The following is a 72,089-nucleotide window of genomic DNA, read 5'->3' as shown; positions in this document are numbered from 1 at the left end:
CTCGCATGCATCAGGTCAGGTTAGCCGCACGCGAACTGTGTGCAGCCCAAACGAAGCAACTCAGGGACGCCAGACCGCCGCTACTCAGTGGCTGGCGACAGCAAAGGCGGGTACGCAGCCACTAATGCTTGCTTAGAGAAGTCCTTCGCCAAGGCCTTTTTGGCTGCTCTTTTAGCATCTGCTATTGCATTCGGTTTGCCTCACACGTTTATGGCGTCCAAGAGAAATTCCTGACCCACTCTACGACCAAAAAAGTTGAGCTTTAACAGGAACTTCTCAATCGGTATTGAAAAGAGTGAGATCTCTCCGAAAAGGCAAAAACACTCAAGATCTTGACACCCTGTTTGTGGAACATTCCCTTCCGATCAATATAATTCTCACTATAAATGAAGACACTGTGGTCTGGAACGACCATAGATATCCCGAAATCTGCACCAGAAAGCAAACGACACTCCTACGCATGCTCCTTCACAAGCACGCCAACGAGTCGTCTTTCCCGTACATCTATTTTAGGTATCTGAGGTGCGCTCATTACATAATGCACCCCACCGTCTTTAGTACGAACCCACGGAGATTAGTCGTACCGACGGACGTGGAATGGTGCCCTTCCATGCACTTTATACGAGGATGAAGCACCTAAGATTTAAGATCTCCACGGCACTTGCAGTTGCCTTTGGAAACAGTGAATTTCTTGGTGAGGCTACCAAGGTACTCTCAAATAGGTGTATACAATATCCATCTTGCTCAGAAATCACTACAAGTCGAATAATTTCTTCCTGTAATATGCTGCTTTTTAACAATATAAATGCTACAGAAATTCTGAAAATTGTCTGCTAATGCGTAAACTTTCTTTGACTCGCCTGCTACTTCGACTTTGCATATTTGTTTAACTATATCTTATGTCTGTCTATCCATGCTCCGAATCATCTACTATTAAACTATTATAACGATTGCATGTGTTAAATTGACGAATTGTGCATCTATATTGCAGCTATATCATATCAGTTGAGCCAAAACGCCATCAAAACTGTCTACTCTTTAGGCCACCACAGCTCTTTTTATTCTTATTTTCCTTGCCACCTTGACAAGGTGATGGCGACGTCACCGGTTTTTTGTTTCGTTTTTATGTTTTTCAAGCGAAGGTCGTATTGGCTTGCAAGTTTCAATGGTGCAGTCACGCAAGAAACCCAGTTGCTCCGCGAGCAGGGCAGCCAGCTGCGAGAAAGGGTGATTTAATGAGTTGACAGCTGTGCCGGCGCCTGAGCGTGCAGCTGTTTAATATGATGAGATTTTCGTCGCACCGGATTTGCAATTTTCGTTGCTTCTGAGGGAAATCGTATTCGCAGTGCCAACCCCCCGATCTTCGGCTGCGACGAGTCGGTTGGTCGCACAGTCACACCGTCGTAGTGATCGGTGCAATTTTCCGACGGATAGGTCGCCACCTGTGGCCACAAACAGGACCGAGTTCGTGGGAGTCTTGTTCTTGCGTTGCGTCTAGAGAATATTCGTGCGAATATTGCGCGCTCTCGATTAACGAATCGAATAGTGTGTTATTCGGGTCGGTGTTCGAATCGAACACTCAATATTCGCAAATTCCAATATTTTTTTAATATATTTCGAATATTTCCGTACGTCAACTTTACCAAAATAAACACAAAATTGGAGCACACGTATGATAAAATTTTAGCACCGCATGTATTGTATAGGTATAGATTAGCGTAGTGGATTAGGCAACGTAAGTTAGGTATCCATACTTTTACAGGCTGTACAGGAATCATTCCCACTCTCTGAAGAGCCCTGTACATACCATGCAACTAATTGTTTGTTCCTTTTGCTCCACTCGTGATTTTAACAAATAACGTTTCATCACATACTATGTGATGACCGAATCTTTCTAAAATTAGCGATACTAGGACGACGAAATGGGTTTAAATTCGTTATGATAATGGTTATTCGTTTTTCGATAACTATCATACAATTATTCGATTTGATTCTCTTCTGGCACTATTCGATTCTTATTAGATTTGGTATCAAAAATCACTATCACATACACCTAGTTGCGTCTTGCCTGTCCACGATCAAAACTTGTCGCGCGCTCTCCTCAGGACCCGCGCCAGACTGCGACCCATCATACACACTTCTTCCTCGAAGTCCGTCCTGCTATGGATATTCGTGGTACGCTCCTATACATTTTTCTACACTCCCTTCTTCTTTCAGTAGGCTGTGCCACGAAGATGCTTGTAGCCGAAGGCGGCATGGCGGAATTAAATTGAGCGTGCAACAAAGAATGAATTGCGCATAGCGAACTCTATCGAACTCTACAGAACGTCTTGAAACAACTATAAGACAGTCAAACTGGTCAGGTTGTTTGCTCGGCTTATACAAATTGCATTATATATTGGTCCCACAGGTTAGGCACTTCGTACGTAAATGCTCATGGGCAAGAATTCGCATTGTAGATTGGGTGGAGATGTGTTAATGCTATTGAAGCAAGGCGAACCTAAACTGGCGTGTCGTAGCATGTGTTGACCTAAAATTGCTTCTGTAGATTCTCGTGGGCTGCCTATAAGTCATTTCATTATTGCAAAGCAGATTTATTTTCTTCATTGTCCTTAAGCTTGCTCGCGCTATCCTGTCCGGCCGAGGGGCAATATTGGCAGTTCGCCAGTCTTGTCTGGTTTAGCGGGAAGTGGAAGTCACCTATGGCATAGACGGTGTTCCGCTCTGTGCTCTTGTTCAGGGAAGCTGTGGCTCCTGTCTTGAAAGACGAGTCGGGAGGGTTGTGCTTTTCATATTTCTTCAGCGTGTTCATGTAAATTCGTTTAATATTTCTCTCTAGGTTAATGGTGTACTTCGACTCACTTCATTTATACACGACGCCGAAAGGTCCCTTACGAGAAAGCCTTGCACATAGCAGACGCAAGAGGCCACGGTCACTAAATCTTCCCCTTTGTAAAGGGCCTGTCATCTAAGCGCCCCAAAGCCATCCGGTGGGCACTCCTGTCATCTTCGCAAGTGGGACAATCTCGTAAGCTATGTTTGGTGGTTTGCTCAACACATGTAGCGCCTTTGCCTCAGGCCCGGGCCGCCGGCCACAACTCGCTCCGTGTGAAGCGCCCGTTAACGAGGAAGAAGTAAGCTCCCGGCCTCGTAGCGTGTACACTGCGATATAAAAATAAAAATAACAGTTCAAAACCCAATACCACCGGAGCTGGGTCTTCCTCGCATTAGCTCTGACAGATTTTGCGACCCGGTAAAGAACACGCAGCTCCAACCCTCCGGCATAAATCCTGCCGACTGTCCTGCTCTTCCTGCCGGTGACGACGCCCAGGAGGTCGCCAGACATTGCGGGGCTGCGCTCGCCACGTTACAACTCTTCAACCTGCCACCATTTTGGCCGAACAGCCCCAGCATCTGGCACCTGCAGGTCGAGGCGCATTTTCGTCTCCGAAATGGCACCAGTGAACAGGAAAGTTCTTACATCTGGTGTCATTCTGACCTCCGGATGTCGTCGAGGACTTAACGGATGTTATCACCTCGCTGGACCCGACCCCTTCCTTTCACACGTTGACAGCGGCTATCACTTGCCGGAAGTCAGAGTCCGAGCACAGCAGACTCCAGCGTCTCCTCACAGCTACGCAGCTCGGTGACAGTCGCCCTTCGCAGTTCCTTCGGCGCATGCGCGCGCCAGCTTCTTAGCAGAGACCAAGCCTTTCAGTAGGACAAGCTGCTGCGTGACTTATTCCTCCAGTGCCTCCTGCAGAACATGGTACCAGTTGTCGCGGCTGCGGGCGACGTACCGTTAGACAAACTCGCTTAACTGGCTGACCGAGTTGCGGATTACTCGCCGGCCCCTAGCCTCAACGCCGTTACGACTCGGCCTCCGGCTACAGCCTTAACCCTTAGGCTCGCGGGCGCAGAGGGCCGTCTAGACGTCCTTGTCAGATGTCTCGATGACCTCGCGCCCTTCTCACGCCGATCTTAGTGGAGGCTCCTGCTCCGCAATCACTCCCCAGCGCCCCCGTGCTCTCGAGAGTTTCAACCATCGGCCGCATGACGGGACAGCTCCTCTTCGAATGTGTGCTGGTACCACCGCGTATTCGGCACCTGTGCTCGCAAGTGCACCCGTCCATGCGCCTGGTCGGCAACTGCTGTGGCCGGCCACTAACGGCCGCAAGTGGTACTGGCCGAAGGACATGCCGGCTATTCTATGTTTCTGACAAGATCAGTGGCCCTCGCTTTCTTGTCGACACAGGAGCCCGGGTTAGCGTCATACCGGCCTCTTGTATAGATCGCTGTCGCAAAGAGCAGACCGGCCTGCTCCACGCGATAACTCCACCATCCACATATACGCCCAACGGTCTCTTACACTTAACCATAGATTGCGCCGTATGTTTCGCTTGATTTTCATTCTTGCTAATGTCTCGCAGGATGCTCTCGGTGCTGACTTCCTCAGTTTCTTCAGCCTTGCGTTAGACATGCATGCTCATCGCCTCACCGATCTTAGCACGTCGCTCTCCATCAACGGTGTACTCCGCACCGCCTCGTTGACGGGGACTCGAACACTCGCACCCGCTTCACCGTACGCAAAAATTCTCGCTGATTTTCCCAATCTTACGAAGCCGCATACCAGAGAGTCACCAGTGAAGCACTTGATCACTCACCACATCTCAACCACTGGACTCAACCACTCGGCCCTGACGACTGTGTGGAAACCACCTCGCCATCGCTCGCCACCGTTTGCGCACATGCTTGAAATCAGCATTGTGCGACCTTTCTCAAGCAAGTGGCATCGCCACACCACATGGTGCCAATGAAAATTCCTGGTGACCGGAGGCCACGTAGGGATTAACGCGCCCTGAACACCAATGCCTTGCCAGACCGCTATCCACTTCCTCACATACAAGACTTCAAGTTGAATTTGGCTGGGTGCACGATCATCTCTGCAATTGACTTAGTGAAATCTTACCATCAAATTCCTGCGCAACCCGCTGACGTTCCAAAGACAGCAATTACCATCCCTTTCGGCCTCTTCGAGTATGTGAGGATGCCTTTTAGATTGCGCAATACTGCACATACTTTTCAGCGCACTATCAACGAGGTCACTCGAGGTCTCAACTTCGTGTTTGCCTACTTTGATGAGCATGAAGTCCCGAGCATGAAGCTAACATGCGCGCCCTTTTCCTATGATTTGATGATTATGACCTCGTCATTATTCCGCACAAGTACCCCTTCGGCTTCGCTATCATTGAGTTTTGAGGCCCCTTTGTCACTCCACAAGGTACCCGGCCTCTCGCCAGCACAGTGAAGGAAATTCAAGCCTTTACTCCCCCGATTTCACTAAAAGGACTCGGAGAATTCTTGGGCATATTGAACTTACTCCACCGCTTTCTTCCGAAGTGTGCCAACTTCCTCAAGCATCTTACCGGCCTACTGGCTATCAAAAAATATTCCGCTGCGCCACTTGAGTGGAATGAGGAAGCTGGTTCTGCCTTCGTTATTGCCAAGAAGGCGCTGGCAGACGCCACCATGCTCATACATCCCGTTCCTGATGCCCCAATTTGTCTCATCAACGATGCATCGAGCATGGCAGTCGGCGCTGTTATCAAGCAAAACGCATCTGGTTGGCAGCCTCTTGGTTTTTCTCGCAAAAACTGCAGCCACCTGAGGCTAAATGCAACACATTCGGTCGAGAACTCCTTGCGATGTACTTCTCCATTAAACATGTTCGCCGCTTTCAAGAGGGCTGTGACCTTCACGTCGTCACTGACCATAAGCCCCTGACGTTTGCCTTCCATAGGAATCACTGCAACTACACTGCACAGGAGATCAGCCAACTGTGCTTTATGCCCGAGTTCACAGTGGATCTCCGTCACGTGCATGGGCCGGAAAATGCTGCCAATGACGCACTCTCCCGCGTCGATGCCCTGGCGGCCAAATCGCCGGTAGACATGGAGGAGCTAGCAGCTGCACAGCGCAATAATTCGCTCGTTCGTTTCTCATTCACATCCATCTCTTTCACTGAGCGCCCGCTTTCGTTTTCTTCATTGCTGACAACGTGCGAGATATCGACTAGTGTTCCTCGACCCTTCGTGGTTTTGGCTTTTCGTCGCGCAATTTTTTATCAACTACACAACATGAGCCACGCTGGAATTCTTGCGACTCAGAAGCTAGTCACAACTCGCTTCTGGAACTCGCTTCTTGCCTAGCAACAATGGAGGTGTAAATCGCTGGGCGCAAACCTGCTTTCAACGCCAGAGCGCTAAAGTTAACTGCCACACCGTCACGTCTAATCCCCTTTTCGTCCTCCAGACACGAGATTTTCCCACGTCCACCTGGACAATGACGGCCCTCTCCCGCGATCACGTGGGGCCTCTTACGTGCTAAAATGTGTGCACCGCTTTACCCGATGGCCAGAAGCGTTTCCAATTAGAGACACTACGGCAGAGGCAGTTGCTACGGCTTTCATGAGCGGCCGGGTGTCGTGTTTGCAATGCCATTCTGTCGTCACCGCCGACCAGGGCCGCCAGTTTCAGTCGGCCTGATTGACCGCGCTTGCCAACATCCTGGGCGTACGACACATCCATACGACCGTCTACAATCATTCCGCGAATACCATTGTGGAATGACTTCATAGACAACTGAAGGCTGCTCTCACCACTTATCAGACAAGGGAACGGTGGCTCGTCCACCTTCCCTTCTTCCTTCTGGGTTTCCGATCAGCACTGAAGGCTAGGTTGCTCTTCGGCTGAACTCGGCTACGCCGTACCCCTGTGTCTTCCTGGAGAATTATTCGTGCCATCGTCGCCATCGTCGCCATCGTCGCCATCGTCGCCACCGTCGCCATCGTCGCCGTCTTGCAGCCATGAGGCTTCCACCTATATCCAGGAGCTGCGCACCACGTTTCGGGACCTTGCTCCTGCAATTCCTGCAGACCGGCACCACCGATCTGTATTTGTCAGCCAGGACATGGATTCTTGCAGCCATGTCTTCGTTTGGCGGGACAACTTGCGTCCACCCCTCACACCAGCCTACGATGCATACCTACGCATATCTTCCAGGAAGTACACTATTCGCTTAGCGGATACAATTCGATTACACAAGGTCCGGCTAGAACGTAGACAACAGATACTATCAACGATAACATTTCAACAAGTTCCATGCTATGCAGACGAGCCTTGCGCTGAGCGATGACTTTCAGCTATTAGCGGCTGAAATGCTGTTTCCGGAAGAAAGATAAACAAGTACACGTGCCAATATCGATGAACAGCAAAAGCGTATGAAGACGACGGGATGATGATCCCCCCCCCCCGAATGAGATATAGATTCTATAAATTATGACGATCGTGTACAGACGCCAACGAGATCCCGACAGCATGACGACAATGACATTCTGAGGACTTTATGGCATGACGACGATGGTATGAAAACAACCGTATGAAGGAGGAAAGACTACGACGAATGAGGAATACAGCATGACGAGGACAATAACAGAATTGATTAATGGTAGCGTCTGCTGGAAGAAAAAGCAATGGCACCGATGCCATGACAACGGCAGCATACTCACGATGGTATTATGACAGAATGATAACGACAGAATGACGAAAAAGAAACGACATCGACGTGAGAGCATTCCGGCTTTATATATTTTAGCACACTGCGCAAAATGTGGATGCGTTACGCCATTGGAGCTCATGTCAGCTCTGTACTCTCGCAATGACAACAGAGCGAGGGACAACTGAACGTTTCTTTGTTACAAGAACAGCGATATATGTAAGAGTTTCCCATTTATATCACCCTTAGAATGACAAACGTCGCTCTGTCTCTGTACGCCACATGTGAACGAAAACATTGTAGCGCTTGTTCTTACCCACCTCCTTTCCTTCGGCTTCGCTTTTACCGGTATATATCCACCTCGTTCCCATAATCCAGTTCAGTTAAGTGCTTGTGGTGTCTAGGTGTTCTGGGTACGTTCATTTGCACTCCTTAACCATGAATCTGTACCAAATAGATCAACTATTTCGTCGGTCGCTTCTTTTCCGCGCCGTCTACTTATATTTGCTTGTAAGCGCTGACGTTATCTTGATTTATTTAAGTATGCCGGGAGGTCTATTAAGGAACTAGCAGAAAAAGTCGCAGTTTAACCCAAAATTTGAGGCATCAATGTAGTAGGTAATTTATGTATGATTAGTTGAAGTAAGGTTCGTAGATTTATCGGCCATCTAAGTTGCAGTAAACATTCCGGTAATAATCAAAACTAGCAAGCAAGGTGTCACGCGCGCACTGACAAGCATGAGCAGACGTGACTCGATGGCCTCGAACACTTGCTGTCACAAAGCTGTTATGATGAAGAGTGCGGGCCTCGGGGATCGAAGACGTTGAAGCGAAGCCTTTCGCTTCAATGCGTGTGCGACACTTTACATTACATAACCTGCCCCGCTACGCACCCGGAAGAACAGCTCAGGTTAATCGAGCAGCCATCTGGGCTATCCTCGCAATTGTACCCGCTGGATATTGCCTACTATAAATATCACGTAGCTCTCGTATGCGCTCAGCTACGAGGACTCCCTTGCGAAGCCGTGGCCGAGGTCGAAGAGAGGACGAGGGCTCACCTGCCTTCCCCTAGCAGGCGCTCGATCTGCTGTGTAGTAACACTGCACGTTGCCACTTGCATGCTTAGGCATAATTTACGCACAAGTGCATCACAAAGAGGCGCGTCCATTTTTTTCTTTTGAAATATAAGAATATTCGTACTCAGGTTATTTTCTTTGCACTGAACGTGACACTCCCAAGAATGACAAAGCGAAAGAAATGCAAGAGTGTGCTACTTTCGAGCGACCTACGTCGTCTTCTTTGACGGCGGAGCCACCAGGTCTCAGCAGAACTTGTATGAAGTTCACACCCGACGTGCCTTTCACTCGTGAAGCTTTCTGTCCAGTAACTTTCCCCGACAATGTAGGATCAAGAACTTAAACGTGCGCAAAATGATTGCCATATTGTGGCACTCAGATCAATTAAAGGCTACCTTGGTAGATCTATGGGCGTCGATACAAAAGTATGGTGTGGCCGCATGAAGTATACTGCGCAAGTTTTCATAGACGGCAAACGTGTGCGTGCAATGAAATACTGTTCTACGGTATGAAGTCACCTTTCGCAATGCAAAGTTTCTTATTGAAGTTGCGCTCCAATTTGCGTCGTCTGCTTCTTTCGCGAGAAGATGAAATCGTTCACAGCTGTCTTTCCCAGCGATGACACGCAAACCCGCCGTAGTTGCTTAGTGGCTATGGTGTCGGCCTGCTAATGCTGAGATCGCGGAATTGAATCCCGGCCATGGCGAAAGCAATTCAATGGGGGCGAAATGCGAAAACATCGATGTACTTCTAATTTAGGTGCACGTTAAAGAAATCCAGGTGGTACAAATTTCTGAAGTCCCCCACTACGGCGTGCCTCATAATCAGATATTGGTCTTGGCACGTAAAACGTCAATTTGTTAACGCAATTCAATATTTTGTTGTGTTGACAAAATATATGAGAAACACGAGGCTAAATAAATAATCAATGTTCCCACAGGGGCAGATGTGACTTGCCAACACCCATCGAAAGAACACAGCACACGGCTAGAGTAAGTGAGCACCGCCGCATAGTGTCGAGATTCCTCATCGTTCGGCAGCCGATGTATCGACAAATTTAGTATGCGCTCACAAAAATTAATGAATTTTGCAGTAAATTGTGTCACCGACTTCGTGGTAAATAAATGTTGTTTTCTCTTGGTCTCTCCAAATCTGAAGGCCAATGCGATATAAACACAGAATGCTTAAGAAATGAGCTCTGCCGCTGTGGGGTACCATGCAACATTAGCGCTTTTATGCTGTAGATTCTCCAAAAATATGCTCTGGCTCGATCACACAATATTGAGGTTTTTCTTCCTATACAATGCTTCCTTGTCTACAATACCACGAACAAATGTAGGAAATCACGTAGAATGCATGTTCAAGAACTTTAAAAAGTTATGTTATTCTTGTGAATCAGTTATTTTTCTTAAAACTGGAACCTGGATGCATTTGACTTCTGCGCAAGCGTTCAATGCTTGAAATAATTTTGGCCACGAATAATACCCTGTTGGAGAAGCATATAGGTTTTCACCTTTCGGCGCCGCTACTGATTTATTCCGTGGTAAGGACAGCCGGTGTATTTCCACCTTGTACGTGCCGCAATGAAACATGGCATAAAGCAAGAAAATTCCAAAATAGAAGTATTCCTGCTATTTTTAAGAGCCACGTATTGCTCTTCTGCATAAAGAAGAGCTTGAGAACAGTTTTCGCGGTTCGAAAGTGTATATATTTCTAGATTCCTGGTTGATGTTGTAATTACGGTGGATCTAGGATTCACTTTTAGACCTTTTGAGGTTGAATAGAGTTTCGATTTCTCGAAACTTCACAGTAAACGGCTCTCTATTACCTTTAATCTCCATGTACACAACAAGCTGCATAAATGGATTTAAGCCTCATATTATGTAAGGACCACAGTTGCTCGGGCTCTTCACCGCGAGCAAAATGACGTCTGCCTAACCACTCCGCGCACTTTAAGCTTTTTAAAACAGCTATTGCTACTCTCTCCTTCAGGTTAGCACTCAAGAGGCCTGGTGAACATACGATGGAAGTGATTTTTGACAAGCACGTAATTAGGCTTTTAAAAGAGGGCTACGTTGGTTCGTTTCTGTCGTCAGTGTCCGAAACATTGCAAAACAAGCTAAAAGCAGGCACACCACCTAACGAGGCAAGTGCCGGTGAGCGCAGTGGTCAAAGGCCGGAAGCCATGTCGCATGTGCATGCGACAAGTCGCAACCTAAAAAAAAACACATAGGAAATTAGTAGATATCTATACGAAGTAAGGGCAGTAGTTCTATAGGCCACACAAACTCGTAAACATATGTATTTCATTATGCAACCAAATTAACAAGCATGGTGTCACGCGCGAAGAAGCAAACATGAACACATCTCACTCGGTGACAGCGGAAACTCACTGTCAAAACCCTGAAGTGAAGAAGCGCGGTATGAGTATCGAGCGAATTGACCTTCGTGCTGCATCACGCATCAACGCAAACTAAGCCGAGGAAACGTCGCTGAAGGCTTTTAAGGTAGAGCGGCACGGGTAGGCTCGCGCGGCCTCTCAGGCCGCCTAGAGCAATACGCGCCCCCCTCCCCCCCCTCCCCCAGAGCCTTTCGAGCTGGATGACGACGCGCTTCCTCTCCGCTTCCCTTCCTAGCGTGCGTGAGATTGAGCCGCAACCGCTGGTTCACCCTCGGGAAGTTTTCACTTGCATATACAGCATATGGCGCACGGCAACGATTTTATCCTCCTTGAAATTTATGCGGACAGGTCGCCATTGGAATCTAAACCGGGCGACGTTTAACACTAGAAGGTTATCTAGTGAGGCGAGTCTAGCAGTGCTGTTGGAGGAATTAGAGCGCAGTAAATGGTATATAATAGGGCTCAGTTAAGTTAGGAGGACGAAAGAAGCATATACAGTGCTAAAAAGCGGGCACGTCCTGTGCTACCGGGGTTTAGGGGAAAGACGAGAACTAGGAGTCGGATCCCTGATTAAGAAGGATATAGCTGGTAACATACAGGAACTCTATAGCATTAACGAGAGGGTGGCAAGTCTTGTTGTGAAAATTAATAAGGGGTACAAATTGAAGGCCGTACAGGTCTACGCTCCTACATCAAGTCATGATGACCAGGAAGTCGAAAGGTTCTACAAAGACGTGGAATCGGCCATTGGTAAAGTCAAAACAATATAAACTATAGTGATGGGCGACGTCAATGCCAGGGTAGGCAAGAAGCAGGCTGGAGACAAGTCAGTGGGAGAATATGGCATAGGCTCTAGGAATGGCAGGGGAGAGGTATTAGCAGAGTTTGCAGAACAGAATAATATGTGGATAATGAATACCTTCTTCCGCAAGCGGGATAGCCGAAAGTGGACGTGGAGGAGCCCGAATGGCGAGACTAGAAATGAAATAGACTTTATACTCTGCACTAATCCTGGCATCATATAAGACGTGGACGTGCTCGGCAAGGCGCGCTGCAGTGACCATAGGAATGCAAGAACTCGACTTAGCCTAGACTTGAGCAGGGAACGGAAGAAACTGGTACATAAGAAGCTGATTAATGAGTTAGCGGTAAGAGGGAAAATAGAGAAATTCCGGATCAAGCTACAGAACAGGTATTCAGCCTTAAGTCAGGAAGAGGTTTTTAGTGTTGTAGATATGAACGACAATCTTCTGGACATCATTAAGGAGTGTGCAAAAGAAGTCGGTGGTAACTCCGTTAGACAGAATGCCAGCAAGCTATCGCAGGAGACGAAAGATCTGATCAAGAAACGCCAACCCATGAGAGCCTCTAACCCTACAGTTAGAATAGAACTGGCATTACCTTCCAAGGTAATCAACAAGCGTAAGACAGCTTACATAAGGAAGTATAATATCGATAGAATTGATCATGGTCTCAGGAACGGAGGAAGCCTAAAAGCAGTGACGAAAAAACTAGAAATAGGCAAGAATCAGATGTATGCGTCAAGAGAGAAAGCAGGCAATATCATTACTAATATGGATCAGATCGTTCAAGTGGATGAGGAGTTCCATAGAGATTTATACAGTACCAGTGGCACCCACGGCGATAATGGAAGAGAGAATAGTCTAGAGGAATTTGAAATCCCACAAGTAACGCTGGAAGAAGTAAAGAAAGCCTTGGTAGCTATGCAAAGGGGGAAGGCAGCTGGGGAGGATCAGGTAACAGCAGATTTGTCCAAGGATGGTGGGCAGAGTGTTCTAGAAAAACTGGCCACCCTGTATAAGCAATGCCTTATGACTTCGACCGTACCGGAATCTTGGAAGAACGCTAACATAATCCTAATCCATAAGAAAGGGGACGCGAAAGACGAAAAATTATAGACCGATCAGCTTACTGTCCGTTGCCTACAAAGTATTCACTAAGGTAATTGCAAATAGAATCAGGAACACCTTAGACTTCCGTCAACCAAAGGACCAAGCAGGATTCCGTAAAGGCTACTCAGACAATAGACCATATTCACACTATCAATCAGGTGATAGAAAAATGTGCGGAATATAACCAACCCTTATATATAGCTTTCATTGTTTACGAGAAAGCGTTTGATTCAGTCGGAACCTCAGCAGTCATGGCGGTATTACGGAATCAGTGTGTAGACGAGCCGTATGTAAAAATACTGAAAGATATATGTAGCGGCTCCACAGCCACCGTAGTCCTCCATAAAGAAAGCAACAAAATGCCAATAAAGAAAGGCGTCAGGCAGGGAGATACGATCTCTCTGATGCTATTCACAGCGTGTTTCAGGAGGTATTCAGAGACCTGGATTGGGAAGAATTGGGGATAAGAGGTAATGGATGATACCTTAGTAATTTGCGATTCCCTGATGATATTGCCTTGCTTAGTAACTCAGGGGACCAATTCCAATGCATGCTCACTGACCTGGAGAGGGAAAGCAGAATAGTGGGTCCAAAAATTAATCTGCAGAAAAGTAAAGTAATATTTAATAGTCTCGGAAGAGAATAGCAGTTTACGATAGGTAGCGAGGCACTGGAAGTCGTAAGGGAATACATCTACTTAGTTCAGGTAGTGAGCGCGGACCCGGATCATGAAACTGAAATAATGAGAAGAATAAGAATGGGCTGGGGTTCGTTTGGAAGGCATCCTCAGATCATGAACAGCAGGTTGCCATTTTCCCTCACGAGAAAATTGTATAACAGCTGTGCCTTACCAGTACTCACGTACGGGACAGAAACCTGGAGGCTGATTCTACTTAAATTGATGACGACGCAGCGAGCTATGGAAAGAAGAATGATAGGTGTAACTTTAAGGGATAAGAAAATAGCAGATTGGGTGACAGAGCAAACGCGGGTTAACAACATCCTAGTTGAAATCAAGAAAAAGAAATGGGGGGGGGGGGGCATGGGCAGGACATATAATGATGAGGGAAGATAAACGATGGCCATTGAGGGTTACGGACTGCATTCCAAGGGTACGTAAGCGTAGCAGGGGGCGCAGAAAGTTAGGTGGCCGGGTGAGATTAAGAAGTTTGCAGGGACAACATGGCCGCAATTAGTACATGACCGGGGTAGATGGAGAAGTATGGGAGAGGCCTTTGCCCTGCAGTAGGCATAACCTGGCTGATGATGATGATGATCAACTTTATGCGGAGCTCAGGGGTGGCGCCAACGTGTGGAATGCGCCTGGATGTCCATATATGGAGCAATCGAATGCGGCGAATAGGTGCTGAGTTCCTGTAGTGTTCTCCGCTCTCGACAGACTGGTCCGACTGTGTACCCGCCTAATGGGGAGGTCTAAGATAGGCTGTCAAGTAAATCATGTCAAGCCTTGCGTGGAGTGCGCCGTCAAGGGGGTTTATGAAATCCCCCGGTCTTGTGGAATGTCCTAGGCCTGGCAAACTGGGTGCTGCATAAATGATCGAACGGGGGAACACGCTAATAACTTGAAGAGAAGGACTTGACTGCGCATGTTTTAGCGAACTGTAAAGACTGCTCTTGTCAGCCAATATTCCAGAATTTGAACACCCTTGCAGAAATAAAAGGCAAAGGACAAGTGAGATATTGGAAGCGTTTTAGATAAAAGGTGAAACGTGTGTTGAACACGTAAATTAAGTGAAACATGTGTTGTCTTGTGCAACGCGGAGCATAATTTCTTTTGGTGTTTTGAAGAGTATTTCCAGCTCTGAGAATCTCCCTCGGTTGCCTGCCCGAGTTGGCTGGAACTTCTGCGCGTTGGGAAGAGTATATACTGGATGTCCCAGTTTACGTGAACCGAGATACGGAAAAAAAAACAGTGTCTCTAGAGAAATCATACCGAGGCATAGTAGCTGTAGTCGCGTGTACTTACAGCCAGTACATTTTTCATGACGGGTTATAATTAAATTTATTTTATTTATTGTATCATTTATTATTGATTCAATTACAAACATGTCAATTACACAGTTGTAGTGCACCTACAATAACCTCCGCATAAATCATTTTTTTCGTGCTCAGTTTTACCCGTTGGTTTTTCCGAGAAAAAAAAAAACAAAAGTGACCCAAACATGAAAAATACAAAGTAGTTACGCGCTCGCGCGCCGCTACAGAAGCGCCCTCACCCAAATAGCTACGGATACACGGCTTTACGTAACGGCGGCGGCTCAATACAGGGCTTCACGCTGCGTGATGGTTGCGGTTTTATGAGAACGCGCCGCTGACGCATTGATAAGCTTAGCGGACCCTAAGGGGGGGGGGGGGGGATTTCAAAGCTGGGAAAGCGTGACGGCGCACTTGGGACTGCAATTTTGCGCAGTCATAATGTTCTGTAGGTAGGCTCACCCGGAACATATGTTCATTTTGTTCCCTTTACCAATAGAAACAACCCTTGCGCTGGCTATGTCCATCTAATGTGCTTTGGCAGATCTGTACGGCCAGCATACGCTGTGGTCGATTACGTAAATAATTTTTGCTTGACATGTCAGTGCATAGATGATATACAGTGTTAGTTTAGCGTTTGCAACCGAACGTGAACGCACTACCTACATAAAGAAATAGCGTCGTCCTCGGTGCGCATGCTCCGAACATTATTGGTTTCTACTGTTTACGTGCGCCATGATAACGTAGGTTACTTGGCGAGTCTAACGTTCCTAATGTTTACGGACGCTAACAAATAGCATTGTAGAACGTGGCCGCACTCATGACTCCTGGTTTGCCGTGAATTATTGTGATGGCTACGCTCTCACTCTCGTTCATCTCCAGTAACTATTGAAATTACCTTTCGCTTCCTCTAAACTCACGTGAAACACTAGTTATGAGTGCTTAGTGCGTCCAAATTTTGAGAACGCTGAGCGATTCCGGCGTCCGTAGGCATAAACGTGACGCGTCCGCATAGCAAGAACAGGATGGTTGCTAAGGGATTGTCTTGGCTTGGATACGTTTGGCACGAGGCACCAGAGAGCGCCCTGCTTTCTAACATATTCCTTGGGTTTGCTTTACCGCAGGTTAACTAAATATCTTGAAGGGACGCGCACCATAACGTCCCGAAAAGGTGCGAGCGTTTAACGTACCTAAGGAGACAAACGCCATTCTACAGCTGCTTAATAACGGGAGATGTGAACGGTACCATGCCAGTGATCTGCTCTTCAAGAAGAAACTCATGCCTTTCACCAATGATCAGAAGGCTAAAATGACCCTGGCTCAGAGGTCGGCGCAACACGACAAGAGGAAGGCAGCCAAGCTATTCCGGATGTGGCATTGAGGAGGACGCCTAAGCCCGCCAACACTTAGAACGGACGAAGTCCTTTGCGAGACGGGTAGCTTCACAAGAAAGCGACACAGGACAACGACGGTAGTTGAAAGAGCGTAAACGGATGTTTTGGCATTCTTTGCTATTAAGCCTCACGGTAGTGAGCCCGACGCTAGTACGGAGGCTAGAACCACAAGGCCATCAGTGCGGAGGATTAAAAACAAAAAGCAAAGGTCATATGCACCCGCACGATGTACATCTTCGTCAACAACTTGAAGACCGATATTTTGAAAACAGACTTGATTTTGCCAATTGGATTTTCACGAAATGTGAAGAAGAACCGGACTTTCTCACTCGCGCGCTTAGGACGGATGAGGTTAATGTCTCCAGAAACGCACAATTTAATCTTCACAACACTCACCGCTGGAGTGATAGGACTGCCTACAAGCTGGCACAAACACGACAGCAATAGCAGTGGTCGTTTAATGGGAGGTGCGGTATTCTTGATGGACATCATCGGCCGAATCTATTTTGATTACACACTAACGACACAACGCTGCGTCGTCGACGTGCTCGAGGGCCGCGTGAACGACGTCCGTTGCAACATTTCACTTACGCACCTTCGGAGCATTTTTCCAACACGATGGTGCTCCTGCGCGTAGTAGTAGCCAGTCTCGAGTGTAGCGCGACAAGCATTTTCCTGGACAGTGGATTGGCCGGCACGGATCTGTGCCGTGGCCTGCAGTGTCGCCCGACATGACACCGCTGGACTTCTTGAGGGGATACGTGAAAGATCGCGTGTATAGCAGCGAAACTACCACACCGGACATCCTGAAGGCAAAACTAAGCAGTGTCTGCCGCGAAATTCCAACGTCATTGGTTAAACCTGCAACAGCACAAGTGTTGCAAAGAAGCAAGTGCTGTATTTCTTCAGACGGTGATCTGTTAGAGCACGTGCTATAAGTGGCAGGGGAAATTAAACGCTCAAAATTGGTGTAAAACACAAATGTTTAACGTACCTTCATGATGTCACCATATCCTTACATAAAGAAAGCTTTCGACAAAGATAGAAATGTGTAAAAAACTGCTTTAGATCGCCTCTTTTCCGGAGTTCAAGAGACAGAAAGGGTGAATGGCTAAACCAGTGGCACGGTTGGATGTTTCTTCGTGTGCGGCTGAAACAAGTTACATGCTTTTGGTTTATTTTTGTTCAAATAAACTCCTGAGTAGTTCCTTTCTGCTTTTCCGAGAGCTGCCTTTCTTCTTTTTTTGTGCTGATGTGTCCACTGTTTTTTTTCCAGTGGTAAGATTTCTTTTGTAGCTTTGTTTCATTATACGCGAAGGTTAAAGCTATCCCGAGTGACTCATGATTGAGCAGAACACTCTTGCGTCCGCAGGTGCTGACGCTTATCGCATCACGCTAGCTAGGTCGCGAAACCTCTTGAGCCATCCCACATGATGAAGCCTTGCACGAAGCGGCGATAAACGAATGCAGCTGTATATATTTCAAAAAATGCTTGGAGGCGCTTGAGCACTAGTGGAGTGATAGGAATCCGTATTGGCTGGCCCAAACACGACCCCCATAGCAGTGGTCATTTAGTGTGTGGTGCGGTATTATTAATAGCAACATCATCAGCATCTATTTCATATTTGGCGTATTTCGTAAGGCTTTTCTAAGAAAGAACGACCAGGCACACTACAGCGCGAAATAAACGATTGATTTGTAGGTTATTTAATGTGCCCTACAACTCTGTAATTGACATGTTTGCGAGTCAAGCAATAATAAAAAATGTCATTATTTAAAAGCAAATAATTATTAATTCTTCGCGATAAAAAATATTCCCCTGTAAGTACACACAACTGCCGCTACTATGTAGTCAGTATGAGTTCTCAGAGCAGTAGCACCTGGCATGTGTGTCTGTGCGTCTGGACTACAGTTACAGCTTCGTACTACAGTATATCGTTTTGAAAACACCAAATAGCCCAACAACAAATCACACTGTAGAATATTGATCAAGTCCTTTTGTGATGCTCCAGGCAGTGGAGTGATTCACAATGAAAGTCTAAAAATGGCAGCCGCCAAAAGATGTTGCGTAAGGTCGGCGTAAACCCATTGCGTAAATTGACTTGGGAAAAGGGCGAAAATCAGTTGAGCCGTCGCAAATAGCTAACGTCTACAAATTTTACCTCAACATTTCATCGCTTGAGCCAATAAATATTTTCGCGCTGTAGACACTTCTTAACGTACCTGGGCAGTATTTAAGCGCGCAGCTTGACAATATTTGCTTGTATAAACAACAGTGGACCTAAGAAATGCGTTCATTCTCAGATGTTTACCCAGAACCCTCGCTTGTACGATGTGCTGCAACTCTTGTAGGTGTTCGAGGTTCCCTTAGCGGAAAGGGTGGTCGTCACACTGGCTCTCATGCACTTCCTTCCATATTCTTTGAGCGCGATTTTGATCCTGCCAAGCTCCGCACCCAGGGACGCGAAATAGCTGGTGGATATCCTTTGACTTTTTTTTTTGCGTAGTTCAGGTGCTCCCCACATCCCCTAATGACCACTGAACAATCCCCAGTGCCTCGCCGAATAATTGTGTCAAGAAGGCAATGTTTTCTGTTTGGGCTATGAAGAAAGTAACTCTTACAAGCTCAGTAATTTATAATAACTTGCAGACAACCCATCCCCATGCGCTTGACAACCTGCCAGCTATGGGCGCTAGGAATCGATTCACTTAGCTTCACAACAGCTTTTTCTTGTGACATTGGTATACCTCAAAGATGTGAAGGCAATTTTGTGTTTCCTGAGGGCGACTGGCCCATCTGAACTCCTTTGACTTGCTCAGGCCCTCCGCGTGCATGCGCGAGCTCACTGTGACCTTTCTTCTCCCTCCCCTGCCTCTCTCTATTGCGTTTTTCTATTTTATTATTTTCTATTCTTTATTTTTCTAGAGTAGGGTAGCCAATCAGATGCATTTTTGGTTAATATCACTGCCTCCTCTCTTCATTTCTTCCTCGTCCTTCGTAGACCTGATAATACAACAGGTCGACCACAGCCACAAAGTCTGCCTTGAAGAAGATTGCTTCAGTCTAGTTCGCGCATATCAGTCACTCAGCTTTGGTTCTCAAATGGATGCTTCGTGTGTTTGGATGTTTGGCACGTTGGTGTGTTTAACGGGTGAAATCGTCTTCGACGGGCTCTTTGGGCACCACAGCGTTTTTCTTACAGCCCAATGCAAATTTATTACATGAACCAAGCATTGCTCAATGATGCGCAGAAGCCACGCTTGTAAAGTGCTTGCATCTGTCGCCGCAAAACCGGTCGAGTATGGAAGTCCTTTTACTGCAGCTACTTGCCTTTCAGGTTATATCTATGCTTCCGTTTGATGGGCAATGCTTTCGTGACATTACACTCTCGTAGTACGTTAAATAACGTATGAGCGTCTCGTCGAGCATCCTTTCTCAGTGAGTGAGTGAGTGAGGGAGTGACTGAGTGAGTGAGTGAGTGAGTGAGTGAGTGAGTGAGTGAGTGAGTGAGTGAGTGAGTGAGTGAGTGAGTGAGTGAGTGAGTGAGTGAGTGAGTGAGTGAGTGAGTGAAGTAACCTTATTTCGGACCAGAGAAGACGCAGGGGAGACGCCACGCCACCCGGCTAGTCCCACGTAGGGACCGCCAAGCCGAGCTTGACGGCCCGATCGCGGGCACTCTGGACGGCCAGGGTTTCGTCGTTGAGTTCGGGGCTGCCCAAGAGCGCAGCCCACCTATCCTCGCTGAAGGAGGAGCCGATGGCTTCACACTCCAACAACACATGGTCCAACGTCGCCCTTAGTCCACAGGCAGGGCAGTCCGCACTGGGATATCTTTCAGGCTATATGGCATGAAAAACCGCGAGGTTAGGGTACGCACGGGCTTGTAATTGTCCAAGGGTAACCGCCCGCGCCCTGCATAAGGCGGGGTGCGGGAAGGGCAATACCCGTCACCCGTCTTGACAGATAGCAGTGCGCGGTGATTTCATTAAACGTAAGCAAGGGTTCCCCGCGGGGCAGGGGGACTTCTGAGGCGGCGCGGTCAGTGAGTCCTCGCGCGGCCTCGTGTGCGCCCTCGTCAGGGTTAGAGGGAGAACCCTCAATCGACCCCAAGTGAGCGGGAAACCAAATGAGAGAATGCGGAGAGATACTTTTGGCGCTTTGGAGAATGCGGAGGGCCTGGAGGGAGACCATACCGGTTTGGTAGGCCTTAATGGCTGCCTTGGAATCACTATATATTGCCTCTCTGCGACAATCGAGCACAGCCAGCGCGATTGCAACCTGTTCGGCTACCACGGGCCTCGAAGTGGGTACCGTAGCGCCGCAAGTGACCCTTGAATTGGAGTCTACGATGGAGACGGCAAGTGCCTCTTGTTGGACACATGCCGCGACACTCAGCACAACGTGGTCGCCGATCATTGCGTCCTAACGACACCATCAATGTAAAAAGGAAAACAAAAGCTTAGCGGTGAAGCTTTGCAGAGGCATAGTTGAATGGTTTTCGGATAAGTTGCGATAATTGAGATTTCCTCTCCAAAGCTTCTTATTATATACCTAAACGTAGCAATCGGACCAAGGACCACACACTGGCAGTAGCTTCAGAGAGGCCACTTTACAAGCGATTGTTGTGGCGCAGGGACAGTTTCCGAAGGATTCGGTGTGATACGGCAACATGATTTTTATCGGGGCAAAGTGGGGATGCAGGATTTCATAATTTTTACATCGAAGCTGTTTATGACTAGGTTCTCGCGCATCTCGTCTCCGTGGACATAGACTCACAATTTTTTATACGTGGGTCGATCCCGAAGCTAGTGAAATACCGGACGCACCCGCGGCGTAGGTGAAGCAGGCGTTAAGCACTCCCGATACGTGGGCCGATCCCGAAGATAGAGCTGTACTGGTCCAGGCCGGCGGTGGAGGTAAAGCAGGCTTTATTAACTTCCCATACGTGGGCCAATACCGAAGATGGTAGAATAACGGGCCGACCCGCGGTGGAGATGCAGTTCGCCATTAAGGGGCCCACATACACAGCTTCGCTGGTCATCCTTCTTCACAGAGTGGAAGGGAACTGAATTTTGGTTCAACTATTATAGCATGAACGAATAAAACGATGGACACCGACCAAAAGAAGTACTAATCTTAGTACTTCTTTTGGACGGTGTCCATCGTTTTATTCCTTCATGCTTCATCCCGACCAGACGAGCTTCCATCGAACCCTCGACTACTTCAACTATTCTAGCCATACACAAAGGTCCGCTTGCTGTTTTTTATTGCACTAACCAAATTACCATGAAAGTGATGAGCGAAAGAAAACGATGCGTTCGACGATGAAGTTTGCACGGAGTAATTCACTATATGTGTACGTGTGAGCGGGACCTCACCAAATCAGCGATGGCCCTGTGCTACTCCGAATATATTTCGTACTATGATTTGACAACGTATGGCAAGCAAGTTGTGAAATGCTTCGTGGCAAGACATGCACTGAGACAGTGGAGACGAAAAGGAGCAGGCAGAAGTGCCGGACACCGTTGATCAATGCTCCAGGGAACGCGGCCGTCCGTGGAGCTGCGGGCTGACCACTAGGCGTTCGCCAGCACGAGTGCTGTGACTCACAGTGTGGTCAGGTCTGCTGTGCAACCACGTGCCGCGAGCATTGTGGATGGCGGGCGTCTACTCGGTCGCCTGTTCAGTAGAGTACCAATCATGGCCTGTCGTGGCCTGTGTAATGGCCGCACATGCGCCTAGCTCTGCGTCTTGCACACCAGCTGGATGCTGTGCAGGCTGACCATTCTTGCAAGGTACGCTGCTGCTCTGTGCTGCGGCTGACTACCGAGCGGTCGTCTCTGGTTTGCCAAAAGCCGTCATTTCCTCACCGACCAACATTGAAGCGTGTTCTACGTCGTGATGTCATTGTCCCTCACTCCGGCAGCTACTCGTTTCCTGTCCACTGTAGCATGAGCTGCGTTCAACTGTTTCTTTCTCGGATTCATGTCAACCTTAGTTCTTGTGATATTGTATGTGGGTCATGTCACGGGCCTTAAGGTGCCGTGTGGTTGCAGTTTTGGTTTTTGTAGTTTTTGTGCTGTAGTTTGGTGTTCAACGTGAGTTCTACTAATTTTCTTGTCTTTTCCCTCATTTCGAAGCACGACGAGCAGATGTGACAAAACTAAGCTCTTTACAATTGTTATGACATATGTGTTGGCGCCGCTCCTTCCGTTTCTCTCATTTCAAATATGGCTTTCCAGAGCATTGGTATTGTGACCTTCATGACAAAAATACTGCTGCGCACAATGAAAGGAAATAGTAGGGGACAGCAGTAAAAGAAAGTAGTCGCATAAGCCATATTGTGCTGCTTTCCGGCTTCTGACGCACGCAGTGTTTTTGACCCATGTATATTGTCTGTTTCTTAGCATGCAAAAAAAAACGAAATGCTGCTGTAGATATATTTATAGAACACTTGTGCTGCAATATCCGTTGTTTCTGCAAAAATATTCCATCGGGTCGCGCTCGTGTGCTCTGTAGTGGACGTTCACTAGCATTAATAAAGCGTCCGTTAAAAAAGGAGAAAGAAATGCACGAGGAACCTGATTTTTTTGATAGCATGAGTAGCTTCCGACCATGACTATACTGAAAAGAAAGAATGCTGGCTCTCCTCTATTCGAGAGTAGAGGTTAGCATGGAATGGCTACCGGCAAAACGGATTGGTTGGGGATGATACTAGCAACAGCCTTAATTTGGGGTATAGTGCATCTTCGCAACGGCACACCATTCCACACCATACCGCATCATGCCATACTGTGCGCTGGCCTATACGGACGCAATTCTTTCGTGCCCATGACAGTCGCGGGAAACAATTGCGTCTATATGGCATCTTCTGTTGCCTGTGGTGCCGCCGCTTCAACCAGTTTTGTTCTTCCAACTGTCGCTAGTTTTTATTCTTGTGTCGAAGTGGTCGGCTGCAAATGTGCGGCCTTCGGTAAGTGGCCATGGTGCGTGGTGGCGTTTTCACATTCGTGAACGGCCGCATGAGCCTGCCATTGTCGGCACAGTTTGGTGGCCTGCTGCTCCGGCGTATAACTCGCCAAGCGATTGGCTGCTCGAAAAGACTTCCAACCTCTCCTTTCATTGGGCTCTTTTGCTCGGCTTGAGCATTTGTGACGACAACCTTTTTGTAATTAAGAATGATGCAGAAGCGTGGTGTGGTCATGACGCGGCGGAGGCCTGGAAGCCAACTGAGTCGAAATGAGCCTGTTTCGAAATGAACCTCGTCGCAAATCTCGTTGCATCCGCGGCGCGCCGGACCATGCCGGCCTGGTCACACAGCGTGGCGCCGTCTCTAGAGGCGGCGGAAAATCCGCGCAGCGGTACTCAGGCTGCTGCCGTTGAAAAGAGCACAGACAACCCTCTTTCAGCGCCGCAAAATTATAATCAAGTCCATGGTGCCTTCTTTTTGCCTTTTGAACGTCGCTATTGGAAATGACAAATAAAACTTGAGTGCACTAGAAGTTGCAGCTTGAGTGATATTGTCAAGAAGCATTACCAAGTACTTGGAAACAATATTTTGCAACTTGTTTGGGCAGTAACAAGCGAACGTAATACGATCTTCTACAAGATGTTTGCGACCAGAGACGGCGTTTTCTGAAGTTTTCACCGGTTGCCGGGATGTTCTCGCTTCGTGCTCGCTCCGCTCTAGTTCTGAGTGCCCGGATAACGGCTCCGCATTTTGGCTCGAAGTCTGCTCAAGATAGCTGAGAAAATGAGCCAAAAGCTTTTTATGCTTAAAATGCGATATGGAACAAAAATGTTAGGTTTTGTTAGGAATATTGTTTAGTTAGGTCAGTTACTCACAAGTACTCTTATCATGAGAAGGAAATTTACAGAGGATTAAAGATGGGTCAGGGCGCCTAAGACAGACATTGGCAGATCCTGACGAGAGTGGTGTGGATCAGACAGCAACGGGGATTGCCGATATTCTAATTGACTTCAAGAGAAAGACATGGAGCTGGTCAGGCCATGTAATGCATAGGATTCCATGGTGGACCATTAGAGTTACCGAATGGGTGCCAAGAAAAGGGAAGCGCAGTCGCGGAGAGCAGAAAACTAGGGGGGTAATAATAATAATAATAATAATAATAATAATAATAATAATAATAATAATAATAATAATAATAATAATAATAATAATAATAATAATAATAATAATAATGTCTATATTTTCCATCCCAAGGATGTGGAAGGGGGAGAGAAAAAACTACATGTCCAGCTTGACGGGCCCTCGCCTCCCCGATAAAAATACATAATCTTTAGAAAAAAAGGCAAAGAGTACAGGCGTGTGAGTAAGAGATGAAAATTAGGAAATTCGCAGACGCAAGCTGGATTCAGTTGGAGCAGGATAGAGGTAATCGGCGAGCGCAGAGTAAAACAGGCTGATGACGACGTAATGAAGAGTATCAGCAGAGTCACGCCATAGAGCTCACTTATTATGCGCTTCTGTGTAATATATATATATATATATATATATATATATATATATATATATATATATATATATATATTACTCTGTGCCATATAGTAATGACGATGGTGTGGGTAAATAAAAGATTGTGTGGTAGATGAGCGTGCGAAGCAGAAAGCAACTGATGGATGGGATGCACAGCAGAATGGAGCCTTGACAAGATAAAGCATGGGCAAAACAGCAGTATGGAAAGATATGCGGTTGATCCTGAGAGTGCAGTCTGATGTTTTTTTAGCTGTTTGAGAAGCATGCGTAGGCGCTGCAGTGTGGTTGGTTGCTGGCGTCTTGTTATTGAGATGTATGGGTATTTCTCTTGTCTACGTTTGATTATTGAGACACACGTGTTGTGTCCTTACCTGCGTGCGATGAAAGTGACGAAAGATTAGCCATACTACTGCATGTGTTCAGCGCATATGTCTCACCCGGTTAGCTTGCTGGTAAGACACGCGGTAAGCTTAATTTAAGCTAAAAAATCTCCATTTCGTTTTTATTTTTTGTTCACCTTGTGCGGTGCTAGAAGAAATATAGGGATTACCAAAACAATTCCTCAGTCGCCCACACGCTTCTGAGAAGTGTCGTAAGCGGAGACGAATTATTCTGCAAGTGAAAAGGAATTGGCCTTCTAAAGCATGCGAAACGTCGAAATTCCGTCCCTATTTCTGTGGCAGGCCCTTCAATGTCGTCACGGAGTGGCGAGCCTTATGCTGGCTTGTAAACTTGAGGCGAGAGCCCTTCTGGGTGCCTCGCCAGCTGAAGCCTTAGGTTGCGGGAGTTTGATGTTGCAAATGTCTACAAGATCGGAATAAAACATGCCTACGCTGACTATCTGTCTTGAGACCCTTTCGCGACAATTCCAGTTCCATAGCGCTTTGCGAGACAATATGGAACGGTGCTTATTGGAATTGTAAACGCCAAATACAGCGCAAAAATTACACATACACATAAAGAAGACACGAAGCACTCGGACAAGCGCTGGTTGGCCCACCCTTCGCATGGGAACAGGGACGAGACACTTGTGCGTGGCTCACTTTATAAAATCGGAGGGTGTGACGATTGGAATAAACAGTAGCACTTGCCCGCGTCTTTCATGTCTTCTTTATGTGAGTGTGTAATTTTTGCTCTGTATTTGGTATTTAAAATGTTAGACCAACTAGCCCAACAGACAGTCCTTCTGAAGCTTACACGAAAGTTCGTAGAGAAAAAATTTCTTAATAGTTCTGAATTCTGGCTAAAATCTACCAATAGTTTTTCAAAACGTACTAATAATTTTGTTATTGCAATTGTTTTACTGAGTTGTCACAGTGCTTTAACTTACACTAAAATTATGTAAGCACGAATACGCTGTAGGAAGTTTGTGAAATAGCATGACAAATGAAATACAGGTTTGTCCAACTATCGTCCGCAATTTTCGCAAAGAGGTAGTGTTCCTACTATATGACACAGTGTCCCTTATAGGTCGGCTTATTGGCGTTCGGTTCCGGCAGCTATCTCACCTTAATTTTTGTTGAATGCAAAATATGAGTTTCTTAATTTGACCCCTGCCCTATGCTCGGCATTCCTTCGTGCTAAGACTTCACCGCGAAGCGCAGAGGTTTCCTTGCTTCAGCCAGTCACCGCGCACACTTTGGCAGTGAAACACGTCCTTAATAAGCGTGCGAGAACTCCGCACTGTTGGCCCGTTCCTTTATCTGATATAATATTTATCTTGTCGTTCTATTCCCGTTCCTCCAGAGTGTCTAAGAAGTACACTCTGAGGTCAAATTCAGAAACTCATATCTCGCCCAAAACAGAAATTAAAATGAGATGATGATGACGATTCGGTAGGGTGGCATGAGATGGGGAGGGCTGCGTTCGTCCCCGGCATCAGATGCAGAGGTCAGCCCGCGTTACCAGCGGGTCTGGCGGCGATCACGGCTCTTGCAAGGGGTGATGGTGAGCGGCTATGACTAAGGCTCGATGCGAGGCTCCGTGGGACGTTGTCGCTGGTGACACTGGTGGCACGATTTCCCGGCGACCAAGAGCCACTGTCGTCGTTGGTCGAACGAAAGCGTGCGAAGAAAACCGTAGTGCCGCTCAAGACAGGCTGTACGGCGACAATGGCTGTGATATAGCGCTAGAGTAGCCTGCGTCGTGAGCATGGAAACAAAGCGCTGCATGAGTGGTTGTCTGTCAGCGACGGCTGCAGTGAATCGTGAACACGCGTCACCGACGCGCTGCGTCTCCCAATCTTCCGATAAGCGAGGCAGATGCGCCACACTTCACTACGTTTGCAATGTGCTGCACGTGACAGATTGCCCGCTCTAGCTAGGCTACTCACAGCGTTTTCTTTCTAATATAAGCCATGTAGCTACAAATAATATTGCAAAATATTCATACGCGAAATAAAAGCCCGTATAGATCTGCGCTCCTATTTCTCATTAAGTAGTATAGTAACCATCGGTGAACTTTTTACGAAAAGTATCTTAACGGTGAAAATTGCCGACGAAAGTGGACCAAGAGGAAACTTTTTGTACCTTTGGCATCGTACTACGAGAAATTCCTGCAAGGTATTGGTGTCTGTGAAATTCTAATAAAATGTATAGCAATTGGAAAGCTCAGCAGTGCAAACGGCAACCCAGTGAAGAAATCGATAGTGTGTTTTAAGAGAAAATGGGTAACTGGTAGTATGTTTACACAATTCAGGACTCGTAGGGAACTTTTGTCACCGATAATGCCAATACGCACCTTAACATATTGTGGAAGCTTTTTAGGTTCATTACGAGAAGTTAAGCTTGAGTGGAATTAAAATAATTGTGTGTACTTTTTTGCGGAACTGTTTGACGCGTTTCAGCAAACTTTGAACGCAAGTCACGTGGCCCGCTTTTCATCCACAATATCGTGGGACGCGAACATCACAATCCAAGAAGTTCGCGTTCCACTCGAAGATATCCACCGAAACACGGCCCAGGGCCAGATCGTATCTGATTTTCCACCCTTCGGAACCTCAGTCATTCAGATCTCCATCATCTAACAAACCTATTCAGTGATAATTGGCATCAGAGCACGCTCCCACAGGCACGCCATCATGCTGATATTTCACTGATACCCAAACGAGGCAAGCCCATAGCCATAGGAAATTTAAGGTCGGTGTCGTTTACTTCATGCATCGCAAAGTTAATGTAACACGTGCTTTTTCGGCGTCTACAACCTCTCCTTGAATGACAGTACTTGTCCCACTCATAGTTTGTATTCCGAGCGCATCTCGCCATAGAGGACCTGCTTCTACAGCTTAAGGAAGACGTCATCGGCCTTCCGTCCCGTGGTAAGACGAGAGCCATCCTCGCCCTTGATTTAAGTGGAGCTTTTGATAACCTGACCCACGTTTAAGTTTGTCAATATCGTGCAGAATCACATTATGGTGGCCGCATGTGCAACTGCATCTGTTCCCTTCTGTGCGATACAGGAACCATGAGTGGGATAGGGACACGATTCACGTGGCAGGTCGCGGCAGCCCACAGCGATCATTTTTGCCCCCGGTCTAGTTAATATCGTCCTCGCATGACTACGTGAGCAGCTCAACCAGAACCCCGATGTTGCACATGCGACTTGCACAGACGATAATCACGATGTAGAGGACGATAGGGTTAGACGACATCATTCAAAATCGGCTGCAGCAGGCCGTCGACATCGTCGCCACTTAGGCACAAGGCCGCTTGTCCTGTGCCCCACAAAGGCCTGAGCTTCTTCTCACCCGCGCGCGCAGCATCGCCGCTCTACCCGAGATCACGGTGCACGGGAATGTCTTTCCTGTACCCCAGATGGGCCTTGCTCACATTTTGGACTACACGTTCAAGCGAAGGCGAAGGCGAACTACACTGTCTCACGCACAATCCGAAAGACCAAACAGACCCTGGCGTGATTTGAGGGGTCCGATAAGCACCCAGGTCTACGATAACGGGATCTATCGCGACTGGCGTAGGACTGATTGATCAGTCGCATTATTTAACACCTTCTCTCACACAGACTTATCCAGTCGGGGCAAGTATGACTCGACGCGATGCTGCGACAGGCGACCAAACTCGCCCACGGCCTCCCACACTACACCGCCATGAAATGCTTGCTGGCCTTAGGGACGCATATACTATCAGCGAGTAATTGGAATCTCAGTGGCTCAGCAAAAGACTTCTTTTGCTCACACCGATTGGGTGGCACCTGCTCTAGAGATTGGGATACCCGGTTTTTCACAATGACGATGGGGACATCGCCATCACTGTTACGACTTGAGTTCGAGCAGCCTTAAAGGTGCACCCACTACCTAAAATCATGCATCCTGAGCATGACGCTGACTCTGACGCTCCCGTGTACGCTACCTGGTGCGCAAACTCAGAGATGTCGCTGAGACAAATATCCCATACACAGATGCCGCTTGATGCCACAACGGGTATTCCGTGGTTGTGTTGTATGGTGCTGAAACATTTCTTACGGCCATCTCTTTGTGGGGTTCTACCCCTATACAACAAGGAAAATTCCTTGGAGCAGCGCTGTCTGTGACACGCTGTCCAGATTCCTGGGGAGGTGTATATCCTGATTCTCAGGAAGCTTTCCGCGGCTTTTTGACGAGACGCGGCTTCTCCGAGGCGGCTCTCCGCATCCTACAACCAGTCGCCAAATACAGTCACCAAACACATCTACCCCACAGCATACCAACTTGCTCTGGACACCTGGGCATACCTCACTGTCGGGTAATGACCGCGCACACGTGGTCGCTCGAGAAATTACCCTCCGAGCTGACCACCATGGAGAGGATGGGAGTCCAGACCAGGTAAGCGCTCCACTCACATACAGAGACATATTAAAACACTACACACGAGCTAGTGACACCACGGGCCCGCGGCCATTGTCGTTCCCACGAGAGGAAGTTCTGCATATACGGTTTATGCATAAGGTCTGTACTGCAGTGGGACTTCCATATTGGCGCTTCTCTAGGAAAACTCGGCGCCTTCTACTGCTGCCGTCGGGAAGCTGGCGCATGGCGTCCGAAATCAATGACCAGCCGGTGCGTGTCAACGTTAAGGAACGCGTCATACTGCCACCGGATAACTCTCGCGATATTTTTCGGGCTCACAGCGCCATATTGTAGCCGTGCCGAAAATTGCACGCATGGCTTGCAAACGAAGTGTGGCGCGCCGGTACCTGTGAATGTTGATAACTATATTTCGCTTGCCGCGAACTCAGTGGCACGTACTCAGCGACACAAGTTGGCGCGAGGTTCCTTAAACAGTGGCACAAACTCAGTATATTTCGTGGCGCATCTGCGCAGCATTGGTGTGGAAAGCGTTCACTTAAAAACAGCGAATACCCAGTGCAGGGGTGGCTAAGGCGTCGAGTTGCTGTCCTTGAGGATCCCCTGCGAAGCTAGTTCGATTCCGATAAGCATTGTACAAATTTAATGGATGTTTTAATGCGTTAGCAGCCTTTGGGTACTTCGGAAAATTTTCGACTGCTCTTTACATTCACGCGTTAAGGTTGCTGATAGGATGCTCACATGGGTCCCTACAGACACAGAAAATGGTAGGCACAGCTGTCCGAAGAAACTTTATCACGCCGACTTCGAATATACTGGGTATGTGCCAATCCGTTTGTGCTGATCTCCATTGGACTCCTGTCGTGCTTAATTGGGTCACTGGGTGTGTGCCAGTAGGTGTGTGCCACTCTTCGATGAACGATGAATCTGTTTGCTGTGCATCGACAGCGAACTCAAACGCAACCGATTGTTCACATTCAATGTAAACGCCGCCTTTAGCCTTTACGCGTGTACCGGCCGTCACCGACGGCTGTCGTCGCGCTTAGTTGTTTCAAATAGACCAAGACTCAAAATATTAGGCTAGTTTCTAAGGCATAAGAACTGTGGAAGGCGCTCAAAGAAGAAAACAAATGCTATTACAACGGAGAGAGAAGGGGAACTTACCGACACATATGCAATGAGCAAAGCAGCGCAACAAACTTAAAATGGAGACATTGTCGCCTGCAGCTCTTGTGATGCATCGCCAATTTACATGATTAAATATGCGAAAATGTTCACGCTCACCGCTGAATTTTAGATCGAAAATAAATGTTGCAGCTCCACATCTTAGCTCGCGTTGGTGTGCTTTTCACGGGGTGCATTTTCATCGCAATGTGCATTCGTTTTCTACTGTCGATAAGAACTGATGCCATGAAAGTGACCAGCATCGTGCAAGCGGCGAGCTTTCTCTATCGCAGTCAAAAGACTGCGTTTGTCGGTACGTCAGGCCATAAAAACCGCAGAGCGAATTCACTGGAAGCACTGTGCGTGTGCGCATTCGCCCTGTCGTCGGCTCCACGTGCCAATGCTGTCACTGCTGCCGTTCGCGGCGCTTTTCGGCAGCCCGCCGCTGGCGCCATTAGACGCGCGCCCGGTGCTCATACTCACCTGCCCGTCTCGCGACCAACAGAACACCAACACAACAGACCAACAATCCTGATCCTCCTTATTTTCAGCCTATTTTTTATGTCCACTGCAGGACTAAAGCCTCTCCCAGCGATCTCCGATTACCCGTGATTTGCGCTTGGTGATTACAACTTACGCCTACAAGTTTCCTGATTTATCGCTCCACCTTTCGGCGCTTCAGTATTCTTGGCACCCATTATTTAACTGCAATGATCCACTGGTTACCTGCCCTACGCTTTAGATATCCTGCCGTGGTCATCTTTTACAGCGAAGCTGTATACCTCTACCGTCCAAGGAAATTTTCGTGTTGTTTTAAGCAAGAAAACTTCCCATACGTAGGCCGATCTCGGAGATAGTGCATTGCCGGGCCGACCCGCGGCGGAGGTGAAGCAGGCGTTAAGCACTCCCCATACGTTGGCCGATCCCGAAGAGAGTGGAATGCCGGACGACCCGCGGCGGAGGTGCAGTCCGCCATTAATAGGCCCACATACAAAGTTTCGCTGGTCATGCTTCTTCACAGCGTGGAAGAGCGCTGGTTTTTTCTTTTAATGTAAACTAGAATATCCGCTATGTGCACTTGCTCTCTGATCCACACCGCTCTCTTGCTTTCTCCTAACGTTACTGCTAGCATTTTTAGTTCCCTCGCTCTTCGCGCACTCACTAACTTGTACTCGCACTTATTTATTAACCTCCAAGTTTCTGCCCCATATGTTAGCACTGTTCGAACACAATATTTGTACACTTTCCTTTTCTGCGACAGTAGTAATCCCTCAGCCAGGATTGGGTAAAGCAAAAAGATGCGTTGTTTAGGAGAAGAATTTTAGGAGACTCGTATCCTGTGCGTATGTTTAGCTCACTGCGTTATCAGTTTCTCGAAGCGGAGGGAAGCCTTTGCTCTCACATAATATTTTTTCATTGTGTGTAACCATGATGCAAGTGACGGAGAAGTCTTGTTGCGAAAACGCGCAATATATGTTTATGCAGCGATCCGTCTACTCAAACAAAGAAAAATATACTTGCTCCAATTTTTAGAAGGTGATTTATCATACCTACATTACACTTACGAATAATTACCGAAACTACGCAAGAAGCTGCTAACGCTGCTCTGCAAAAAAGCTGTTGCTGCGATCTTGCTTCATTTTGAAAATCTCGTGGATAAAATTTCACGATTTTTAGAATTTTGAACGAGAATCTGCGAGCTCTTTTTATCCTTGTTGCCGTCAACGCTTCAAACACGTAAAACATAATACATTGCCATGACAATGTACGGAAACGAGCTGTGCTGAATATTTCCTTTTCGTATCTACGCAGCTGGATGCCGTCGCGTTTTCGCCTTGGTACGGACCTGTTTCTTTGTTCACAGAGGCATCATATGTAGATTTGCATGCTGTGACAATAGATCTTCCGGCATGACCTAAAAAGTGCATACGTATGTAACTTAAATATCTCTATTATACTGTGGCGAAGCTTGATTCTAGGTAAAAGTCGAAAGTTAGCATAGTAATAACAGTGCAGGCGCATTGCCTAAAATTTAGAATAGGCATGGCAGCACAGCAGCGAACCACATGATTGAATAGCATGCAGCAAACTGCAAAGATCACTGTTGTTATATTTACGTGTTGTGTACAACCTTCTGCGGAGTTGACGTTTCATGTGGGTGCTACCGCAACGCCAAATGGCCCACTACAGCAATCGCCTATGGAAAAAAGAAGCAATGTGAATGATTGTTCTTGAATATGGAAAAGAAAGTAATAGCGCAATAATATAAATCCTTATATGACGACAGGACATGCGTTATCTGCAATTAAATCCTGCAAACTCTTAGTAAACATGGCGTCTAAAAGATAACGACTAAAATGGCGTTGTACTTTCCGTTGTCAAACATATCTGTTAATGCATTAGTCCGTATACACGCTTGCAGGCGGCTGTTAGCACATACGCTAACACTATGCCAACGATGCACTGAAAGTAAATAAATTATAGCAGCATCTTGAATTCGATTTAAGACGTCCTACATGTTAAACCGTTTCCCTGATCAATGAAAAAGCTTTCCGAAGGTCACCTGATGTTGACCTTAATATGTTCTTTACAGTGGAGCCCTCATTCAAGGTGAGATTCGTAATTCTATTCCTAGTGTAGCTCCCTTGGAAGCTTGTTGGTCTTTATTTCTCGTGAGGGAGCGCTTCTTCGCATTGAGGTTCCCGAAAATCCTAGGAATACAACAGCTCATAACAAACGAGGTCTGTCTCTGTAACGTGCAGGGCAATTAGATCAAACCAAAATTTGTCTGTCTAAGATTTTCAGTAGCAGTCTCTGCTCATGGCCGGATATGTCGCTGGTGGTGCCAAGCAAATATGCCGAAGTAACCTCGACACCTCCGTACTTTTAAAATTTCATCCCCTTTCGTTTGCTGAGTGCCGAAGGCGTTTTGTTACAAGCTAATAATATTGGTAATATTTTAATGGCAGCTGCTGTACTTCTTGACAGATTGTGTACCTGGGCGTATAAAATAATATTCTATTCCAAATAACGCGAATTCTTTTTTCCTTTTTTTCACAGGAATTGCTTCAGCGCTGGTCAGTACTAAACAGTACGTCAAGTCGAACGAATGGCTGTGCCTGGCCAAGAAACGTGGAATCTGCCGAAAGAGGTCCTTGACAAGTACTACAGTGCTTGCATCGTCCTTAGCGATTGATGTTGAGACGAGTTGTGTGGCTCAAGCTGTGCTACCCATATAATTTCGGCTGGAGATAAGAGGGTATTATTGGACATCTCAATAAAAGGTGTGGTACTCCAGCGGTCGCAAGATAGGTCAGTCAAAAGTGATTCAGTGTTGAAACATTAGTTCCCGGTGTTACATACGCTGTTTGTACATGTGCGTGTGTTTTCTGTAGGGGTTCAAAACAGGAAGGGCATTCTTGCTGCGCTTGCCACAACTTCCTCCGTGCCCGCCAAGACGATGACGTCGCACGGCGCTGACTATTAACGGTAAAAAAAAGCTTCCTTCGAGGGGACGACAACCGCCACATACTGTGGAAGCAGTAACGACTTCCAACATTAGGCTAATCATGTTGGTACAGCTGACCATCACATCATCATCATCATGATCATCATCATCATCATCATCATCATCAGCCTGGTTACACCCACTGAAGGGCAAAGGCCTCTCCCATACTTCTCCAACAACCCCGGTCATGTACTAATTGTGGCCACGTTGTTCCTGCAAACTTCTTAATCTCATCCGCCCACCTAACTTTTTGCCGCCCCCTGCTACGCTTCCCTTCCCTTGGAATCCAGTCCGTAACCCTTAATGACCATCGATTACCTTCCCTCCTTATTAGATGTCCTGCCCATGCCCCCCGCCCCCCCCCCCCCATTTCTTTTTCTTGATTCCAACTAAGATGTCATTAACTCGCGTTTGTTCCCTCACCCAGTCTGCTTTTTTCTTATCCCTTAACGTTACACCATCATTCTTTATTCCATAACTCGTTGCGTCGTCCTCAATTTAAGTAGAACCCTTTTTGTAAGCCTCCAGGGAGCTCACAGCGAGCCCACTAATTGCGGCAAGGAGCCCACGTCTATGACTTCCGTGGAAACAACGTCAGGCCCCGCTTCCCTACCACCTCCTAGTTGCGGCGCATGCGGGAGCGAAGGTGCGACGCCAGAGGTGGAGTCCACCAAGGTGGTGCCACCATGCGCGGAGTGCTGTGAATAGTTTGTGCCCTGTGATAGGACGGGACAAGGTCTTCGATTTTCTTTTTCTAGGGTCCTAAGGAAAAGAACTGCTGTAAAACAGTTCTTTTAGTCTGTCTAGAAGAGCTCTTGGTGGAAACTGAATACTTATATCAATCAGCAAATAAACCCGTTATCTTCGCTCCTACTCTTCGGATGCACTCAGCCTTATGCCTGAAGCGTTGTTCTTATGCGCGCATTCCTTCTTCATGTCTCTCACAAAGGGTGCAGCTTTAGCCCTCTCGGTGGTTTCAGTCGTCACAGCTGCGTAATTCTGAAAGAGCGAATATGCTTGGACCGCGTTTTAGCGCAACCAAGGTCTTTCTTGGGTGGAAAGAGTGACGGCTCAAGGAGATGAAATTCCGCAACTCGGACGACGCAAAATTAGAATGGTTCTCAAAGTAGGCACGTTTGAAAAAAAAAAGACGAAGAAGTTCGACGCCAGGGGCTGTCAAGCAGGTGCACGTCGTCACTTTAGAGGAGGTGTCGATGGACGATTGCTTCCATTAGATGAGGGAAGTAGCCTGTGATCCCCTGTTACCCGCAGACGGACATCCACCAGTTCCCGGGCAAAGTGCGAGTGTAGCTGAGCCGGCCATGTTTTGTTTACTTTCCGAATGAGTCGGTGCTTCGCCTGCTGCCACTCGCGTTCCATGCACCGCACATTGACCCCTGTTGGAGGCTCCACAATGTTGATGCATGACGTCTTTGGCGATTAGGGGTCCGGAGGGGTCCGGGGGGGGTTTCTTATTAACGACTCTGGAGAGGTTATTTCAGACGCTGAATGTGCCCATGCTTTTAAAAAGGCCTTTTCATATGTCTTCACTAAAGAAGATGACATTTCCTTACCTATGTAATCATGTCGTATTACGTCTTCCACGCCTGAAATAAGCTTTTCTGATGGTATCTCATCCTTCGTCGAAAAGACCAAGTTGCATTGGCATCTGGACTGGACGTCAATAACGGGAAACTGTTGAAAAATATAGGTCACGTTGCTTCGGCTTATTTCGTTTTATTATTTTCGCAATCTCTTTCAACTGGTACCATTCCAGTTGAACTCGAAAATGGGAAAGGTGGTTCCCATCTTCAAATCCGGCAACAAAAACTCACCTCTGAACCATCGACCAATTTGCTTGCCCAGCGTACCTTGCAAACTCATGGAACCCGTCATTTACTCTCACATCATGAATTTCCTCGACTCTCATAACTCCTTTCACGATTCTCAACATGGGTTTCGTAGGGGTCTCTCCTGCAAAACCCAGCTTGCCATCTTTGTTCGTAACCTTCATGCTAACCTTGATGTTAACGTACAAACCGACTCCTTATTTCTTGACTTCGCGGAAGCCTTTGATAAAGTACCCCGCAAACGCCTAATTTTAAAATTATCCTTCTTAAACTTGCACCCGTATGTACTAAACTGGATAAAAGAATTCTTGACTAACCGTTCACAAGCAGCGCTTACAAATGACCAATTAGGCAGCCCACTTCCAGTGTCATGGGGGTGCCTCAAGGCTCTGTCCTCGGGTCTCTTCGGTTCCTAATATACATTACCGACCCACATTTGCAGGCATATTCTAATACCCGCATGATTGCTGACGGCTGCGTTATTTACCGAGGCGTTACTAGCCTATCTGACCATATGATTCTACAACAAGATCTCAACCACATAGTACAATGGTGTGATGACTGGCTAATGTCCCTAAACCAACTATATACAAGCTCATTTCTTTCACACGTCGTCAAATACCCCTTCACTTCACTCATAACATAGCTAACGTCCCCTTTGGAACACTAACCCCTTATATATACCTTGGAGTTACCTTATCTAACAATAGGTCTTGGAACACGCATGTTGCTAAAGTCATCTCATCAGTTAACAGAACTTTGGGTTTCTTAAAACATCATTTACGTAACGCTACGAGACACGTAACACTACTTGCTTACAAATCATAAATGAGGGCTAAGCTAGAGTACGCATCTCCCATCTGGAAACCACCCGAAGTAGGTCTCACTAATACCTTAGAATCCGTTCAAAATCGCGCTGCTAGATTCATTCATGCCTCGTATTCATATGAAATCAGTGCTTCATTCCTCAAAGCCGAGCATAACTTATCACCTTTGCCTTATCGCCGACGCATTGCAACCCTATCTCTATTTCACAAGTTCTTTCACTCGCCACTTAATTGCGCTCCTTACATTATCCCTGCAGCTCACATATCTCATCGCACTGGTTATGCATTATAAGTTTCTCGCTCACGTGCCCGCACTTAAATATTTCCTGCTTCATTGTTTCCCAGAGCAGCAAAATACTGGAACGGCCTTTCTCGCAACATCGCCCTTATCACCTGCCCATCAAGCTTCATGCATAGCATATCAAATATAACATCGCACTATTTGTTGTGTCAACAATATTCTGAGTAAAAAAAACCGCCACTTATGTTATACTGCCAGGGGGATATTTAAGGAAATAAAAATGAATGAATCAAGCATCCGGGTCTCTGTTGTATAGTTCGAACAGCTTAGACTCCTTGGTAAGCAAGCATAGGTTTCCGAAAATCCAAGGGGCCCGGTCCGATCCATTGCCGTATGTTTATTACGGAGCCTGGGAAGAACGTTATAGCCAGCAAGGAGACGACCGAGGTGCGATTTTTATTTCAACCTCATACGGCACTAGTAGATCTGAACCACATGACCTACACTTCCCATCAGTGGCTGTGCTAAATGCTCTGCCAGCGCCTATAAATGTAATTCGGCCAATCAGTGCGTGTGGTGTTGCTTATTTTGAACATTTTGGGAACCAGCTTTCTCGTGCTTCTCGACTAGACCCTATTCAGCAAGGCATAGTTGAGGCAGGTCCTTTCCCTTCGTGAAAGTTTCACATTGAGATAATAATAATAATATTTGTGGTTTTAGGCGCCAAAGCCACTTTCTGATTATGAGGCACGCCGTAGTGGAGGACTCCGGAAATTTTTCCCACCTGGGGTTCTTTAACGTGCACCTAAATCTAAGTACACGGGTGTTTCACATTGAGATGTTCAAGTACATATAATGGAAGCGAAAAATTTGCTTTTCTCTTGCTGCATCGCGTAGCAAATTGGTTTAGCGGATCTGAGAGATTTGCTTATCATCTGCCGCATTTATAATTTGGTCTCCTACCTTTTGCTTACCGACGATGGTAAGCGACAACTTCTCCATCGCATCCTGACTCGCTGGCATTGAAGCCGAGATATTTGCAGATACCGCCCAACCTGCCGCTTTAGCGCACAACACAATCAGCCCAACTCCGACGCGGCCTATTAAAATACATGTAAAAGCGCAAAAACGTTTTTCTGAGATAACCCCTGCACCAATTTTAATGAAATTTGTTGCATTTGAGAGAGAAAGTTAAATTCTAGTGACTGTTGTAAGCGGAATTTCGATTTAGGGCTTGAAGTTTGTTAAAAAGATTTTCAAAAATTCGGAAGTTTGAAAAAAAAAATCGAAGCACGAAGTTTACGAACTAATAGCTCTGCAACAAGAACAGATATCGCGGTTCTGTAAACGGCATCCATTAGACCATTCAAAGCGGACAAATTTCATGTCATTTTATGTCTTACGTGAGTTTGTTACGTTGTTTACGAGGGTTTTGCAAAAGTTCTAATTACATATTAATAAATTTTTTGAGATTCATGTGTAAGACGTCGAATTTGTCCGCTTTAAATGTGGTATGACCACAGAGCCAGGCGTGAAGTGCATACTTCTGTGTCGGCTCTCATAACGAGACTTTTGGGAGTCTTGCAAAGCAAAAAGTCGTTCCTGGGCAAGTTGACGAGCAAATATTTTCTCCCTATGAAACCCTTAAAACGGTTTAAATACAGAAGTAATATTTACTCCAATTTGAACACTTGAAAACTCCTTCATGAAATGAAGAAATACTCAATCCATTTAGTACACTTAAAAACCCCTTCGGGAAAGGAAGTAATATTAACTTCAGTTGGACAATAATACAAAACTGCTGAGAGAGATGAACTAACATTTACTCCTATTTGAACACCATTACAGCTCTTGTGAGAGATAGCGTTAAATAAATCTCCATATGCATGGAGCATAAAAACTCTCATTCGGGAATCCGCTAGGCAACCAGCTATTTGCTCCCATCTGGGATTAGATATGTTTAGTATGTATATGTTAGTATGTATATGTATACGCTCATTATGACGCATTTTCTCTCAATGGGGCATGTGTAGTTTTCGTATTATTATACATATTTCCTTCTTTTTGACGGGGGGACGGAAGGTATGTTTAGGGACGTGGTAGTCAGCAAACAAACGTGTGGTAACAAAGTGGAAAACGTAGTCTACGGTGACCACATGTAAGCATAGCGATCATATTTCATTCACTAATTTTCTTAGGCCTATACGCATAGTACGCGTCGACAAGCCTCCCAGCCCCGCTGAACCAATGCGCTACGCGGGCGCAGCAAGGGCCGAGCTCATTGTTCGCTCGCATATACGTACGTTGACATCAGAATGTGAAACTTTCGCGAAGGGAAATTGTTGGCGTCGGGTAGGCCTTGGTAAATACACCACTGTTTAGGAGCAGCAGAACGACGGTTCCGAAAGGGTTCAAGATGAGGAACACCGCATGCACTGATTGGCCGAATTACAACAGGAAGGAGGCGCTGGCAAGCATTCAGCACAGAGACTGATGGGAGGTGTATGCAGTGTGATTCAGATCGACGAGTGCCTTATGAGGGTGAAATGCAATACGCACCACGGTCGCCTTCTTGCTCTCTATAACGCTCCTTTCAGGCATTGTAATGAACCTACGGTGATCCATTGGACAGGGACCTTTGGATTTTCGGCATTCTATACTTGCTCACAAAGGACCTTAAGCTGATCGATCTATTAAACAGACACCCGGAAACACTCGACCCTCTTATCGCCAAAGCTGTCATGCATCAACTGTGTAAACTCCCTAACAATAATCAACGTGCAGCTCATGGACCGCGAGTGGCAGAAGCCGAAGCACCGGCTCGTTCAGGGTGTCAACAAAACATCGACGGATCAGCTACACTCGCACTTTGCCTGGGATTTGGCGGACGTCCGTCAACGGGTAGCCGTCCATCACAGACTACTTCCTTGAGGCAATCGTTCGCCGATACATCTCCTATGATGACGTACACCTGCTTGACAGTACCTGATGTCGAACTTCTTCTTCATCGTCTTTTTTTTTTCTTTTTCAAACTTGGCTATCTTCAGACCAATTCCAATCTTGTGCTGCGCGATATTACCCTACTTCAGCCGTGGTTCTCTCCACCCAAGCAATACCACCGTTCCACTGAAACGCGGTCCAAGCGCATTCCCTCTTTCAGAAATATGCAGCTGTGAAGACTGAAACCTCCGACACGGCTAAGATTGCGGCCCTTGGTGAGAGACTGGGAAAATGCTCCTAAGGAAAATTTTCTGTTAGGTGCCTTTCGCTTTGCGGCAATGGAAAAAAAGAAATTTCGCGGAATGTACATGTTCACTTACTGGAGTTAAATTTTAGGCAAGTATAATGGAACTTATTTATTACATAAGGAGCGTGTCGCAATGTGTAGTGCTGAGCAGCCCTAACCAAGCGTGAGCTCTTGTCTCAAGGGGAGCCAGCCGCAATGCCAAAGCATGGGCCTTCCTCATTTTATGACCCGAGTGGCAAAAGCGACGTTCGGGCAATCTTCATTCCACATGGACAAAGAGAATACAGTGACATTTACCAAAACTCTGTATTACACTACAATTTCATTATTATACAATGCCAGTGTCAAGGAACCAACAGCATCTGTACAGGCGTGACATATCTACGGATGTCGTCACCGATTGTGATTTTTGTTGCAAGTGCAAAACACTTGGCCTCTCTAGGAACTGATATGACTGGGTGCAGCTTTCAGGACAACATTTCAGGCATAGGGATGAGTGGATATCAAGAAAAGGAGCGAAGAGAACATCTTTATCTAACTATTGAAGCAAGTATTTCGATTCATGTAATAACTCTTACAGACAGGCTCCACAGGTCTCTTAAAATAGTTCTTTTCCGTGGGTCCGTACACAAAGAAATTCGACGACATTGTCCCGGCAAATCAGAGGGGACAAACTATTCACAGCACTCCGCCCATCGTGACATCCCCTTGCTGGACTCCGCCTCCGACGTCGCACCTTCAGTCCCGCACATGGCGCTACCAGTAGGTGGTCGGGAAATGGGGGCCGACACCGTTTCGACGGAAGTCATAGACGTTGGCTCCTTACTGTAATTAGTGGGCTCTTCGTGACGGTCAGCTTTACCAACGTCGTTACCGCTTGCACAGTACCTAGCGGTTGCTGTCACCTTGAGGGAAGCTTCTTTGTTGAGCGTGAATAGTCAGCGCTGGGCCTCGTCAATGTCTTGGCGGGCACTGCGGAAGTGGTAGGAAACGCACTAAGAATGCCTTTGCTGTTTTGAGACGCTACAGAACACACTAGCACAGGTACAAGTGGCGTATGTAACGCTCACAACTAATCTTTTGAAATGGAATCACTTTTGACTCACCTATCTTGTGGCCGGTGGTGTACCACATGTTTGATTGAGATTTCCAATCTGATGCAAGCACCGCAGTAGTTGTCGACATAGGCTCTTCTTGGGAGATATGTCTGCCACGTTTCTTTGGCAGGCACACCCATTTGGTCGGTGGTGACATACTGTCTAATATTGACCACCGCTGAAAGAAATTCCGCAAACAAAATGAGAATGAAAAACCGGGTGGTTTGGAGCAGACCCACAAGATATAGCCCACAGGCACCGGAACTGTCAAGAAGTAAAACAGCTGGAAACAAACTATCCCCAAGAAGATTACCTCGTAACAAAAAGCCATGGGCACTCTAAACGAACCGGGATGAAAGTTTAGAAGTATCGAGGCCTTGATGCTCCTTCATCATATTTGATTGCTACCGCCAGCGACACATTCTGCCAGAAGCAGCCACTGGTACTAGGGATCTCAATGACAGACGAATTTTAATTTGAGCTAATTGCCCTGCAGATTGCCGAAACACACAACGTTTGTTGAGGTGTTCTACTTCTGGAATTTCTGCGAAACTCAATGCACCGAAGCACTCCCTCACTAGCAAGAATGACCAACATGCTACCATGGGAGCTACACTAGGAATCGAATTAGGATGATTGTCTTGACTGAGGGCTGCCCTGTAAAGAACATATTACGGATCTGCATCAGGTTGCCTTTGGAAGGCTTTTTTATTAGTCAGGAAAACGCTTTAACATGTAGGACGTCTTCTGTGGGGTTCAAGATGCTGCTATAATTTATTTATTTTCAGTGAAGCATTCGCAAAATATTAGCACATGTGCTAAATACAGCCAGCGAGCGTGTATGAACATGTGCACGAATTGATGTGTTTGACCACGAGAAGTACAATGCACTTTTACACATTATCTTTTAGACATCATGTTGACTAAGGGTTTGTAGGCTTTACTGGCAGCTAACGCATGCATCCTGAGTTCATATAAGGATCTTTAATATTGCGCTATTACTTTTTGAATTTCAAGAACAATCCTTTACATTGTTTCGTTTTTCAATAGGCGATTGCTGTAGTGAGACATTTAGCGTTGTGGTAGCACACACTTGAAATGTCAGCTCCATGGAAAGTTGTAAACAACACCTAAATATTACAGCAATGATCTGTTGTTTGTTGCACGTAATTCTTTTATGTGGCGGGCTGCTGTCCTATGCCTATATTTATGATCTGGTAATAAAAAGTCAATGCTCATGTGCTGGTTAACTATGCTAACTTTCAACTTCTGACTTAAACAGGCATGCGCAACAGTATCATAGAGATGTTTATAATACATACGTATGCACTTTTTGAATCATGCCCGAAAATGCTTTGATGTTGCAGAATACAAATGTTCCTAAACGCATCCATGAACAAACGAACACGTCAGTACCAGGATGAAAACACGGTACCATCCTAAAACGGTGACTACTGCCAGCTGCGTAGACACCGAAAGGCAATATTCAGCACACCAGGTGGTTTGCGTGCATTGTTATGGCAATCTAATACGTTACAAGGGCGTGAAGTGTTGGCTGCGAAGAGGATAAAAACCGCTCGCGCATTCTCGTTGCGAATTAAAAAATTGCCTAATGTTATTCACGAGAGTTTCGAGATGAAGCAAGATCTGCCCAACCACTATTTTTACAGAGCGGCATTAGCAGCCTCTTGCATAGTTTCGGTCATTATTGGTAAGTATGTAACTTCTAAATATATGAGCAAATATTTATTTTTTTGTTTGTTTGAGTAGACAGATCTCTGGACAGATATGTATTGCGTGTTTTCACAGTAAGATTTCTCCGTCACCTTCACGATGATTAAACACAACGAAAAGAAATTATGTGAGAGAAAAGCATTTGCTCCGCGTCGGAAACCTCTGCTGACGCAATTAGCTAGAGGTAAGCAAGTGATATTGTTATGGAAGGATGAAGGAAGAGAAAGGAAGAAGATCGGAGACGCTGGCTGCTGCGTGTTGTTGGTGGTCAGCCATCTTGTCTACGCTGACTCTTCCTGTATATATATTGTAAGTGCAGTCTTTATATACTCCTAACATCCCCGTAGCAATATAAAAGTGATGAAATTATTTTCTTCACACAGACCATTTTTTTCGGCATTAAAAGATTCTGACTGGAAGGTTACCACTGTCGTTGAAAAGAATAGCGCACAAATATTGTATTCTACCTGTGCAAACACATGGGGCAGAAACTAGGATGTTAATAAAGAAGCACGAGCCACGCAAAAAACCATGGAACGAAAAACGTTAGGCGAACCATTAAAGGCCTAGAAGGGAGCGGCCTGGATCAGTGAGTAAAGGGGTATAGCCGATACTTTAGTTGCTGTTTTTATTCTAAAGATGAACCAACCACCCCATTGAACGCATTGCTAACATAAATTAGTCACAAATCACTAAATCACAAATAAGCTAGCAAATATGCTTAGCTGAACATTCTCGAAAAATATGAAAGAAATAGACAATTTTGAGTAAATTCCGTATTGATGTGACCCGGAGCGTTTTAGCTGCGTTTCACGAAACAGAAAAAAACTTTAAGCCGCTGCCCGAGCAGGACAGTAAACGGAACTCCCCAAGAAAAGGGGGGCGCTATGGTCAATGTTCTGGCGAAGTAAAATTATTGTGCACCAATTACTGTCTTTCTAAAAAAATTGTTATCCAGTGTCGAACGCGTCACACGTATCAGGGCTTCCCATGGAATCTTGATATACGGCAACGCTTTAAACGTGATTCAGTAACAGGCCAGTGAAATTCTTATTGCAACAGCTCGAAAGAAATACCTTCCATGGAAATTCGTTTGAGATTCTGCATGATAGCGGAAGTCTGTTGTCACTTTTTATTCTATAAACTTTCTTCTCATGAATCGGGTGTCCTGTGGGTATTAGATCTACAGAAACGCACTCGTGCACTAGATCTAGAGGCTCATAGCCATTTATGAATTCTTGTTCACGTACCAGTTTAGTAAACATTAGTTTTGTTCTCTGCATAATAATATTTAACGTTACTGCTGCACTTTCTCGGCTGACTCTTGATCATTTGCTGCAATTAGTCCCAGCGCTCCTCAACAGAAATGTTTTCTGCAAACTGCACTGCGAAGATGTATTCATCGTTTATTCTCACTCCCAATTCTACAATTTAATATGGCAACAACGAACTAAATTTTCCCCTTTGCTTTTTGTGGTGGTTTTAACAGTGGTCTGTGGCAGGTACATGAACTCTGGGAACACGATCTCTCCCTGTCCAATTCGGCATGCCACCACTTAATACATCACTGCCGTAGTATTGGTTGCAGAGAATTGTATAAGGACACTCGTATTTTGTGAAGAAAAGTTATTTCTGTAAACTTTAGCTCGGGAACCGTACAGGTTGAACCTGGAATTTCTGACCATAACCTGAAATATTTCTGCTGGACTAGATATACGGAGATGCAAAAGAAAAAAAATCATCCAGCCACAGTAAAAGACCATAATAGAGCCGATGACATAGCAGTAATCGATTATTTAGAAGATCATCTTGTCGTTAGCACCAACAACATTGAATGTTTGTGGCAACAGTTTTATTCTGCAGTTACGTTCTGCCTCCAAAATTTCATACCGTTAAATAGAGTGCAATAACGCGGTAAAAACCCCTTGATGAGTCGGGAGATAATACAAACCAAAAGACAAATTAAGCGCCTGAGAAAGAAGCACAAAACTTTCACTTCACAATTTATGGAGCTAAAGCATGGCCTGCAACGTAAAGTAAAACAAGCAACAAGAAACTTTTTTTGCAACACTATTGCCGACTTCATTAAAGTGATGCCAAAAAGTTCTGACGCTAGTTCAGTCAAAATAAAAAGGACATTCAGAAACTCAAGGTTGATGATAAAATTCTGGATGACCCAACTTCAATTACAGACACGTTTAATCAGTACTTTCAATCTGTTTTTTCAACACGTGACGAATATAACCGGCCGAATGTTTCTGCTGTATTAGAAAATGAGTTGAATATAACTAGTGAGGGGGTTCTTGCGATGCTATTGAGGCTAGATAATAAGAAATCCACTGGCCCTGACGGACTGTCAAATGCATTTTTAAGGCATTACGCTCAACAAATCTAAATTTTCTGACCACAATTTCTGACTTTTCAATAACTTCTGGTGTCGTACCAGCTGACTGGCGTATAGCCCGTGGGGCACCTGTCCATAAAGCCGGTGACCGGCTGCGTCCTAAAAATTAGCGTCCTGTTTCTGTTACTAGTAGTTGTTGGAAGGTTTTGGAGCACATAGTCGTGTGTTTCATTCAGGAATTCGTTACTAAAAACTATATTTTTTCTCCCCATCAGCACGGTTTTCGAAAGGGTCTATCTACAACCACACAGCTTATTTCGACGGTACACGAGATATCGAGTGTACTAGACCAGTCTGGTCAAATTGACATTCTGTTTTTATACTTATCGCAAGCCTTCAATATTGTCTCTCATGAAAAATTATTGTATAAATTAGAGTGTATAGGGCTACCTTCGTGCGTTGTTCAGTGGATTGCCTCGTACCTAGTTGATAGAAAGCAGTTTGTGGAAATTGATCATTGTCCGTCTGGTGCGGTGTCCGCTTCTGTTTCTTCTTTATTTTAATGATTTGGTGGAGGTAGTGCCTCATGATGTATCTATAAGTATGTTTGCTGATGATTGTGCTGTTTTTAAGGAAATATCATCCAAAAATGGTCATTTCTTGTTGCAAGAACTCTTTGGCAATCGATGATTAGTGTATGCGTTGGGGTATGGTGCTGCATTCGGAGAAAACTGTACCTTTACGTGTCTCAAAAAAATGTCCTAGTTCTTCTTCTTACCAGCTCCATAACCAGCCTGTATTAGAAGTTTCCCAATGTAAGTACTTAGGCATGACTCTAACTAATAAGCTTGCTTGGTCGGAGCATATATTGGACATTTCTTCATGAGCCCTGCGGAAGCTGTGGTTCCTCAAAAGAAAACTTAAACACGGTCCAGTTAGTACCAATATGTTAGCTTACAATGCATTATTCGGTCAAAACTAGAGTATCCTGCTGAGGTTTGGGATCCGCATTATAAGAAGGATGTTATGCAACTCGAAAGAGTCCAAAGAAAGGCAATAAGAATTTTTTTTATATACAGAAGGCACGATTCGCCATCCCAACTGATGCAGAAGTACAATGTACCGACTCTCGAGGCTTGCCGGAAAATTAATCGTCTTGGCTTTCTTCACAACAGTCTTGCAGGAAAAACTTAATTAATCCTTCCCAATTGCATAAAACCTTTACCTACAAGGACAACTAGACACAGCCAAGAATACTCTTTATCGCCAATTTCCGCTAGAACCAACGCACACAAGTAAACTTTTCCCCCCGAACAGTGTCCAAATGGAATTCTTCGCCTTGACAGATTTTTGAATCGGCCGCCTTTATGAAGGTGCTCGAGTCTCATATTGTAAACTTAGACGGTTGAACATTGCTACGGTCTTCGTGTTCTGTTGATTTTTCTTGTTGTTGATCTTCGTTTCATTGTATGTATCCTTTGTAGCCCCTCCTGCTAGGGACAAATTAATGGCCTGCAGTATTGTGTAAATAAATAAATAAATAAATAAATATAAATAAAGAGACTGTGGAGGCAAATTAGACAAAGACTTATGCAGGCAATTTTTATTAAAAAGATCGGAGACACTTTCGTGTGTCTATCGCCCATTTGTTGACAAAAAATAAATTGTATATCTATGTAGCACGCGTCATCGGATCGACTGATACAAACGGCCAGTCGGCCTATGTTAGGTTTGTTAAGATTATGTCTTGGTTTATTTGCACTCGCACTACCAGGTTGCGCTTGTAAGGCTGGTATAAATTATGTTCCTTCAATCAAAATACTACTTGAAAGTTTTCGATCGTGCTGTCTAGCTCTTTCCTTGGCATGTTTCTTTATTCATATTACGATTAAAGGCCCTCACGAGGCCTTCAGTGGCAGCCACGGCCGGAATTTGATTCCGCGACCACGTGTTCAGCATTTCGATACAATAGCCACTGAGCCACCGCGGTGGCTCCGACATTCCTCTGCCGTCGTCATGACGCCATAGTCGTCATACATCAGTCAAGCATTCGTTGTTGCATCGCCATTGTGATGAAACCTTGGTCGTTCAAATGTCGTCATTCACGCTTCGCAATATGATTCTCGTCATCCTGTCGTCGTCAAGCCTTCTACTCCGACCTAGTGGTCCAAGTTGTGTAATAGCTTGGGCTACCTTCGTAGGATACAACTTAAAAGAAACAGCAGTTGGCAACCAAGGCACACGGACCACGCGGGGTAGTTACTTGGCCAGCCAATGACGGAAGCAAACAAAGTCGTCGTCATGCGGCCATTTCAAAATGCCGTCGTACTTGATAACTCCGGAGCGTCTGCGGTTCTTCAAGAGCATTTCATCGGCGGAAGCGACGAGGTGGGAAACAGGCATGGACAAAGTATGGAGTCTGAGTATTTCCCTCTTCAAAAGTACGCGGTACTGTTAATTTCACTACTGGCCCCATTTTACTCATGAAACTTCCCTGTCAACTGAAGTCAAACCTGACAATAAGTAGTTGCAGCAAAGCAAGCATTTTATTTCAGTTCAATAAAGAATTATGCTTTCACCATTCCACTATAATATATTAACGAAAACGTTCAAAATTAAATTACGCGCTTGTAATTTTATTTTTGTGGTTAATGCCTTATTTAGATAACAGGGAAAGCTTTAAATACGAACTTTTTGCGACCTCACGGAGGAACAGCGGCTGGCGTTTACGAGGGCGTGGGCGGGGCTTCTTTCACTGCAGGCTTGAGTTGGATCTGACCATAGGTATTGTTCAGGCTCTTGATGCTGTCGTGGTGGTTGGATCGTCGTCATTCTAGCTTTGTCTTCCGACTTTCGTCATGAGGTCTTCCTCATGCCATTGTCGTCCCACAGTCGCTGTCAGCCATCGTCATCATGCTGTAGCTGTATCTTTCTTATTAATTCGGTAACGTCATCTCATTGTTGTGCTGGCGTTGTCGTCTACCGCTTTCATCATTCAGCAGACGTCATTCTTCGTCATTGTTTTGTAATCACACCGTAATCATTCTACCGTGATAATCCGCCCTTGTCATGTCTTCATCGTCAGAAAGTAGCCATCACACATTCAGTGCCAGACCGTCGTTGTATAGCGGTTATAGCCGGGCAATCATCACTACTCTAGTGTCGTCATCCGATTCCCGTCATGCCATTGTCTTGACGTCAACGTCGCCACACAGTCATTGTAGCGCCATTTCCATCATACACTCGTCGTTTCGCGAATGTCCTCATGCCGTTGTCATGCTATCAACGCCAATGCATCATGGTCACACCGTCATTAATTATTCGTTGTGTACCATTGTCAGGATGCCGTCGCAGTGATTCCATGGTCATCATTGTAACTTGGACACCTGAATCTTGTCTGCTACCGTCGTCATACCGTTGTCGTCATGCCATAATCGTCATGCCGTCGTCGTCATATCATTGTCGTCAATCCATCGACGCCATTCCTTGTTCATCTTTCTATCGGAATCATGCCATATTCATTGATACGTTATTATGCCACTATTGTCAATAGATGGTCGTCATTGCGTCATCCTCACAAATACGCTAGCATGCATCTGTAATGATAGAACCGTCGTCATGACTTCTTGGTTGCGCCGTCATCGTCATTCCTACTTCTTCATCCCGTTGGCTTCATACAGTTGTCGTCACGCCACTGTCGTCATATATTCGTCGTCATCTTATTGTCCTCATGATGTTGACGTCGCGTTGTCGTCATTATACCGTCATCATAATGTAGGAATCGACCTGTTATTGTCATCATGCCATATTTTTATAGGCTATTGTGTTGAATCGATATTATTACTTCCTCATTCCATCGCCACCGCGTCGACGTCATAGAGTTGCCAACATGCCTCGTGGCCACCGAGTGCCTTAGCCAAGTGGAACGTTATCGAAGTATGCGGCACACAGTCCCAGCAACGAAAGTCCCAGAATCACCTCTACACGTCTCGAATTAACGCGACTTCAAGAATATGGTGTGTCGCTGTACTGCTCCACTGCTATACTCATTATGCGCAGGCACTGTACCATCCCGCTGAAACAGTGCACAGTAAAATTACATGATTCTTCAGAGTAACCCTCTCTGTAATTAAATTATTTCCAGCGCAGAAACCGTCAGTGTGTGACCAAAAAGGTTATGGGTGCGTGTATCACACAAACTGCCGAAAGAAGCTTTATCTGCCCTATGCTGGTTGCACTGGCTTTAGAACCTGCTGCAAAATAGGTAAGAACCGTGAATATTGTTCTATTTACTAGACTTACGATGTCCTTTTTCATCCCTTTGGCTCTAAACGGTAAATGCGAACGCTCCTTATTTATTTTTAATGAGTATAATCATATTTGTAGCAAATATTGTAAAGTCAATGATATGGGCACGTCTGCTTTATTTTTCTCTGGAGACCGCTATTATCCGGCTAACAGACGTTAAACATCATCCCCCAGCACAGGACGCGCCTGCGTGTATCGGAAGCTTCTGGATATGTTATCGTTGGCTCTATCCGTTGTCTGTTGTCACGACCTCTTGCGTGATCTAATCGTAAGCGCGACGCCACTTCTGTAGTAATTGCTGGAAGACACGTAGGCACCAGCGATTACTCTTGAACCTTGGATGACTCATGTATAAAAGACAATGCGCTTGACCCGCAGAATCACATTTCGGCAATCGCCGACTCTGTTCGCCTCTATGGTTGTACTTTTAGTGTAGCCACTTCTTGTGGGCACAAAGCCCACGCCTGTACTTAGCTAGAAATTATTTTGGGGAGGGATTCTGTGTGAACTCGGGCTGGAATTTTAAAATATTCGCTATTGATTTCGTGAGAAACGAGGACACAGCTAACACATAATTGTTTAAGCCTATTATATATCTTGCAATATACAGGTCATATTATACGTGCGAGTTGTCCTAAAGATTTTATCGCTGGTGCGGTAACATTGGGCGGCATGAGAATCCCCTAACCGTGTCACTCATTACAGCCTGGAATCGGGCATGTGGGCTGTTAGGAATGTATTATCGCATTTACCAGGCTCTGCCAAATTTTGCACGGCAGCTAAGAATGTTTGAGATGAATAGTACATCTTGTATGAAATTCTATGTAAACACAACTAGTGCACAAAAATTTATGGGCGCTATGAAAAGAACCAAGCATTCATGTAAAGAATGAGGGGCTGGAGAATGATCGGTGTTTAACTTTGAAATATAGGCAGAGCATTACGGATTGCAGACTGAAATATAGTAAGCGATGTTATGCGTAAATAAGCTTAATTAAAAACTGTGGAATGAGCAAATAGTGCTTCTGCTAAAACATGTCACTGGGGTCTAATTGATAACCGTTATGTTACCAAACAAAGATAAAAAGCTGACGGTGCCGAAGGTGTGTTTAAGTGATAAATGATTGTGAAAGCTGCCATCATATAATTCATTCGGAATACACAGGACAGCCTCAATTGGGGAGCTTAGCTTATAGGTTGAATTACATCAGTTAATGTTCAATATCTCTTGTAACCTTCCAAGGTAGAAAGAAAAACTGAAAAAAAACCTCAAGGACACAATACTGCTACAGACACGACGTTCGTTTTTCACTATTATTTTTTCGGCTACATTTTATTCGTTTCTCTCACCCCCACACCTTTCTATTTCTCTTCTTCGCAGCACAAAACACGTACTGATTCAGCATTCCCGTTTTCTTATATTTTATTTTTGCTAAACCATCCATAAAATCAATTTACGATGAAGCACTTTAATATACTGAAGGGCTGAACGCACAATAGTGGTTGTTCGGAATTTTATTTTTTGCCATTCAGAATTGCCTGAAAAGTTCTCTCTTCCGAGCAGTTCAACAGTGGACTTCTTTTGTGAACGCACAGTCACGTTCCCGGATGTACCATACAGTCTACAATATTCCTACCTAAACGGCAATCTGAACTAAAGAAGACACGTCATAAAACTTTGCTCTATTATCCGAGAGTCCTTTTGAGACTAAAACCATATCCGTGGCCAGAATATCTAGAGTGTCAGTTTGATTACCTTTGTCGCAGTTTTTTTTTACCCATGGTAGACATGCATTTTGTCTTCCTTTATCATATTTCGGTGCCGTAGTGGCTTTGGCGGTGCACTGGTAAACCCTAGGGAGCGGGACCAAATCCCGGCTTGCGTGGCCGCATTTCGATGTGGGAGAAAGGCAAAAACGCCCACGTACCGTGCATTCGGCGCAGGGTAATGAACCCCAGGTGGTTGAAATCATTGTGGAGTCCCCCACTTCAGCATGCCTCGTAATCATATACTGGATTTGTCGAGTAGAACCCCAGAATTTAGCTTCAATTTTTTTACACTTCAGGGAGCTTAAGGTTCCGTAATAAAGCCAATTCCAGGTCATACTGAAGAACCTGGGTTTCTCTTGCGGCGCCAAAGTGTGGAATACAGCCGAAACAACTGGAATTAGAATTGGAACACGTTGTTGTGCCGTTCGCGGTGTTTAAGAGCGGCCTTCAAGGACACTTCCAGCCACCTCATAAATTCTGGCACATCTTGATGTATTGCCTGACAGATGGCACACTCGGCTAAGCCATTTACCACTGAATGGATCACGGATAGAAATTGATTATTAGGCCATGATCTCGAGGCTTTCTCGCCAGTTTTGAGCTTTCAAATACCGAACCAACCTCGCGTACAACTTTCTTTGTGTTCTTGAGCACATATATTTCTGGAAAGGAGTTTACATTATTCGCAGGCTCTCTTTCCGGCATGTGGAAGTACCATCATTTTACATTAAACTATAGCTAGAAGGAAAGCCTGCGTCTTTGGACTTCGGCCAGCTTTTTGTTAATTTCGCGAACGTCAGTGAGCTCTAGTTAGTTGGGTGTACTTGAGTGCGAATCGGTAAGTATGGCGCCTATTGGCTGCGTAAATCTTACTTCGTTTTTTTTGGGGGGGGAGACATGACATAAACAAACGCACTGACTTGTTTTGTTCTGACATCCGAGCCACGTAGACCTTTTAGCAAGGTTTTAGCCGGCACGCCACTGTTTGTCATGTCTCCCAGACTTTGAGGTATGCATAGTGTACGAACCACGGGACGGATGCGGCCCGCGAACAGCCTTTTAGCGGCAAGTGGCAAATTTTAGGCATGTATGCTACGATGCTGCTGCAATCAGAGCATAGCCACATGATGATAAAAACAATATTCGTGGCATCAAATACGATCCACGACGTGAATCACTAGTGGCGTTATGCTAAATCAAACAAATCGGGTATTGAAGCGCACACACACGTTCTTGTAAAATTACATAAGGAAAGTGAACTACTATTAAACAACTTCGTCACGTTACCAACGCCATGACAGCTATAGTATTGCAGCGTCCATATGCGAATAAAAAATATCTGCTTTTCTATAACATTCACACTGAATATTCGCGCACGGTAGCGCCTGCGAGACTGTGCTTTTGTGTAGTGTGAGCGCCCCATTTCCCAACGTCGAATAATTGTTTCAGATGTTTCACAATAAATGTTTCAGATGCCGCGCGTCTGAAACAATGCGCAAAACACAACAAAGATTTTCTACAAGGTCCTTTCATATGCTATGCTACTCTTCATTATGACAGTTTAAGGAGCCCGTAAAAAATGACCAAGTATTGGAGGGGAATTTATTGATGCCAACGCGTGAAATGGCGGATTGAGCGAAAAAGGCGGCGGCGTCTTTAGCAGCAGCTAATCGGCACGTAGATTCCCGTTGACGGTGCCCCACGTGACAAGCGTGATTCGACGGAGTTCGAATTGGCTTCTACGCCGCTGCACAAGCGCGCCTCGACTGAGCTGAGCGGGCGAAAGGGGAACCTGCTGCCTCAGCAGCGCGCCGGGTTTTGCGTGAGGGAAGATGGCATCGCCACGACCCGTCGCCCGATGGGCGTCGCCACGTCTTTAACATGCCGCGCCGGCCCCCCAGGCTGCTGCTGCTGCTTGCTGGCTCGGGTAGGACTTACCGCTATGGAAAGCGCGAAACTCGAAGGACCGCGTAGCCGCGTTGAATCGGACACTCACTTAGCATTCGCACATCATAAGAAGCGCTTAAGTGTCCTTGGGTTTGCTTTTTTTTACACCCTGTTAGCCCCAGCTCCATACCAACCTACTTAAAACCTGAAATGCGAATAATCTATATTTTGATAATTTCTAGTATTCCAAATTTTAGATTCGCCGGTAAAGATTTCTGCCCGTGAGAAATTATTCAGGAAACGTGGATCTCTTTCTTAGTGGAGTGCAGCGGCGTTGCATGTCATTGCAAGGCACAGAGCGACTACCATTCTCCCGACCCTTTCTTGGTGACGCGAGGAAAGTGCGACTGTATAATTCTGGTAGAGCTGCAGCGAGGTTCATCGTTCTTTGGAGCTACAAGGAGGTTAGTGAAAGTAGCAGCTGTTTTTGTTTCAATGGTAAGCTGACAAAACGCATAATAAGATAGAACGAAAATGTTATAAACTTTTTTCTGAAACTAGCGTCTCTCGTCGGAAGCATCCTTTTCTTTATTTACTCTGAAAAATCACTGCATTCGCCCTTTGAGCATGACGTGACATTTTAAGGTTTGCTGACTGCAGTACAGAATCGCACCAGACTGCGTTTTCGCAAAGACAAGGTGCCAAATATTTCACTAAGACAGGTCGCGCGTAGGTCCCTGAGGGGTCTGTTTTTGCCGCCGCTGGTATTTAGACACGCAGCCCTTGCTATACTACGTAGCTCAACAGAATTCTCAATTTCCTCAAGATTTGATAAATGTTTCCTAAAGATTTCTAAAGCGAGCATCGTTGTCATGTTTCAGAACTGATTCCTCCATATCGTTTAACTATGCTGTTGGTGTTGGTACCTAAGTGACTGTACAGTCCCAGTGGCATATCACTGGGGCTAATATTTAGCGCCCACTGGACTGAAACATTTTTAGAAGAGCAGTGAAAGAGCAATAATGCTAACATTTCATGAATTTTTTTAGTGTCTCAACAAGTTCGCTAACCGACGGGTAATAGGCTGCGACATTCGTGCTTGCAAGGAGACTAATGGATATTCAATCATTGGATGCACAAAGATGATTGGGCTGCATTTGAGGTGAGGTTCCGCCCCATTTATTATCTCATCTCATATTTATGCACCGTTTTGTAAGACATTATATGGTCCAGATGTGACTTTGACACTGGCCTGTAGTGATGACTATAAACAGACCCTTTAGACAAAATGTGTGCACTTGTATTTTCGTATGATATACTTCCTATCCTCATCAACGTTCCTTCTGTTCCTTGTTAAGAAGGGCCAGCTGAAGTGCAAGTTTTGCCGGCCAGTTGCGACAATGGCGGCAACTTTCCTGGAACGCCACCGCAAATCTCTAGCCACGGCGTCCCTAAGTCGACTGTGTGTGAACAATACGCGCGTCCTCGACTCTCCGTCGCTGCAGACGAGTTTGACGAAGCAGGCTTTGTGCTGAACCCGCCACCGCGGACCTGATTTGCTATGAGTGGGGGAGTTGCCTTGGGAACGTCGACGGAGACCCCTTCCCACGCGCCGACCACGGCGCAAGACATTGGGCAGCCGGCGCGCGCGCTGCGGGGGTCACCTCGGGGTATAAAATGCCCCTACTGTGCCTGGTAGTCTCCTATACGGTGCCTGGTCGTCTCACCTACGGTGCCAGGTCGTCTCGCCTACGGTGCCTGGTTGAACGTTTCCGTCACCTTGGGATCAATTGAGCGCCGAGTGTTTATACACCGCTGTTGTGCGGCTGCTCAGGACACACTCTCAAGCAGTCATGTTAAACTGATGTACTTTCTCTCGCAGTTATGGTAGACTGATGTAGATACTGTAAATAAACCCATATTCCTCGTTCTCGATTAGAAGCAGTCCTTCCCTTCATCAACGTCCTCAGCGTGGATAAGTTGGACGACGGCATGGGCCATCTACCTTCTAATTCATGCCCGACATTCAATTTTGACAACGGGTTTCGTGCGATGGGATGGAGCCCCCAATCCTGACACCCTCCTTTTCTTCTATTTCTCTCCTGCCAGAGCAGAGTAACAGGCTAGCTGATATTACTTCAGGCCAATCTCTCTGCGTTTCTTCAATGAATACTCTCCTCTCTCTCGCTATATATATATATATATATATATATATATATATATATATATATATATACAGATCCAGATATTTAATCAAAATGCGGCGATTACTGTGAATGTCATTCTTTGCCTACTTCAGCCAATCTATCTATCTATCTATCTATCTATCTATCTATCTATCTATCTATCTATCTATCTATCTATCTATCTATCTATCTATCTATCTATCTATCTATCTATCTATCTATCTATCCTTCTATCTATCTGTCTAACTTCCTACGCCAATCCAGTATCCTATGTTATCTACCTGCTTGAACCATTGGTTATGTACTCTTGGTCGTGATGCGGCCATGGTCGTTCCATTGTCGTCCTTCCAAGTTATTGATATCTTATTCACGTCAAGCCGTCGTCGTCACGCATTCTAGACCGACCCAGCGACCGAACTTGATTAATAGCTTCGGACGCAAGTTATGGCATTATCATTGTGATGGCGCCGTGGCTGTTGCACTGCGGTCATTTCAGCTATTCGAGCACAGCTCTTAGGCGCCCGTCCTTGCATTGAGCGTTGGCGTGCCTCAGCGTCGTACCTCTTAACCGAGCGAACAACCGCCACGGTGTTTCCATCGTCATATTGTAACTTCGACAGCCGACTCCCGGTATGTCGTCATCATACCGTCTTTGTCATGCAGATTTCCTGATACAGTGTCGTCACACGATTGTGATCATACACTGATCGTGTTCCCATTGTCTTCATGCCGCTGTCGTGCTATCATCCTCACTGCATCGTCGTCAGTTGGCCATCATACTTTCGTTTTCATACCGTAGCGAGAACCCGTCGCGATCTTTCCATTGTTATATGGTAACTTCGACAGCCGACTCACGTCATGCCGTCGTCGTCATACCATCGTCGTTATACCTTTGTGATATAGCCATCGCCGTCACGCTTCCCTTTCACCGTGATAATCACTTCAGTACTGTAATCCCATTGTCGTCATTCCGACGTCGTCATACCACTTTGTTCAAACCATCAAGTCATTTCTTGCTGGTAATTCTATTGTAATACTGTTACTGTCATTAAATCGTGATATTCCTGCCGCTGTCATACCATGGCTGTAATCGCCTCCTTCTCACATAGGTGAGGCCACCTACCTTTTGTAATCCCGTCATTGTCATACCATCATGCTCGTGCCATCACCATCACTCCAGCTTCAGAATCCAATTCTCACCGTGCCGTCGTCGTCATGTCATTGTCAAACAGATTTCATGATACAGTTACCGTCACGCAATTCTTATCATACATGATGCTTCTTTCATACGATGACCGTCATGCATTCGTTGTCCTAGCGCCATCCGGATGCCGTCACGGTCCGTCGTCATCATTGTAGCCGCAGAACTGGCCGCTCGAGGCACTTTGCGTCCATTCGCGGGCTTCTTTCACGCACGGAAAAACACTTTTATGCAGCACGCACTGAACAACAGAAAGTTGTATCGAAAGTTTTGCGCATGAAATACTTTTAGCTCCCATTGTCGGCGACCTTCAAGTGACCTTGAGCCAAACGCCAGAGCCGTTTTCTAGGCACTCAGACAAGAACATCTGCACTAGTTGTGAGAAAAAAAAGAGCCAGATCATCTGGGCAATCAGTTAAAACTTAAGAAAATGTTGTCTCTTGCCCCGAACCCTCTGTACAGGACCGTATTGCATGCGCTAGTTACTGCCTAAACATGTTAAAGAAATATTGCTTTACACTTCTTTGTAATGTTTGTTCACAATATTACTCAAGCAGTAATTTCTAGCACACTGAAGTTTTATGTGTCATATTCAATAGCGCCGTTCAAAAGGCAGATTAAGGGCACTATAAACTTCACTCTCACCTTTCGGCGCTGAAACAGGGTTGCCTGTGCTTTTCTGAAGGCCAGTGGTCCCTAAGATCCGCGGGGTTGTTATGCGTCGTCTCCAGAGACGGCGCCACGCTGCGTGGCGCCTCCTCCAGGCACTTTTCTTTTTCCAGCTGGGCAGTTCGCTCTGCTTCCCTGGCCTCTTTCACTGCCTGTCCAGCCGGTTTCAACCAATTTTCTTCTTCTAGCTTGGAAGCCCCTATATGGACCAGTGCACACTATGGTGTGGTGCGGTGTGGTAGGGTGTGCGCTGAGAAAATGCACCACACCCCATTTTAAGATAGTGGCTAGTATAATCTCCAACCAATTTGCTTTGCCGGTTGTCATTTCATGCTTACATCAACTCCCGACTACCGCAGAGTCAGCGATTTTTTTCATGTTGCTTCGCAATTTTCTCCGTGTCAGATTTATTCTAAGTATAATATTTGAGAAGTTTATTATTTATTAAGACTAAGTATGTAACTAGGCGGAATACAAAAATATTCTGAGTATATCGTAGCAAAGAAAAAATTATTTTGGTCCGGTCCAGCCACGTTGCACTTGCATATTTTTAAATCTTAGTGTATCTTAGTTGGCACACCTGTATATTCAGACAAAGCTGCCATGTACATATAATACGATTTGGCCTAGCAACAAAGACATTTTAAAGGAGTTTTTGATCGACTAAAATGTTTCTGCCAGAAATGCTGCGCTGTATCTCAAAGCAGAGAGCAATCATCCACTTTGTGCAAGAAGCCATTGATTGTAGTTATTCCAGCAGATTATTTATTACGGCATGGATGATTCGCGGCGATGTGGTACTGTTTATCAAAAAAGTTCTATCATTTTAAAGAATACGGCTGCCATTTTGCCGATATCGCAAGATGGCGGAATTCCGTTTTATGCTCATCTGTTTCTCCTTCGTCACAGTCAGCCCCCACGAGCTTACTACTTTATTTCTTTTTTCTTATGAATCCTTATTATTTCTTAATAATCCCCATCACTACCGTCACTGTGCTGATGAAACAAATACGTGTAGAATAACCATAACTATATTTCTTTTATTTGGCTATGATGCCGTAGCAGTATTAGCTACATAATTGTGTCGTGAGCTCCGGCCAATTGTTTCTTGATTTCTTCCCAACGCAGATAAACTGAGCAAGTGTTACTACAAAGGGGGCAACTGCCAGGCGACATGTGATGGAGCTGAGAACAAATACGGGAAGTGTTCCTGGGGGAAGAAGTGCTGCTTACCATGACGGCTCTACCGCGCCGACTTCTGATTCGCAGTTCTTGTGTAGCCTACATTTTCAGTATAACAAAATGTCAACCATGCCTTTGATATGAGCGCTGCCTTTCCTGCGCAACCTCAAGATCGTACATCATACACTATATTTAAAACGGGCATGTATTTGAAAAGCAAAAAAATGCTCGAACATAATTTTTTTGATGCTATCATTGCCTCATTAAAGTTATTTGCCTGGCTGTATCGATATGTGCTTTGCTTCTCGGTTTGGTTGTTCAAACTTCAGTGCGAATGCCTTTTACTAGGGATAATTAGTAATAGCTCTTGGTCTGTCGCTACCCTTTATTCATAGAAACCTACAAAATGGCGTCGCTTGCAAAGCTGCATTGGTTTAAAATGTGCCACTCCAAGCGTCATAACTGGGCAGCGTACAATAGATGAACAGCAAGGTGCCGACTACAAGTTCAACTTAACAGTGTTGTATTATATGCGGAGGTGATAATTCGTTTTAATATTTTCTTAACGTGCAGAGTTTGCTTGCCTATACGTGTTCCTACAGGAAACATAGTCGTTGAAGAAAGAAAATGTAATCTGTGCTCAGTAATGGTCCACCTTTCTTCACTTCTGAAATATCAATATTCGTGAATTTTAGTAAATGAACTAAGTAAAAGAAAAACTAAATGAAGAAAACTAAAACATAGCGAGCAGTAACAGTATCCATCGGTAGACTGATCCTTTCAAACTGTGCACCCGGTAGTTTAGCGTCACGAATGTATACGATGGTGGTCATGGCGTAGCGCTCCAGACAGGAAAGTAGCGCACCAGCACGCCTAAGAAAGCAAGTGTACAAGAGGTAGATGACAATTACCGACGACGAACCTGAAACTGCGTAAACATTCTTTTAATTTCGAATTAAAGTTGGAGTTTATTGTCAAACAACACAGCATAAATGCTTACAGAAATATTTGGACCACTGGCCTAGAACGGCCTATTATCAATCCAGTCTAATGCGCGAGTTAATATAAACAGGCTTATAACCAAGGTGTAGTGTAGAGGTATGACATAGGTGTGCATAAACATAACAGCGTAGCTTTTTTTAAACATACAAAATAGAAACCACAATCAATACAATTCGAGATCTCTGCAAATGCGTGTAGTGATGCATACGTATAAAGGAACAATAGAAATCACTAACAAATCAATGTCAACCATACAAAGAAACTACAAAGTGCCGTACACATTCGAAACCACGAACTTGCCCTGTATAAAAGTATTACCGTGCTAAATATAGGATACGAAGGACGTAGACTTATCATTGCGAATGCAAATTTAGTTGGTACACGATTGACTTAATATATGTACTTCACAAGAGAACTTAAAGTTGTAAACAAGTTTAATTTAGACGTGAAGGGAGTTCCAAATCTTTCTATCAAAGGATTGAAATAATCTTTTGCCGTATCCTTTCCTACAAGTAGGCAGATTAACGTTGCCCTTGGCTGCGTGCCTTGTGTTACATGTTGGTATAGAAAACTAACACAAGAGTAGTGGAAAATTTGTGTTGATTATAGCATTCACCAAAACTGTAGCGTTATAATTTTGTTGTGACATGAACGGTAGTCTCGGAGTATTTGCAAATAATTGTGTGCATGGGCAATGCGAAGACGAAAATGCCCAAATACTCGAAATACGAAAATTATTTGCAAATACTCGGATGCTGACGTATACGACAAGACTGACAGGAATTTATCATATCTTGCTGAGTTGCTCCGGGGACAAGCGCTAACGGCAGCAAGCAACGTGCCCATGGGCCCGCCTGCAACAATAAGCACAGTGGCTATGGCGTTGCGCTGCGGAGCTCAAGGTCGCGGGTTCAATTCCCGTCGCGCCGGCCGCATTTACACAGGAGCAAAACGAGAAAATGCTATGTACACGAGCATTTAGGCGCACGTCAAATAATCCCAGGTGGCCAAAATTATCGGGAGCGCACTACAACGCTGTGTCGAATAAGATTGTGCTTATGGCATTATCAGTCCCACAGCTTAAATCAAAACAATGGTCATATACAGCAAAGCTATTCCAATATGTTTTTATTCCAATCTGCCCGCGTCAAACGTAAGGAAATGCCAACGCAAGCATCTGGTTGTATCCGGCAGCATTTTTCGAACAGACCAATGCAACGGTCTACTCGTTAAAAGGAGGTCACGTGTGTTTGCTTTCATAGCGAATAGCATTGCCTACTTTGACAAATTCTTATAGAATTGGCAGGCAGGAGGCGAATAAGAAGGACAAGTGGAGAGGGCTTCGGTTGGACCGAGCTACCCCAGTGGAACTAGAAAAATTGATGATGAATGTAATGCCGGCTTCTGCGATTCGCTCGCTTCCCCAAGCTTAGCTCTCGGTGGATAGTCGAAAATCGCGGCTGCATACACCGGATGGCTAGGAATGACGCTAGGACGGACCCTCAGTGAAGAGGAGTTCGCATAGCGATGACGTATATGTGTCAGAAGGGATCAAGATCGTTATACTGCAACGCCATCTTTCTTCATTATAAGCAATTAAATCCATTCTTCCCGGTAGCTCCGAGTAGCTAGAGCCAGAGTGATCAGTGGCCAGCGATTTTCTATGCCTGCCAGAACGGGCCAGTCATCGACTGTTCCGGAAATAACCTCTCTTTTGTTCGACACAATAATAGCATCTTTACAGCGTACGCTTTCCTTTAGCGTGGTGAGCTTTAGCTGTTTTGGGGCTTCACATAATAGGCAGGTGAAATGGGCGCCGCCGGAGAACGTTTTACCAATGGTGCAATCGAAATGGCGTAAAAAGCGTATAATGAGAAATAGGTATTTTCCTTTTGTTCCTGCCAATCGTTCGTAGTAAGTCAGCGTAGATGAGGAGTGCTCGCGGTTTTTGCGACGTCGCCTGACAGACTGGCAAGTGGGCGTGGCCCCCCAAAATTTTGAAGAATCGTGGCAGGCTGATTGCAGAAGTGGAATAAAAACAATATTGAATAGCTTTGAGTTATAGCGCCTCAAGGCCCCCGAGCCGTACGAAGTGCGGTCATCACTCACCGTCATTTCAAACAGCAACGCTTTAAAAACACTGTACAGAAATTGACATTAGCCCAACTCCCGCCAGTGTGTCCGAGCACGTATTTTTTACGCAATTTTATAATATTGTTACGAGCGGCAGTGTCATCATTTAGTCAGTCGTTTAAACGGGTAGGTTTCTTTCGTTCTTCCCCCGTTTTAAGGCTTGATGTCAGTTTCTGACCGCTTAGGTCACATTGATGAAGACGTTCACATTTGCCTATAAGCGGAAAACAAGTTCCAGCTTGGTGTCCGGCCTGTGCACAGCGCGTTTTTAGAGAAAATCACAGGACTGCGCGTCACACACTGTACACTCGCAACGCAAGCTGGAGGAGCGGCTGCATACACTCTAAAAACTAGGGAGGGTATCGCAGGAATGAAGCGGCCAATTTACTCTTAAAGGCATTGGTTTACTTTCGCAAAATGTCGAGTAGAGTGGAATGCATTTTTCCCTCCGTCACCAAGGAGAGAGTAAAATGTGATTTTCACTCTGCCCTTCTGAGAGAGAGTAGAATGCCCGTTCTACTCTTGCGGCAGGAGAGAACAAAACTTAGCGTAATCTTCTGCTTCAACTGTGGGATGCTGGCCCGAACATGGCGATGTATCACTCACGCACGCTGAGCAAAGAACACACCGTTTTGCTCCTAAGACAACAGGCAGCCACAGTTTATGATAACGCGGAGCGACCGCTCTACTTTTCTGTCTCGGAGTTGCTCACCGCGCGCGCCCTCAACATCGCGGAACAGCAGAGCGCCGGAAAAAGATGATCCGTCCAGCGAGCAGCAACGCAGGCCATCCAGGGAGATTGTGTGTCAGCTATCTCATGTCCCCGCGTAAGAAACACGGTTGTTCGTCATTCGTTGGATATAACAACAAATCCTTTACGGTAAGTGAATTCTAACTTAGGTGCATATTCTGCGTATATGACATGCTATCGCCTAGAATTCGTCACGGCGCTTAGCCGACGCGATTGACAACGCTCCGTTTCATACATCAGGTGCAACGCTCTGGAGGCTAGAGATACTTTTTACAGTGGCTGCGTTCGCACTTAGAAATAGTTCGGTGTTTTTGGACTGTTTTTTTTTTCTGAAAAATGTTCTCTATATAAGGTCAGTTCTGAATAAAAGAAGAATTTACCCTCACAAGCATACAAACCATGCGCTCATTCAGATGCTAACGCGTTGTTTTAAATCAATTTGCTCTTCCTTGTTCTTTATTTGCATCGCGTAGCAGCAGCCTTACGTGAATGCCCGTGCGACCAAACGCCGCTGGCGCCTAGCGAAGCATAGGGGGAACGCGGAGGGTGATAAAATTTGGAGACCGCATTAATTGCGTAGCTTCCACAGCGTTGCACCTGATGTATGAAACAGAGTATAGGCAAGCACGCTATCTCTCTCGATGTCAATCGAAAGAGCCAGTCATCGCGATAGCTGCATGTGATTTTATCACTTGCCCCTATCTGTAAAAGCTTTGAAAGTCGCAAACGCTGCCGCGACGTGAGGCTAGAGGACGCTTAAAATGGTTTGTTCACCAGCCCATGATTCCGAGCCTATGCGGAGCGTGCTTAGCGAGCGTTTCGTGTGTTTGAATTTATTCAGTTTGGAAGTCTACTGTGCATGGAACGCTGTTGAAGTAAGGAGTCACATAACAGGAGGCGTCATTATGCTGGCGGCATGCTTTGGTTCTAAATGAGCCGTGAGCTTGACGGTATCTCGCCCATGGGTATTCTGCGACCACTAAAGTTACGTGCAGCGCCTGTGCTAGCTAGAAACTTGGCCGCAGGTATTCAGCTCCGCGATGAATTGCACGCTGAATTGGGCGCGTTATCTCGAACTTACTAAATACGCATGAGGAATTCATGTTTTATGCTAAATAAAATATAAACCCCGCATAAGCGATCTAGTGCGCGACAGCTACAAGCGATGCGATGACGATGGCTGTCGCGTTCGTTCGTCGCCTACAAGTCGTTCTCTGTGCGATTGACGATATTAGGCGACGTCTCCCCAGTATTGCCGGTACCAGGGCTGCAAATACGCGTCGAAACTAGCGTGACGCATGCTTTAGTAATTTAAGTTGATGCATTCTACTGTCAAAAAGTAGCAAACAATATTTCGGAAGGTATTCCTGTAGGTTCTTATCCTTGCACGTACAAAAAACTCGATCGTTTGCTCGTTCCGCGCGACAATCGGTAGTGTTTGAGCGACGTACACCCAGTTCCGGCTTCGCGCTATTGGCTAGTCGCTCATAGCACTTCCGGTGCACGAGCGACGAATTCTAGATTTCTAGAAGCGAGCGATTTGTTCAAGCGACGGCCCGCTTTGTCGCTCGAAGCCGTCACTCGTCGCCGCCGCGCAATAAATCGCTCTCATTGGTTTCAGCCCTAACGCTGAACTGTTTTTGCGCATGCATTGAGATGGTGTGATTGTATGCCTGATTGTATGTCTCCTGTTGCGGTTTTCGAGCACGGTGCGAATCTAAAAGGGTGCTTATGTCTACGAACTCAGTGAATTGTCGAGGAGCGAGTTATGCATAGGCATCGAATATAACGGCTGCTGTGTGGAATTAAAATTGCGGGGGCGCTTTTCACACGATTCTTGTTCTGGACATGCCTGTGCATTTGCTAGTATGAGTTGGCGTTTCAGAGTTATGTCATATGAACAGCTAAATCACCCTTCCTCTGGGGCTTACAAGCGTAATGCGTGCATCTTGCTACCGCATGACACATCAAAATGTGCTTATCGCTTTAATATTTTTAGTGCAGAAATAAAATCTCGAAATAAGAAGTTGCTTTAATTCCGTGTTACCAGTCGTCTGTCGTACACAAAACAAAGGGTTGGTCTAATAAACTAATAACTGCGGTCTAACTGCAACTTTTACATGCCTTCAAGAATGTAAAATGCTAGATTTCAAACTGCAGCAGTAGTGGAGTTTGTAATAATGAACGCCATGGCGCATCTAAGTGAAAATAAGTTCATGCACTTTACTAAGCTTAGATACAGGCCGCAGTGAACTTTCTTGTTAGTATTGAAATATAGGTAAGTTTGCCACAACAAGCCTTGTTGACCTTTATTATAGGCAGATCCAGTCATATCCATTGAACTGGAGCACTATATTTTCCTCCCTACTGAGCATCATATTTACATATATGATCCTGAAATTATGGCTTGAGCAGTGCCAGAACCAGAAATGGTGCAGGGGGCACACTGGGCACGTGCTTAGGATGTGTGACAAGAGGTGTTTGCGACATACCAGACTATTAATGGACTTCTGACATGTGACAACAACCAATATTCTATTTATTTTTCGCTTTCTAAATTATGGGGTTTTACGTGGCAAAGCCACTTTCTGATTATGAGCCACGCCGCAGTGGAGGACTCCGAAAATTTCGGCCACCTGGGCTTCTTTAACGTGCATCTAATTCTAAGCACACGGGTGTTTTTGCATTTCGCGCCCATCGATATGCGTTCATGAGCCCCCGACCTTGTGCTCAGCAGCCCTACATCATAGACACTGAGCAACCACTGCGGGTATTCTATTTATTAGCAGGAGTATTTTAACATTGGGTGCTAAACGAGGAGGAGCTGTCGTTTATTTCTTTTCTGTTTAAAACTAAGAATTGAAGTTAGTTTAACAGTTGACTATTGCAGCCATTTAGAAGTTTCGCATGCATTTGAGTAGGAAGACTAAGAGCTAAGACTTTCATTTAGTGCCATGACCTTGATTGTCCTTACAAGGGTTGAGGATTGGGCGAGTTGGTATTGCATTCTGTACAGCGCAACGTACAAAGGAAGAAACAAGCTCAGCCAGCCAGACAAAGGAACAGAGCGCTGACTTCCAACTGGTTTATTGGCAAGTTTCACGAAATATATACCTGCAAGAAAGCATCAGGACATGTCATCGCAACACTTCACAAAACGTCACACCGATAGAAGGCTACACCATCATGACTCAACGACTGTTTTGAGGTTGTTTTACACCATCTCATGTTGAATTTTGCACACATTTTTCAGGCACCTGCTTTATATAACGCAAGAAAGCAGCTGCAAGGACACAAGGATGTCAAAGAGCCATCCCAGCACGACTCCACGTAGGGCACAGGAGTGCACGCCCAAAAATCAAAATGGATTGCCATGTACCGGGGACGAGAAAACTAGAATTTGGGTATATTGGCTGCATTATTTGACTAACTCTCAACAAAACCAAAATAGAGTATGTCTCACTAAGATGAAAATTCTCAAGGGCACTGGGCAGTCATCTTAGCATGGTATATTTATGTAATGTCTCTGATGGGAAAGTCAAAATCATGTATGTCCTCTAGAGACAAACACATAAGAGCAAGCGTCATTGAAAAGTTAGAAATGTGTTTGAAAAAAGCTGATTAGTTCTGTGAGAAGTAGCTGCTTTTTGTCTTGCCTCTCAGCAGATACATCCATGTGATAAAAATAGTGGTACAATGAAATTGCATATTTGCTTAGTGACATGACACATACTCGCAATGAGCACGGTACCTGTATTCACTATAAACAGCAACAGCTCATGTTTGGTTAGGTGCTTACATACATTTATCATTTAACAGCTTTAATAGCTTAGATTTAACAGCACATGAATGCAAGGGTGCAAACAGAAACCACTGTGATTCTGTATTTTATATGCTGACATGAAGCAGACAAATTTTCATGTGTTCCCTTTTTTCTATTTTTTACACCTGATTCTGTAAGTATGGCTTCCTTTCAGGCTCCAGAAAGGGGAAGGATTGGGGGAAGAGAGTCCCATGTTTAAGAAGTCATTATCGTTTACATGCATGCTCACGAAACCAGTTCATTAGAACCGCTCATGCTTCCCGAAGCGAAAGCAAGGAGCAATTAAGGCCTTTAACTGTGTATACCGTGGTGCGCACCTTACGTCTTAGAAGCCGTAGAGTCGTGTTGGAATTGAAAATTATTTTTAAAATGTAAAATTGGGGTTTGTCCTTCTGTGAAATAGTCACATCATAGCTTCTGGTAGGTATTTCATATTTTGATTAGGGTGAGTCAATCTACTTGCCAACCTAATATGCTAGTGGAGGCGGAGATGCGTTCAATGCAAAGAACAGAGAGCATCTGAGTAGAACACTTATTCATCAATTGGCGGATGTGAACATATAGTTCTATACAAAAGCCCCATAGCTTCATGGCTCCTGTAGCCACAATTTTTATAGGGCAAAATAAAATTAAGCCATTTCTGCACATGGTAGCTTTCTAGATTTAAGATGGAGTGAACAGTGAGGCGATGGTATTAATATTCCCAGACACATATGTACTTGTTTGAGACAAAGATTCTGTGAAGTGCGAAATTTTTTTTTACTCTAGCGCATGTTGACCACTTCAGTAGGAAAAAAGCTTTCGTTTCAGGTAGTTGACTCATTGTGCAAGTATATGCATAGTCGCGTGCGAAATCCACGTGCATGGAAGGGATACGTGAAACAGCATGGTGCCATTCTCAATTTATGTTTTGCTTCTTTGTTTGTCTTTTTCGTGCACTTCCCTGTCTGCACTTATGCTTATGTCGCCTTTGATGCATCATATTCACCATATCTGATTTCACTTCAACCTCAAGCCATGCTATGCCTTAGTTAGATTGCATATTCAACGAGTCAAAATAATTCATCATATAATTATGCAAGCTGCTCCTCAGAAGTATAGCATTCTCACCGTAATTGGAATGAAAAGCTACCATATATGACAAGAAATTTGATGCGCAAGATTTTACTGGCAATGCTCATTGCAATTTCATACTCATTTGCTACATACTAGATAAGATTGTAAATTTAATTTTATTCATTTGTGAGAAAGTTGAGCGGATCAATTCCAACAGCACCAGGAAACTACTTTCGTGAGGAGACCAACCGAATAGGAGATTTGATACGCCTCTGTACCGCTTTGAGACCGGGAAGGATATTGCTGCAGAACCACGACAAACCACACTTAGAAACAATGGGGTGCAGTCCATACACGACTAACTATGTGAAATATAAACGAAGCTAGCTAGCCCTGCGGCCTCGCATGAGAATATACAACATACTTCTAAATACACTGTACTCTCAGTCAGCAACATCAATACGCTGCACAGGATATTATCAAATGAGCTGCTGTCTTAGAATATGGCACACAAAGAAGTTTCTTGCCAATTTATCTGCATTACCAGCCCCATGGTTAGCAGCTCATCTGGTAACCTCTGCCATATAAGTACACTCGTTTTGTGCCAGAAGTGCGTTTGCTGGCCAGTAATGCAGCGCATATTTCTCTTCGATCTGAGTGTTAATACTTTGTGAGTTTGCAAGTTTGCACACATTTGTTCTATGTTTAACTTTCCATTGTATACTTCTAAAACAAGGAGCCAAGTGAAATTAAAGGACATTTTACACTGTAGTACTAGTGAAACTTAAAGAATATACTTATCTTTTATTACAAAAGCTGTTCTAAAGTTCATGGGCATCATTGTAATCTTACTTTATGTGTTTGTCAGTATGATTCTCAAGTTATTATTCAGTTTATCTTTTGACTCATCAATGAAGATTTTGACCTTTTAAGACAGAATATTTGCAATTTAGTAACTCGGCGACTACAGGTTACATCCCATTCACCAAGCATAAGTGCAGGAGCTGCTTATGAAGCAATCAAATATTCGCCCCATGTAAGTATTACGAATCCCTTCTAACGTGACCATAGCTCTACATCGTGCTTTCATACTAATGGGAAGAGTACTGCACTCTGTTCTGGAGGAGTACAAGCACTCTGTTTGGGGCAGTATAAACACTCGGCTTGGAGGAGTAGAAGTACTCGGTTTGGAGGAGTAGATGCACTCGCCCTGGGGGAGCACTATTACCCCTGTGGGGAGAGTATTAGCACTCTGCAGAAGAGTACAAGCACTCCCTTACGGTGGAGTAACAAAACCCTGCCAGGAGGAGTTCTCCTACTTTCTCTCAAAGAGGGTCGATCTACTCGCGAAAAGAGAGTGAAATATGGCACAAGCAGTCCGGGCACTCCGGGCACTCCCTCAAAGAGAGTGCCCGGAACTCTCTTTGCTTTTTGAGTGTAGGAACTCCATTTTCCGCAATTTGCACTAGAGTGTCGTCGTGATGACGTCTCTTCGTGGCATTTTTGCGAGAGTGACCTGAACTGTCCGCCCGATATCGACGGCGAGCTGCGGCTTGTGCTGCTGTCTGCACAGCGGCAGCTGAGCCCGCCATTGCCTGGTAGCAGCGGCGCGCGTAGTTTTACGATTCGCTTTTTCAGCAGCGTTTCGTGCATTGGGACGAGGCGCCATAACGTTAACGTTAGAGTAATCGCAGCTATCCAGACTACGCGGCCCACCTGTCCCCTTGACCCGTGGAACGATACGATGCTGTTGTTGATGACGATAATTATTTATTGCCACCCCCTGCGAAACGGGAGGCTGACAAATGGTCACCTAGCCTGCTTGGGTTAACGAGGTCCAGCTACATGGCTGCTACACCCAACTGCTACGTGTCGGACACCTGGTAGAATACAACGCAACTGCAATGTAAATTTTGCACGTATCGACGATAAGCAGCGCGGATGTCACATCGTGTGACAAATGGCACGAAGCGATGCTTCTGCTGCTGCTGATGATAATTTATTGGATTTCCTTTGAAAGGGAAAGGTGAAAAACCTTTATTTAGCTTGTTTGATTAAGTCAAATATGCTTTAGTTGATTTTTGTTCAAGCAATATGGAACTGGAAAGGAAAGCGTGCGCGTATCGACGTTATGGGGCGCCCACGTCGCATCGCGTGTCTCCTCGAGCGCTGGGACGCATTTATAGGCCAAGTTTCCGCTGCAAGCTAGTGAGCGCTGACGTGGTTCTGTTTTTTAACGTGTCTCTTGGAGAATGTCCCAGAAGAACATGGCATTCCTTCAATCTACAAAACAGTGGTCACTTGTTTCAGCGTGTAGACACAAACGGCAGTTTGACGACCATGGCACGAAACAGCCCCTTCTTTCTTAGCAGGTTTTAGCAGGAAGGGTTGCTGACTGTAACTTAAAGAAAAAAGTTTGAGACCTGTACGAATTATCATAAGACTAACACGCCTAAGTGCATCTAGGTAACAATATTCCAAATAAGGCACAAAATAACGAGAAACAACAAACAATGTGTCTGAGTCCAGCATAAATTTCTTTGCGGGCTGCAGTCAAAATATAATTGACATTAAAGCGGGTCTTTAGAAAGCGAAAGCTTTCAACAACCTCCATCTAGAAGCCCTAAGGAGCTCTCAGAATTTCTGTTACCCACCATATGACAAGTTCATGGGACTTGGCCTACATAGTCTTCGGCGCAGTGCAATGTGTGACAGGCCAGATTAACTACCGTGAAGCGCTCGGTAGTTTTTTCGGGAATCTGCTTCCTACGTTCGTAGTGTGTACACCGCACAAGAAACAGCGCCGATCTGGATGCCTTTATTGAACCTTTGCATGTGCTTGCCTGACTTTTGAATGTATTTTTTTTCATTCACCTTAAATTCCTGTAGCGCTTTGTTTTTCTTCTTTTACTGAATATTCTGCCCTCATGTATTTAATGAATAAAAAAACTGCTGGTGTGGCTCAGTGGTGCAGTTGGTGACTCGCGCTCAGTGGGCCTCGCTTCGATCCCGGCGGGAACTTTCTTTTTTTTTCTCATTCCCGGCCATAGCTGCGACGGACGCCAACGGCAGCGGCGGCGGGCAACATCGCCAACCAAAACGTCTATTGGAATGAACCCATAACACTTTAAATTCCAAAAAGAAATTACCTACGCGATTGTTCGTCTTTCACACGGTTAACTCAGCACAAAAGCCCGAAGCTCTACCAAATATTCCACGGATGCAAGTCGAACACCTTAACCATTTTCCCTCGTGTAAGCCAGCGTTTTAGGACGCTTAACTCATAGCAACAATTCATCCACAGAGACTGATCGCGCATCTTCTAGCTGATAGGCGACATTGATAACGCTTTAATGCTGAATAAAGTTTCCGCTTGCTCTGCAAGGTCCACCATGGTGGCTAAGAACGCGTTCGCACTAAAATATGCCGAGCAGTAGTTGTTGTAATGGCCAGTCTTGCCTTGCTGGCTCATGATAGTTTCGCGTATACTGATTGTGACAGTACGTGGTATTCGCACTTTTTATTATTGGGATAGCAATTATATAGACACTACAGACGAATTTTCGCCATCGTCGTCGCCGTGAGGCTCCACTACATTTATGTATATGTATAATATATGGCATGCCATGCTATATGGCGTGCTCTATATGCGCGTTATAGTGCCACACTACTATATCACTAAACTTGCTGATACCAGGTCTTGCCTCGCTGACAAAATTATTCCTCAGCATTTTGGAAATGGCAGCGCACAAACGAATGTAATGAAACATAACACTGATAGCTCCTGTCATTTGTCTTGTCTTCTTTGTATATTAAATATGAATGCTCAAAACAGAAAGTAACGTAATTTGACTGGCGTGACAGGCTGCACTATCTCCGGGATCTGCCCAGGAAAGACGTTTGAAGCATAACCTATAAGCAAAAGTGGTGGTATAGTGACTGGGGAAGGCGTTGTGCTTAATTATTAAACATAAATGAAATTGGCCGATGGCAGGTTTCAAACAGAGGAGCCTAGCACTACTGCTCGATGCTCTAACCATTAATACAACCCACCGCGTTATCTTAATGGCTGTGGTTGGATCTGGGAGAATTCCATCCTTGGATACGATGTAACTAAAATTGTGAACTGGCGAGTAGCAAATCTCCACTTCTTGAAGGTAGTTGTAACCTTGCGTTTGTTAAAGACTTTCAAATAGAATGGAGCTGTTGAAAGTGCCTCGTGAAGTCAGGAGCAAAAACAACGACGTCGTCAAAATAGCGCAAGCACGTGTGCCTATTCAATTCGCGCAGAACTTTGTCCATCATACGCTCAAGCGTGTAGGGCGCATTACAAAGTCGAAGAGGCATTATGTAAATAAGTATAAGCCGTCGGGTCTGACAAAAGCTGTCTTCGGCTGATCGGCGTCTGCCATGGGTACTGCCCTCAGCGCAAATCTAGAGATGAAAAGGATTCTGCGTCTTGTAGGCTGTCAATCGCGTA

General features: G+C 45.5%; 1 long non-coding RNA gene across 1 annotated transcript; it reads left to right on the top strand.

Moving 5' to 3' along the window:
- The first annotated feature begins 43,153 nt into the window (after positions 1-43,153).
- LOC142577950 (uncharacterized) lies at positions 43,154-59,237 on the top strand. Its single transcript, XR_012827109.1, has 3 exons — positions 43,154-43,274; positions 49,786-49,905; positions 58,791-59,237. It is a non-coding gene; the product is annotated as an uncharacterized LOC142577950 (long non-coding RNA).
- The last annotated feature ends 12,852 nt before the right edge of the window (positions 59,238-72,089 follow it).

This window comes from Dermacentor variabilis, chromosome 4, assembly GCF_050947875.1.
Source record: "Dermacentor variabilis isolate Ectoservices chromosome 4, ASM5094787v1, whole genome shotgun sequence".
Lineage (NCBI taxonomy): Eukaryota > Metazoa > Arthropoda > Arachnida > Ixodida > Ixodidae > Dermacentor > Dermacentor variabilis.
The sequence above is the reverse complement of the archived record's forward strand: the minus strand, read 5'-3'. Positions and strand labels throughout refer to the sequence as shown.